A 65,436-nucleotide genomic window follows, 5' to 3' on the forward strand; every position below is an offset into this window, starting at 1 on the left:
CTCCCTGATGACTCTAGATTGTGTTAAGCTGACTAGCCAGCACAGTATACAAGTTTATTTCCATTTTTAATAATGGCAAGATACACACATGGAGACACACACACCAAAGAATTACTTTAAAAATTCTTTAAGAGAGGGCTGGAGAGATGGCTCAGCAGTGAAGAGCACTGGCTGCTCTTGCAGAGGACCAGGGTTCAATTCCCAGCAGCCACATGGCAGTTCACAACTGTCTGTAACTCCAGTTCCAGAGGATTCGATGCCCTCATACAGACATATCACACCTGCAGGCAAAACACCAATACACATAGAAGAAAAACTAAAAACATTATGAGTTTCTATCAGCAGATGTTTTATGTATATCATCATTCATATACCTATAGACCTGGGTCACATGATTTCTTGGACAAAAGGATTTGAGTGTGAAATTTTACTAACTTTTGATTTTGAGAGTCGACAGAGAGAAGGCCCAACTGGACAGTTTTCTAAAAGGTTAGGTAACTTCCTATGTTGGAGAACAGAATTTTGATCCTCAGAGTACAGAAGTCTGGGTTCTTCCTTCCTGTGTGGAGGCCTTGATGTCCTATCTGAAGGCCTTAGACTGGGCCTCTGAGCTACGCTGGTCAGGTGTTACCCATTCCTCCCAGAAGTTAACACCTCCACTGTCGCACCTGCTGTGCAGCCTGCATCCGAGAATGTAGCGAGGTGGTCGGGATAGATGACACAGAGACCGGTCGGTTGCTTTAAGAAAACTTTATGCTTCCCAAGTCGGCTTAGGAGCAACCGATGGGTCTCTGTGTCATCTATCCCGACCACCTTGCTACATTCTCGGATGCAGGCTGCACAGCAGGTGCGACAATTGGAGGATCCTACCGAGATCTTGAAAGTGAGGTAAGTGAGCAGGTTTGTCTCTTTTTCTGGCCAGGGACAGATTGGGGAAAAAAAAAAAGAAAAGAAACCATGGGGAATAGTTCCAGGAAGTTTGAATTACAGTATCAAGTTAAAAAGTTACTTGAAGGACATGGGACTACAGTAAAGTCTAAAACCTTAGAAGGCTTTCTAAAATCGATCGAACGAGCCAGTTCATGGTTCATTACTGGGGGGAGCTTAAATATCCCAGATTGGGAGGAGGTTCGCCGTGATCTTCATCAACTTTTACGAAAAGAGGGACCTGAGTCCCTGCCCCCATCCACATTCTCCTTATGGAGATTAGTGAAGGGCGTACTTTTGACAGATAAGGCTAGCCACCGCCAGGTAGTCCAGGCCACAAAAGAGGCTTTTTCAGAGTTACAAGAGACTGAGACTCAAGCCTCCCTGAGTTCTGAGGCAGAGTGGCGATGAATCATCTGGAGAAACCCTGCCTGAAACTAGAGTTAGTGAGGATGAGGCCCGACCCAAAAAGAGGGACTCCGGTCAGAATCGGGCATATTCTACACTGTCAGACCTAGAAAATGAAAATAGCTCAGACACAGACTCTGACTCGTCAGAGTCTGAGAAGGAACGGTTACTTGCTGAGGTCGCGGCCCTTAAAAAGGCACTAAAAAGAACTCGATTTAATTCGACAGGACAGGGAGAGAAACCCTCCTCCATAATCTAAAATGAGGGACTCCTCCTTCTCGGACCTGGATGGAAGACCCAGAGGAGGGGTCCAATGCTATCCGGTGGTGGCCCCAGTAATGGAAGTTCCAGACCCAAACAACCCTGAGCGGGTCATTAGGCACCATAACCCTTTAAGTTTCAAAAATATGAAACAACTGAAAGAGGCAACTCTAAATTATGGAGCACAGGCTCCCTTTACACTTTCCTTAATGGAATCTTTTGCGTCTCTTAATTTGACACCTGGCGATTGGCAGCAGCTTTGCAGAGCAGCTTTGTCCGGGGGAGATTATTTGATTTGGAGAGGTGAGTTTCAAGAAAGATGCAGCCAGACAGCCCAAAGGAATGCACAGGCCGGACAGCCCCAGAGAAATGTGGAGATGCTTACTGGGAGTGGTCAATACGCCACCGCTCAACAACAAATGTAATATGACATCGCTGTCTATGCCCAAGTGGCGGCAGCAGCCCAAGGTGCTTGGAAAGCATTGCCTTCAAAGGAAGGAGGGGATCACCTGTCCAAAGTCCTTCAAGGACCCTCCGAACCTTTCCAAGACTTTATAGACCGCCTCAGTCAGGTAACAAAGAGAATATTTGGGGGCATTGGGCCTGTGATGCCAATTATCAAACAGATGGCTTTTGAAAATGCAAATAAGTACTGTAAGGAGGCTCTTCGCCCCCACCGCAACAAAAGTCTAAATGACTACATCCGGATCTGTAGAGACATTAATGGTAATTTCATCCAGGGCCAAGTGTTAGCTGCTACTATTCGACCCCAAAGGAAAAAAAAAGATCTAATCAGGGAGGGAGAAAAACATGTTTCAGCTGCAGTAGGGAGGGACACTTCCATAGAGAGTGCCCTCAAAATAGTACTACTAGTCTCAAGAGACCTGGTTTATGCCCCCGCTGCCAAAGGGGATATCATTGGGCCACTGACTGTTACTCTAGAACTGACTTGGGCGGCAATTTCCTTCCTACTAATAATAATCAAAAAAACTGGAAGAGGGCCCCGCCCCAGGGCCCCAAAACCAATGTGTATGGGGCAATGACCCCCACTGTGGGCAGCAGCAAGATTCGTTTACTCCCCCAGAGCAACCCCTTCATATCTCAGACCTCCTTAGAGCCACTTCAGGCAGTGCAGGACTGGACATCGGTCCCTCCACCCGGGCAGTCCTAACACCCGAGATGGGGATCCAGGCCCTCCCTACTGGGGTACATGGGCCATTGCCCCCAGGCACAGTCAGACTACTCTTGGGAGAGTCCAGTACTATCCTTCGAGGCATCCAGGTACACCCTGGGGTTATAGACCAGAATAACAAAGAAGAAATTAAAATGATGACATCAGTGGCCAATGGGGTTGTTTCCATCCCAGCAGGAGAGCGGATTGCTCAGTTGCTCCTCCTCCCTACAACTCCTTACAAGGCTCGAGGAAATTAAAAGAAAAACTAAGAGATTTAAAAGACTGGCCAACAAGTAAAGCTATAAGTATGTATTAAAAGGGGGGTATCAAGCTAGGAGTACCAAATTAAATGTCTAGGCCTTTGCCTAACAAAGGTCAAAAAAGAAAAGTGAAACCTAAGAAGTTGCCCTCAGTTGGAGGGTGGATTGGATTAAATGTCTAGGCCTTTGCCTGACAAAGGTCAGAAAAGCAAGGGGAACCTAAGAAGTTGCCCTCAGTTGGAGGGTGGATTGGAGGATCATCCTCAATGGGAGGATGGATTAAAGATAGATAAATTTAAAAAATTGGTAAAGTTAATAAATGAGGTATTAATATTCAGTAAAGAAAAAGACAAAGGTATATAAAATAAAAATGTTTGGTTACATTTATATGGGGTAGGTTATTAATGCAAGTTTAAGGTCAATTTAAAAAATTGGTAACAGTTAATAAATGAGGTATTAGTATTCAGTAAAGAAAAAGACAAAGGTATATAAAATAAAAATGTTTAGTTACATTTATATGGGGTAGGTTATTGATACAAATTTAAGGTCAATTTTGTAAGTCATCTCTAAAAACTTTTGGCAAAAGCCTGGCCTTTCCACTTTACATCTACAGAATTACAAGGAGTGGGTATGGCTGTAGCCCCTGAGTGTAGCTCAAAACTTCTCTAATGAAGAAACGATGAGGGACATACAGGACTTTTTCAACCTTTTGTTTTAATTCAAAGATTGACTGGAGTTGTTCTGTTAAAGAAGTTTCAGTTCAACAAACTAATCATAACCTAGGCAAAAGGAGAGATATGTATGCATGGTCTGTGTGTATGGACGTGGCCACATCAGTATGTATGAAGTGTGAAATGTAAATACATAAATGTTGACAAAAGCAACTGTTCTAATTGCCTTGGATATGATTAAAGGGATACTTAAATCCATTCAAACAGTTAAAAACTACCTAAACCGATTTAGATATAGCCAAAAGAAACATCCAGTCAGTCGGTTAATATTTTAACAAAAAATTCAAGTTAAGCCCTCAGAGCCAGTCAATTAAAAAAAAGAGAGAGAGAGAGAGAGAGAGAGAGAGAGAGAGAGAGAGAGAGGTTTTTTCAGGGAACTGCCCTGCTGCTTTGGCAGGCCCCACCCCCAAAGGTGTCTGTGTAGATGCCTTGTCAGCTCAGATGCAAATGAGTCCTTGTCAGCTAGTGAGAGCTACAGGTTAAAAAAAAAGGGGACTATTTGGGACATAGTATAGTTTACAATCCTTAAATGATTCTCAAAGGTACTTAATGGTTATGTCCCTTTTAAAGGACATCTACTAATAATTTAAATAGTGATCCCAATTCACCTAGATAGTTGACTAAGGAGGGTAGACAAATCCTTCTACTGTTATGGTCCAACTTCAACAGTTCATACAAAATTTAAAAATAAAAAAGGGGGAGTAATGTCCCCAGTCCCCACATGATTCATTGAATAATCCACTCCTCATTTAAAAATTTTTTAAATGTAAATGCCAGTGAGCAATCTGCTTCAGACAGATTCTGGCATAATGAAACTTAAACAACTATTACTCAGGTCAAATAAAGACATCCATACACTAGACAGTGGAGAAGACCCTAATTTGGGGTCGAGGGCATGTTTGTGTTTTCTTACAGAAAAAGAATAAAGCTTCAGTAGCTGTCACAACATTTGGTGAGATGCATGGAGCAGAGAAAACTGGACCTGAGACCGTGGGAGCCTGCCCAAACCAGTTCGAGATCTCCTAAATCGGTGTTCCTGACCCTTGATGTCATCAAATCTATAGCCCGAGGAAGAAATAAAAGTCAGTTCAAGATTTCCAGTTTCTCATCAGGCCTGCTACATCAACCTCCTGGACCCGTGAGTTTTCATCCCAAAGCCAACAAAACTGGAAGATTAACAGTTTGCCTTTGACACACCTTAAAACAACAGAATTCATTTTGCCAGTTTTTCCCTTTGGGGGAAAAAAGGACCCATTTAAAACATTTGGACATTAGTATGGACTGTGATGAGTGGCAAAAACCTCTTTTCAGTATTTGAACAGGACATGGTCACTTGAAATATCAGACCTGGTGGTTCCTGTTTCTGGAATCGCACCTATGCCAGTATATTTTTCTGGAGAAATGCAATTTGTCCTAATGCGACAAAAAGATTTTGACTCAAGTTACATATTCAACTAATACTACTAACATTAAATCAACAAACTACATCACAGGAACAAATTGGTACTCTGTAAATAGTGCAACAAGCCTCTTGTTCATATTTTTTATAATGCTACATGTGTAACATCAATGATTGTGCCTAATGTATCTGTGCAAGTGTACTCTCTAAATGCTTTCCTAAATAGATCTTAAAATGATTGTAAACTTTATCACTGTTTTGACCGTCAAATTGTAACTATAAATCACCCTTGTAGCAAAGAAAGGCTGGTGGTAAAATGCTACGGCCCAGATCGGGGGAAGGGCAGATGACAGAGAGGCGCTATGTCAGTGGGGGTCCTAGGAATGGTAACAGTGGCAGTAGGCATTCTGGCTTCATGCTGAGTTCAAAGTGCCTTAGCCCATGGTAATCCCGATAGCCATAAAGCCTTATTACAGATGATTCTAAGGTTGGGGTCACTCTGTTGACGGGCAACCTGTGGGGAAGACCCCTCCCACCTAAGACAGGGATTCAAGGTCCCCCAAAGACGGGCCAGGGAGGGTGACCCTACTTGACCTAAGCCAGGAGTGCCTCATTTAAAAATAAAAAGGGGTGAATTGTGGGGACACCAGACCTTGAGCAGAGACCCACTTCCCCTCAGGCCTGGGAGCAGGCAACTGTGAGATAATGTTTACTGAAAACAATTCAGTGCTATAAAGCTCTTGATAGGGCTCAGATAAGGACTCGCTCACTGAAACACCATGACTTTGACCCCCCCTAAGGCTAGATGCTTCTTCCTGTTCCCCCTGCTGTTTCTCCCCAATTCTGGGGCTGGAGATTAAACCACCAGCCAGGAGGGTGAGAAGTCTGGGAGCTGTGAGAGGTGTATGAGAGCTCGGTTGGAGAATTGTATGTAGATGAATGGCAGAAGTCCTTAAAAAGGGAAGCGTTTTTTTTTTCTTGGGGAGTTCTCCTAAGCCAATTTGGGAAGCATAAAGTTTTCTTAAAGCAACCGACCAGTCTCTGTGTCATCTATCCCGACCACCTCGCCTCATTCTCAGATGCAGGCTGCACAGCAGGTGCGACACTCCACCTCCCCACTCCTGAAGTCCTGAACCAGCCAGTCTCACCAGCGAGAGGGCCTCAGCCTGGGGGAGGCCCCGATCTCTGCTCCATGGACTTGCTCTTCCAGAGTGGCTGCCACAGCCTTTTCTAGAGCCAGTCTTTCCTCACAGCCCACTTGGGGACAGATCCAGCTGCTGCCCATAATAAATGCATGTGTATCTCACACGGAGTCTTGCTGGGCCTGTGATGCGTTCTAACGATTGCAGCACACAGGCCTGTGGAGACCTCCCTGAATGGTGAGGGGCTGAGAACTCAGATATCCACTTCCTGTATTTATGTTTGCTTAGGACAGAGAATGACCTTGATCTCAATGTGTTTATTCTGAACAGGGAAATATCTTCTAACAGTGAGCAAATGAGTGTGTGTGTGTGTGTGTGTGTGTGTGTCTGTCTGTCTGTCTGTCTGTCTGTCTGCCTGCCTGTCTGTCTGTCTGTCTGTGTGTCCGTGTGTCTGTGTATGTGGTGGGATATTGGGTAGACTGAAATGGCAGCTTCAGTAGATCAGAGACTTAAACGCATATTTTGAAACCAGATGCAAAGTGGGCTCTGCCTGGGTATAGTCCTGCCCAGCTGCAGCCAGTGCAAGCTGGACACCCACAGGAGGACTCTGTCAGTTCCCTCCCTGTTTGGGAGGAAGGGTTTTGTTATATGAGACCTCAAAAGTCTGTTAAAGGGTGTAGAATAGGGACAAATACTCACTGATACAAAACCAGTTAGACCCTATCGGTGATCCAGCTGCCTTCATCTAAACATTCTGTCCAGGGGTGAAGGGCACCTACAGCAGGCCACCTCTCCACTCCCTTGCTGCCCCAAAAGTCATCGGCTAAACAGATCAAAATCCCACAATACCTCCCTTTTTTTTAAAAATAAGAAAGTTCTAATCATAACATAAAACTAGTTACAATAAGAGCTACTATCAAGTATTGTGCAGAAGAAAGAAAAGGTAATAGCATAAGCAAAAATAAAACTACAACCAACAAGAACAACATCAAACAAGAAACACATACTAAATGTCCAGGTCATAGGTAACTGGCAAATTACAGAGATTATTCTAATAGCTATCCTATCTTGGAAAGTCTAAGTCTTGTACCTAATATGCTTTAGCTAAGATATGAGAGGATTGTAACTGTAACTATCTAATCTTCAACCCCATCAAAGACTTGAAGGAAAATAATATTACCTGAGTAAGCAGAAAGTGCAAGCAAGTGATTTCTGAAAGATGCAAGAAATGACAGAAACAGCTGGCTGCCTGGAAAGCCACCCAATGTTTTTCTCTGTAGCACTGGGGCATCCAACTTTGGCTATAGACCTAGAATATCTAACAGACTATTTTAGGAAGCGGGGAAAATTTGAAAGACTGTCCTTCCCTGTCTTGGCAAGGTTCAGCAGTCACTTTTCCTTGTATCCTGCTTGTCCAGATTGGACAGTGTGCTTACGTCAGCAATTGAGGCAAGGACAGTTCTTTGCCCAAAGACCATACCCCAGGGCTTGCCATCCCAAAAGCCACTGGATAAATGGATGGAAATCCCAAAACAGGGTTTAATTTGGAATCAATATTGACCAGAAGACTCTCAAGGGCTCCAGAAGATGTTGGGTACCACTTTACAGGACCAACATGGCCCAAAGGTAGCTAGGTGGTCTGGTCTCAGAGTCTTCTTGGCAGCTCAGCTTGTCTGCATCTTCTTTGAAGCTTGGCTTCTCTCCCTCCAAGAGGAATTCTTCAGCTTTTATTGCCTACTCTAGCAGGGAGCCAACTAGTGAATCTTGTCAATTTCAGGGACTTCCTGTAGTTATTTTGAATTGTTTAACTTCCTGCTTAAGGAGCTTCCCCACAGAATGGAAAATTTCAATCTAGAAGGGAACTCTTACACAACATTCCCCACACCTAGCTTTTAAGTAGGTGGTAGGGCGCTGCGGCCAAGAAAACTGTCTTGTTGAAAAGAGCCCAGTTTCCTCAGGCACAGTTTATATCCACTTAGACTCTTTTTGTGGGAACACCAGATCTTGAGCAGAGACCCACTTCCCCTTCTGCCTGGGAGTAGGCAGCTGTAAGACAATGTTTACTAAAAACATGTTTACTAAAAACAATACAATGCCCGGGGGCAATAAGTTCCTGGAAAAGGCCTGCCCACAGAAACCACCCTCGACCTTGTCCAAAGACTAGCCACCTCTTCTGCCACGCCCAGATCAGTTTTTGGTGTCAGGGCAGAATCAGCCAGGGTGGAGGAGAAAGCAGAAGCTTCTCTGGTGGGAGCCTTTCTTAGGAAGTTTTCTTGAACCTTTTTGGGGCCTGCTTAAAGTTTTCTTTACATCATTGAACGAGTCTCTGTGTTGTCAATCCCCGACACCCTCCGCACGTTCTCGGACACAGGCTGCGCAGCAGATGCGACACTTTTGGACAGCAAAGAGCAAAACAGATGGTTTAACTCAACACCTTAGTCTTAGAAACAATGAAGCAGATTCAGACAAGAGACAGCTGCATCTCAGGAGTCTCTCATTCTGCTCCTTGGGCTTCAGTAGAAATCCCACTAAGCCAGTGTCTGGTTCTGCAGCTCCGAGTTCTAGCCAGGTCAGTCCGAGCATTTGAGGAGCGTTTCTGGATGCCACCATTGTTAAAGAACCTAAACTCCCAGCAGTGATTGAAAGTGCTGCACTCCCAGCTCCTGGGGACTCCTAACCAAGTACAAAGGCAAGCCTGGGTCTGAAATTAATGACTGTGGGATTCAGAAATGATTCTGAGATAAAAGTTGGTGCTTTATTTGTGTTGCAGTAAACACTGCTCAAAGAAAGTGCCCTGTAAACTTTCAACAGACAAAGATTTGTTCGGTTATTTCAATTCAGGCCCTGGGGGCTTGGAGAGAGGAGGAAGGGGGTGTGAAGCCTTCAAATCTTACTGTGTGCAAATATGACTGTTTTCTTTCTCAAGTAGAGTAGCTTTTAAACATGTGGTATGTTCAGTGCTGGTTACACACTTGGTATGTTTTTATACCCTTTGTGTAATCTTCATGACAACCTTGGGAGATAGATGCTAAATCCAACCCCATTTTACAGATTAGAAAACCAAGACCAGGGAGTAGTTAGCCAGATAGCAGCATCAGGACCAATTCCAACATATTTATCTAGTGACAGGGTCTTAATCTATAGCCTCAGATGTACAGTCTTCCCTTCTGTACCTCTAGAGTGCTTGAATTATGAGCTTAAGCCAACAGGACTGATTTCCTTTCTCATTTTAATTCAGACAAAATGGCACCACTCCTAGTTTGAATGAATTAAATTACATGAAGCGTCATCAGAGATCTGCAATAAACAGAGAAGAAGCACTAAGCTGTACTTCAGTTTGAAACCTCGATGCCCACTCCCAGCGACACACTTCCTCCAACAAGGCCACACCTCCTAATCCTTCTAAGTAGCCGCACTCTCTGATGGCTAAGCATTCAAATATATGAGCCTCTGTGTAGGCAGAGTTTTCCCGCCCCAGCAGCCAATTCCAAATAACCACTCTGAGGTTCATAGTCATAGTAAATGCTCAGGCTTATTACTAACTAACTTACATTTTAAGTTAACCCCTATTCCTTATTTACACTCTGCCACGTGGCACTACCTTTATTAACACGACACATTCATCTCCTGCTCCTTCTGCATCTGCTGGCAAATCCTCTAACTCAGTCCTTCCCCATCCCATCATTCTCAGTTTGGCTTTCCCCTCTAACTGTGTCCCGTTCAGCTGTTGTACACTCAGCTTGTTTATTAAACCAATCACAGCACCATATATTCACATAGTGTAAAGGAATATTCCACAGCACCTATGGGAGGCATTCTTGTTCAAACCACCACAGACAGGGAAGGCTGTTAATAACAAATGTAATGAATGAACATGCAAACCAATTAAGATATCTTAAGCTGTATGGTGGGAGGGACTATGGACTCTAATGAACCCTGGTTTGACAAGACAGAGAAAGGAAAAGAATCATGTATGCTTTTCCTGCCTGGTACCTAGAAGGTGGTCATCCTGTAAGGTGTTTTCTGGATTTATATGCACCACCTAGCACTATGCTTTTTTTTTTTGGTTTTGTTGTGTAAATTAATTTTTTTATTTATTTATTGGTTTTTTTGAGACAGGGTTCCTCTGTGTAACCCTGGCTGTCCTGGAGTTCACTCTGTAGACCAGGCTGGCCTGAAACTCAGAGATCCACCTTCCTCTGCCTCCTGTGTGTTGAGATTAAAGGTGTGCACCACCACTTGGCATCTTTTTTAAAAATAACAATATTTATTTTATATGTATGAGTGTTTTGTCCACATATGTGTCAATGCACCACTCTGGTCCCTTGTGCCTGTGGCGGTCAGAAGAGGACATGGAATTCCCTAGAATTGGAGTTACAGCTTGTGAGCTGCCTTGTGGTGCTGGGAACTGAACCCCAGTTGTCTTCTAGAAGAGCAGCCAGTGATCTTAATCGTTGAACCTGCTCTCCAACCATGCACTGTCCTACACTCATAGGTCATGAAAGATGAAGACAGATACTGCCTGCCCCCGTGCTATATCAGATAAGCATGTAGAACTCAGCCCTACAAAATGCACCTCCCCCCTGAATGTACCTCAGGATGTGTTCCAGGGTCAGCTTAAACTGTAGCAACTGACTTTCTCCACCCAAGTCTCCTGAAACTTCAGCTATTCTTCTGCCCCTTGGATCTCACAAATTCCCACCTAGGCTGGAGGGCTTAGTGTGAAGGCAATTAGTGCTTGGGGCTTACTGTCTTCGCCGTAAGTCCTATAGTGATTGAGAAACACTATCGACTGCAGATGTAGCAGGAGACAATTAAAGCTATGGGCCGAGACAAGCTTTGCAGATTAGCCTTGAACTCACATGATGTAAATTCGGGCCTTGTCCTTTATTACCAAGGATGCTACAAAGTCAGCCACACTATTAGCTAGTCCACATGTGGTATGTTTTGCTATGTCTTTTTATGGCGCAGGCTGAGGTCCAGCCTAGTCAAAACTCACACTTCCCTGCTAGACACTGAGTTTCCTATAGGCCCAGGTTATCCTGTTAACAAAATGTGCTGAGTGTCTACCCAAGCTTGGCTCTAAATAGGCCTAATGGGAGCAATAAAAGAAACATAACGTTGATGGAGCACAGGCAGGCAAACTGGAATACAAAGAGTAGGCAGGATTGTGGGGGGAGCAGGAGGCCTGGGTTTGTGGAGTAGGAGCAGAAACAGAACCAGGAGCCTGGCTGGCACGGTGGAGTGCAGGGTACACAGGTTGGATTCCTGCCTCTGCCAGGGTCCAGCATTTGAAATTCCATGAGCTTGGAAAAGTCACCTAATCCCTGATCCTCCACCCTCTGCCTTAATCAAACAGCACAGAGACGGCCCACGTTCATGCCCAGGCTTAAATGAACACACAAAGGAGAGTGCTCTTACAGTTCTATGAAGACACTCCACTATCGACTATCCTGGACACACTATATTTAATGTGTGGTACAAGACGCTTCTTAGACCAGTGTGGCCCGAAGAAGCTGAGGAATTGGACAACCCTGGTCTACAGCGCTGTCTTCCAAACCCACGTGCTCACCATCAGCATGTGCAGAGACAGCTGAACACAGTGGGATTTGCTTCTTATCTGAAGTAGGGGACATTTTATCTCCCAAGTCCTAATTCCTAAACTGGAACAGTGAGTGTGACCTTGTTTAGAAATAGAATGCTTGCAGATGTGACCGAGGCTCCCAATATGAGATTATCTTGGACCCTAAACCTAATGACTGCTGTCCTTGTGAAGAGAAAGGAGAGAGGAATTTGATGCAAAGGGCAGGGTTGTGGAAAACGAGACGGACATTGGAGTGACGTGTTTGCAAGCCAAGGCAATGTCAATGGAAGCTGGGAGGGACAGGCAGGAGACAAGTCCCCTGAGATCCCGAGAGGGAAGTCACTGTGCTGCCACCTTCAGTTTTGACTGCTTGCTTCCATATCTGTCAGGGAATACATTTCTGTTATTTTTAAATTCACCATCTTTGTAGCAATTTGTCGTAGCATTTTAAATGGACAAACATGCCATCCAGATTGAGAAGTCTGGGGAAAGAGAGTGTTGGTGCTGGGTCATCTCAGCTATGTACTGCCTACCTCTCTCCACGGATCACATTCTCCCTGGGCAGGCAGGGCTCTCCCTGGGCAGGCAGGGCTGTCTCTGGGCAGGCAGGGCTGTCTCTGGGCTGGTAGGGCTCTCCCTGGGCAGACAGGGCTGTCCCTGGGCAGGCAGGGCTGTCTCTGGGCAAGCAGGGCTGTCCCTGGGCAGGCAGGGCTGTCTCTGGGCAGGCAGGGCTGTCTCTGGGCAGGTAGGGCTCTCCCTGGGCAGGCAGGGCTGTCTCTGGGCAGGCAGGGCTCTCCCTGGGCAGACAAGGCTTCCTGTGGACGCTTCTGGCCCACAGTTGCCGAATGGTATCCACATGTGATAATGCTGCCCCCTTTCTTAGAGGCCACATCAAACTCCAGTTGCTTCCTAATCACACTATAATGCTTTCTCACATGGTCTCTGGGGAAGGCCCCAGGGTAGGTTCATTTCCTAACTTTATAATCAACATAGTTGTTATTCAATAGTTGATGAAGCAAATCACAACTAGTGACAATCTGCCTGGAGCCTGTTGCTTAGAGAAGCAATTCTCAACATTAGGATGTATCAGAACTGTGTAGAAGGCCAACTCCTAGCCGGGTGATGGTGGTGCACGCCTTTAATCCCAGCACTCGGGAAGCAGAGGCAGGTGGGTCTCTGTGAGTTCAAGACCAAGCCTGGTCTACCAAGCGAGTTCCAGGGCAGGCTCCAAAACAATACAGAGAAACCCTGTCTTGAAAAACCAAAAAAAAAAGAAGAAGAAGACCAACTCCTTTCTCCTTAGTACCAGCCAGATGTCAGGCTCAGTAGGCCTGGGCAGAGAACCCTCATTTCTAGCAGGCAGGCAGGTGACATCTTTGGTACTGCCTTCCATCCTCTGCCCCAGCCATTCGGTAACAGCAACAGCAGTGTTTCTCAAGCTCTGCTACTCCCTGGAATTACCGGGGGCTTCTAGAACCACCAGCCAAAGCTGCCCTCCACACTGCTAAATGAGAGTCTCTCAGAGGGCCTGGGATCCGGGGTTTTTAAGGCCCCTCAGGTAATTCCTGTAGGGAGTCAGACAAAAAGTCTTTGGCTTTGAGGGCTGCTTCCCTCCTCCCCTTCCCAGCGTTGATGCCCTGGCTAGGCTTGGGGTCCACCCTTTCTAACAGGTCTGTGGGTCAACTTTAGGGTGAAGCATCAAGATAGACACCGGAAATGCCTCACTTCAAATCCCAACACTCTAAAGGCTCAGCCTGGGGATCCAGAGAGAGTGACCTTTAGAGATGAGGGCCAAAGGCCTGACTACAAAGCTCTGGGCTAGAGTTTTGCAGAAGTCCCTCTTGCCTGTGGCTTCACTTTCCACTAGCTCAGCAACCATGACTGATCATAATCCGGAAGTATTAAATGGAAATTTCCAGAACTTAAGAAGTTCCTAAGTTTTTACACAGCCGTGTTTGATATGTTGATGCAAAAACCATGGTTCTGGCCTCAATGAGAGTAAGAGGGAGTTTATTCTGGAGCCAAGCACAAGTGACTGTGGCCTGGAAACACCGCACAGATCTCAAACCCTCAAATGTTTCACCATGGAAGTGGTTACCTGAGACCTTATTAGTTACATAACCAAGAAAGTCACAAATCAAAGTGTTTGCTAAATGCATTAGTGGGGGTTACAGGCAGGCAGGCAGCTGATGGCAAAGCAGGGACAACTCTGTGACAGGTTTCAGATAATACCTGATGGCACTTTTAACTTTTGGAATGGAAGCTAGTGATCTGCTAAGAATACATCATAGAGTTTTCACAGGCATAAAGCATGTTAGACCAGACATAGGTATGAGCAGTGAGTGCCTTTCAAAGGAACTAAAATTAGCCCAAGATAATTTAACTGTGGTCTGCAATAGTATAGCTCGCCATAATCCTAAATTTCCATCATTTGGCCTTGGAGAATCTTTAACACATATGCAGCTCCCTAGCACTCTCTCTGTCTCTCTGTCTCTCCTATCTCTCTGTCTCTGTCTGTCTATCTCTCTCTCCACAGTTTCAGTTCACAGATAACAAATCAACTCTTTCCCAGTGGGTCTATGCTGTCTACACTACCTACCTGTTCGTCAATAGTCACCTCGGTTATTAGATCACCATCTTTGTGTTGTGGTCAGGTCACACGAGTGATTTGGGGGAAAAAGACGAAGGAAATAGTCACCAGGGAAGAGAAACACATGCCACGCTTGCTAAGACATGCAACAAGAGCAAACCTGTGGAACTGGGTTAAAGCAATAGACACCCATGCTAGTTTTGCTTTCACACCCTAAACTGCATAAAACCCTGCTTTGGTGTGTGTGTGTGTGTGTGTGTGTGTGTGTGTGTGTGTGTGTGTGTGTGTATGTGTGTGTGGGCGGGGGAATACTAATAAAGATAGAAAAGTTTCTGGTTCTCCAGCGAGGGCTCTTGAAATAAGTTGTTGGGGGCTGGAGAGGTTGCTCAGCAGTTGAGAGCACCTGTTGCTCTTGCAAAGGACCGTGGTTTGATTCCCAGCACCTATATGGTGACTCACAACCATCCCTAGCTCCAGTTCTAGGGATCTGACACCCTCTTCTGAACTCCGAGTGCACTGGGCACACAAATGGTATGCATCCATACATGCAGGCAAAACATTCATACGCATAGAAAAATCAAGGCATTGTAAATCTTTTAAAAGAAGAAACATGTCCTGCAGAAAGGGGGATGGACTGCTCTACCTGTCTCATGGATGTGATCAAGCTGCTGACCTTCTTCTGTTATCATTTCCTCACCTGTGAAAGGAGGAAGATAAAAACACCCAGATCTCCGCAAAGATGTGAGCCTAGACAAGCCCTTCCCTCATCTTCCTGGACCACTCTCCTGCTCTTCAGAACTGGCAGGAGCCAGGCTAGGACCTAACATCATAGTGCTGCTGTTTTTACTATGCAGAAAGATTTCTGGGGCCAACTCATTGTGGCGTGTGTGCTGTCAGCTTTCTCTTGCTGTGACAAAATACATGAAAAAATCTATTTATAACAAATAATAAACATTTTGGCTTACGATTACAGAGGTTTCGGCCCATGGTTGCTTGGTTCCTTTGTTCTGGCCTGAGGAGTGGCAGAGCATCATGGTGGGTGCACATGGGGGGTAGAGTCTGGACCCAGGATGAAGAGTAAGCAGAGGGCTTAGAACAGAACCTTCATGAAATTGTGAACCCACAAATTGGTTAATCATCTCCTGGACATTAGAAAACTATTAAGAGCCAAACCATAATACTTTGTCCATTGTTTAGTTTTTCTTCTGAACCAGCATGGTGGCATGGCACATGCCTATAATTCCATTCCCTAGGAGGCAGAGGAGAAAGGCAAGTTCAGGTGCAAACAGCATCCTTTCAAACAATGTCAGAGTCCTAAGTAAGCACTTTTAGCTTCTCTTTCTAAGTGGCAGTGTTAAAAGGTTGTACTTTCTTCTCCCTCAGTTTTCTTGAGAATTATTCCATGTCACTATGTGGAAACCTCCTTTTATTCCTTAGAAACCACACAGTGCTCCAGCATGAGTGTAGATGACCCATGGTGTATTCAACTCGATCACCATCAATGGTCATTCGAATGTCGCCAGTCATTTGCTATGACAATGAAATTCTCTCTCTGTGTGTGTGTGTGTGTGTGTGTGTGTGTGTGTGTGTGTGTGTCCTAATTTTGCCATCTTGTCTTCAGGAGGAAATCCTGGAGTACTCCACTGCTGCTGCCTCACTACCCCACCCCCATAGCTGGCTTCTAGAACTTTGACCTACTTATAAGACCCTACAGCAGAAGCAGCAGTAGGAAAGTGTCTTCTGCTTCACACTTGTCCTCAAGTTCATTCACACCAGTGCATCTAGGTTGCAGGGGTGAGTATGGGTAGGGGTGGAGTGGGGGTGTTTAACTCACAACAAAAACTCTAGCTGCCAAGGAATTCGGGGAAAGTAGGTTTTGCTGTTTTGTTTCTTCTTGCTCTGTCATACAGTAGAGGTTGGAATGTCAATCCGCACATTCAACTCACAGGCTTGACTCCTTTACTTTAAGTAAGAGAACTGAGTCTCAGAGGTCCATGTCATGTGCTCGGGATCCTGTGACCTGCTGATGACTGACAGCCCTAGCTGTTGCCTCGGTTGCTGCCCATGCAGTTTGTCAGAGGCGATCTTTGAGAGCTGGACTTACATCGGGAAAACCCTCAGGAAAGCTCAGCTTCTTCAACACTGAGGTTTTAGTATTTCCTATACAAAAGCTCCTTTGTGTGCACTGTCATCATTCAGTTACTATTAGGGACCAACCTATGTCCCACTGCCCCAAAATGGAACGTTGAAGTCCTCCTCCCCAGTCGTCCAGTGGGACCACGTTGGAAGTGACATCTATGAAGAGCTAACGAAGTTGAATGAGGTCAACCGTGGCGGGCGCTAACGCAACCTGACTGGAGTCTTTATTAGCTCGTGGAGTTTCTCACTTTCTCTCCAGAAGATATAATGTCTCCTCTGTTGGCTTGATCGTTCTCATTCCAAGTTGAACAAAAGATGCTTCTATTCCACCATCTTAGCTGAGATCTCTGGTGTCCTTACAGCAAGAAGAAATTCTTACGTTCAGAAGGAAGACAATATAAGGACACCAAGTAAGACAGGGACACCCGGGACGTGCTTTCCTCACAGTCCACAAAAGAAACGGATCCCACATTTTAGTCTTTCACTCTCAGAAACTATAAGGAACATGTTTCTTCTGTTTAAGCACCCAGACTCCAGGGCTGTGTTGTCTTATAAATGCAAAAGCCCTGGTTATCATATAGATGCAGAAGCTACAGCTGGGTGGGAAAGACCATTCACGGACCCACGGGGAACTGTTAGCCTCTTCCAGTCACTCCCTTCAGTGGTTTTCCTCCCACAAGCTTCTCCAGCTGCCTCACCGCCTGCTGTTTCTGGTATCTTCTCTTCAGGAAGGGCTTCCTCAGAAAATGCTTTCACAGTTCAGAAGTCTCTAGAGTAGTGGATTTACTGCAGCTTCTGTCATATCTGGAGCTTCCGTATCACCAGCCCAGAGGGGCAATCTGTGCACCTCAGAGTTTTTGCTTCATTGGACACCCCATGAGGAGTATATCTCCTTTGCTGGTCCAGACTCTTGTGATGTGTGTTCTTGCTTTAGACCCATTTTCAGAGGAGGCCAATGTGGCATAACAAATGCTTTTTTAATGACCAAGATCTGCATTTAAACATATTTTCCATCTTTGCTGGGTCATTAAGTCTTTAAACCCGTCAATATTTTAATGGATTTTATAGTCCAGTGATGTGCAGGTTTGCTCCCATTATTACACCATCCATGCTTCCTTGCAAATGAGATGTCCCGGCTAGTGGGCACCAAGGAGCACTTAGCACATGGAGCTGTTCTGAATGGGCCTTGACTCCATCACAAACGAGACTGTCTAAAACCAGAAGAAGGGAGCCTATTTACAAACATGCCAAATGAATAACAAACATTTAACAATGGCTGGTTTTATGCCACATTTACCTTAAAACTCTGTTTGCTTTTGGGAGTTCAGGGGAGTGGGATGTCTTTGTGAAACCATTTGGGACAAATGTGAATTGTCTTAGTATATACAACTTACTGCAACAGACTGGGCACCTTCCAAACAGTAGAAATGTACTTTTTCACAGTTCTGGGACCTGGAAAATTTGAGATCAAGACGTCAGCAGGTTTAGTGTCTAGTGAGGACCTGTTCCTGGGTGGGGGGGGGCAGTTTCTCTCTGTCTTCATGTTATAGAACAGGCTGGGCAGGTGGGGGTGAGGGAACTCTTTTATCAGAGTACTAATCCTGTTCCTGAGAGCTCCACCCTTATGACCTAAGCATACTCAACGGCCTCACCTTATACCATCACATTGAAGAGTCGGGATTTCAGTTTCTAAAGGGAGGGCTTAAACATTCCAACTCTGACTTTGTTGGATACTGGGAATAGGCTTGTTTGGGACAGGGTGGACTCTGTCTTTTGCTTCAGCCCAAATCCATCTTCTGCTCAAATGGATTGGAGCCCATCTACACAGGTACAATGAGAGCCTGCTGTTGATGTTGGGGGACAGCTCCAGTAGCCAGGCCTGGTCAAAAGCTTAATTTAAGATACTCAAGGATGCAAGGTACACATTTTGTTACACTTGTCCCAGAGATAATAACACAGGAGGCTCCCACCCAAACCTTAACTGATAGTGTAACTCACTCGCCCAGATCTTGAGTTCTTATGTTTGCCTCTCTGTCTATACAGTCCAGTTACTGGTTCAAGGATCACCCACACTATACTTTTCAACATTTTATAGTTACTCTGTACATTTCTTTTTAAATCTTTACCCTGTCACGCTGGCAGCAGCCTCAGACAGCTGGTGTTTACCATGTCTGTGGACCAACTATCTATGAGGTGACATTGCCTAATGTGCCCATCTCAGAATGTGTCCCTGCTACAAAGTGACACCGCCTGTGTGTGAGCACTTCACAGGTGTGTCCCTGAGCCTCTGCTTCTGCTCTTCCGCTCCTTAGGACTGTCTCTAAACCCATTACACTGCTCCCATCACCGGGGTTTTGTAGTGTTGAGCCAATCTCCTCTCTACTTTTCATTTTAAAAAGTTATCCCATTATAGAGTTCCTCACAACAAAAGCCAACCAGCACATTGATTGGCTTTGTCTTAAATGTGTAGTTCAATCATTAATGTAATCAGGTATTTACAAAGTTACCCATACACACCCTCCTTTATTAAGACACTCGATCCAAGCAGGGACTGTGTGCTATTAACACAGATTGTTTTATGTGTCCTTATTAGAACTTAAAAAAAACGCATATAGAGTTTTGTGTGTTCTTGGTTAATAAACTCCCACGTATCTGGTAATTAATCCAAGTGGTTGTTATGAATAGTATCTTCAGAGTACTACTTTGTAGCAGCGACTGTGGGCGGAGGCAGATGTGGGCGGAGGCAGATGCTGCTGATTTTCGCGGGCTGATCTGGCGTCTGACACACTTACCGAACCTTAGCAGTTCGCACTTGTTTGAAACATTGTTTTTCTAAGGCAATGGGCGCTTTGTTTTTATGCTGTTATCAGAAGTATACCCATCTCCCAACCTCAACTAGGGGAAATGTGACTCACTGAGAAGCGGAAAGTCTCTGGGCCTCTGTAGACTGATCCGTGGGTTCCAGGTAGCTTTTGGAGACTTACTGTCAGGCCACAAACACAGGGATGGAGACAAGGGGGCTTAAAGTCCTAGAAATGGAAAGAGGTGGAGACATACAGAAAGAAGGAAGCTAGAGAAAGAACAGAATAAGGACTGGGGGGGACTTGGGCCAAGACTGTGGTCAGCCTGGGACTTGAGAGGCGCCCGAGACAACAGGTGGTAAAAGGGCCTGATGCTCCAGAGGGTGGGCCAGAGGTCCCCCGGAATTCCCCGGGGCCATCGAATCTCTAATGTAGGCCACCGAGGAGCCCTGGCACAAGAGACCACCGGGGGTTATGACAGTCACTCCACCTCAGCCCTCACAAGCTGAGAGAGGCCCAGAAGCCGCCTCACTGCTGGGGCTATGATCCCAAAGCTTCTCAAGCCACGGACACCTGCAGACCTGAACTCTGTACACACAGAGCCCCGGAGGTCAGCGTCAAACCTAGGAGGCTTCCAGGACTGGTTCCCAAGAGAAACTGGTTAAGAACCTTATGCCGGTTTGCTGATCGCCTTGCTTAATGAGAAACTACAGCTAAGAAGTAAGCCTGCTGTGGTTGGAAAGCGCCATGTCCCCATGAAAAACAACAAATGGGACTACCCCTGCCCTGCCCAGTGTTCTGGGAGCACTGGAGACAGGAAATGGTTTACCAGCCCTGATTACAGAGCCTGATTTCAGCCGCTAGCAGAGTGGGTATGAAATCGGGAAGTCAGCAGGGGGCTTTGTTCTCCCTTGTGGCTCTGTCCTGGATCAAACAGGAACAAAATAGTGTAGCTGAGCTTCGCTGGATTCAGTTCAGTTCCCCTGCTTTTGCCCCTCAATTGTTTCCACTATTTCTGCACGCCCGGCTTTGGAGCTCTGAACCTCCCGGGAAAACCTGCCTTTTTTTATGGAGACAGGGATGAGCAGAGATGCTTGGGCAGGTCTGTTCTTGCTGCAGGAAGCAAAAGATGCCTTCTTGGGACCATACTCCGTGCCAAGGCCTCCCGCCGAGATGGGCTTCACAAGCAGCCTGTAAGGAACCCTTGAAGACAGAGGCCACTCTCCTTTGAATATGTAAGAGCAGGGTGTGGCTGGCCAATGGGAAGATGAGCCTCCCAGCCCAGCAAGTCTCCTGAGCTGGACCCAGACTCCCCCAAAGCCTGCGGGTGAGATGAAGTCTCCTGTGAACCCGTTTCCGATTATGACCTGTCTCCACATGCCAAGTGGCTGCGAAACAACGGCAGTGACTAAACTTTATAAATAGGACACTGAGAGTAAAAATTACAGGAAATCCCCCGGGGTCTCCCGTGGAGTCATCTTTTAGGTGGGCAGCTCATAGAGAAACCCAACTCTCTCCTCCACCCAGGCAGGCAGCCCCTCTGCGCCACTGAACCTTGCCCCGGGGCAGGGTCGGAGGGGAATGAAGTGGAGGGGACCCTCCGAGGCCCCGCTAAGGGGCATGCCCAGCACTGTCCTCTTGCCTCATTAACTCTCTCTAGCTCCCAGGAAGAGGGCACGTTTGTAATTAGCACTTTGTAGATGGGAAAACTGGAATTCACACCCATGTCTGACTCATTCTAGATCAAAAATTAATCATATACTCAGTTCCTTCTGAACACAGAATAACCATACACCCAGACCATAGGAGATAAAGGGAGCCCTCTGGGTGGGAGTGGGGTGCTCTGGACCTCTGGTTATCTTTCCTCTCCCCTCCCCTTAACAGTGACATATTTTCTGGAGAGCCAGTCCCGTTTGGAATTCGTTGCTCAGTTGTTTCCAGACTCATCAGAGGTTGGCTGTAAGGGGCTAAAAGAGCTACTAGGGGTTGTAGGCTCTGCCGCTGAACGGCTGGGCTTCTCGTGGGTTTCAGATTGAAAGTCTGTTCAAATATTTGCCCAACAACTCCCAGTGTGCTTTGGAACAAGCCGCAGGAGCAGCCCTCGCTGAGTCACCGGACTGGGATGTGCAGGCATTCCACAGAAATATGAATGCAGGCGGTTTACCAACTCCTTCATAATTAGTCAGACTGCCTCTCACCAGTGACTTTGGCGACACTGGAGGACTCTGCTGTTAGAAGGACTCTTGAGAGGCACACTCTGTCTTCCACCAGTAGCTGGGGCTGCCCATAGTTTTCTGACCTGCAGAATTGTATCCTCAGTGATCTGTGAGATATCTTCCACTATATATCCTTGAAGATTCTAAATTCACCAAGTTCAAAACAGAACACCCGAACTTCCTGGGATTCTTGCCTTCTCCCCATCATTGAATGGCCTCACCTCCTACTACTGGCTCTGTTTGAAAATGTTAAAGCATCCATGGATCTGCAGCTCTCTCTCTCCTGACTCTCCCTGGGCTAAACTGCCTCTCTCTGCTGCTGTCGTGGGTTCCGGGAGGCTCCTAAATCTCCCTGAACCTTCTGAAAGTCACAGCTATACCATAGCTTGACCCCACCCCTCCTGACCCTTTCTGGTCCAGGGTGGGCACATGACCTCAGTTGAACTCATCTAAGCCCTTTCCTGTTTTGTTTTTTCAAGTTACAACAGGGTTAGACACTTCTGTCTTCTGTAAATGCCAGCTAGCCTAGGAATCCAGAGAAACTATGCCCAAGTACCCTGCTGTGTGGAAAAATCCCTTGCAGAAGAGTGGGAGGACATGCTGAGGTCAGCAGCATAGATTCCAAAATGTTATTTTTGTATCATGTGATCAACTTGTATTTCTTTTCCTCGTGGTTAAAAGTCACCACAAATTCTATGTGTTTACACTTACCCTCTCAAGTACAGGGATTTCAGGTGTCCGCCTGGTGTGCATACATGACACGGTCCTTATCATACTGGACACTAAACGAGCCAGTGTTTGCTCCAGAGGAGACACAGTTCTCCATCTTCCAGGACTATTTGCTGCGCAGACATTCTTAGGATGAGAGCCTACTACAAAACCACCGAAGGCTTTCTGCCCATAAGACGCCACAGGCACACGTGTGTGAGACTCATGGAGTCAGCTGTCCACATCACAGTCTCACCATGAGCTTCTCCTGCCATGATAGCAGTCCCCAGTCCCCAGTCCCGACACCTTCAGTGGAGGACCCCACCTCCTCCCCATACACACTTCCCAAGTGCAGATCTGAATGGCTGTCATCCCTCATAGTGAGGTGTGGCTGTGTGACTCATTTCAGAGCATCGGGTTTCAGTGTGTGCAGTTTCAAGGACAGGGTGGGGTGGGGTGGGGTGGGGTGGGACTGGGTGGGGCTGGGTGGGGTGCGGTGGGGGTGGGGTTCTGCCTCTTTCCCCCTACCTCCTCTTCTAGGCTTCCCATTCCCCTTGCTGCCTGTTCTCTGCAGTAGATAGCGCCCTCTGACACGATTTTGCTGTCTGTTGCTTGTCTTCTCTCGATGGAAAACAGACAACACACACACACACACACACACACACACACACACACACACACAGTGTGGCTACCAGGTAGATTTGTAACAATTGTTACCATACGGAACTACTTCGGGACCAGTTAGTGACCTATGTGTGCCCTCTCTACTGCCTCGGCACTTCCCAGGGGCCAACAGCCTTATCCTGTTTGGGCTGCTATGGCAAACTCTACAGACTGGATTGCTTGACCAGGAGACAATTATTTCTGGCAGTTTTAGGATCTGGGAAGTGTAAAATCTGGGTGCCAGTCAATTCAGTTCTTCTGGAAGTTTCTCTTCCTGACTCACAGGAGCTTCGAGGACTTCCTTCTGTGTTCCCACATGGTGGGGATAGGGGGCTCTCGTGTCTCTTCTTAGAAGGGCATGAGTCCCATCAGTGATGAGTCCGGCCCTCATGATGTCACCTTGCAAAGGCTCCAGCTCCATATCTCATTAGGGATTCGACATTTAAATTCTGAGAGAACACAAACATTCAGGCCACACAGCAGGGGGCATTTAGCCCCCACCCCCTACTTCTACCATTAAGTCAGGGGTTTCCTGATCTTTTGTTTGTTTTATTTTGTTTTCTGTGGCAGGGTTTCTCTGTGTAGCCCTGGCTGTCCTGGAACTCATGCTGTACACCAGGCTGGCCTTGTACTCAGAGATCTGCCAGACTCTGCCTCCTGAGAACTGTCTTTAAAAACTTAAAGGTATGTGCCACCATGCCCGGGCTGGGACCCCAGCCTTCAGTAGGGAGGGGGTAAGATGTGATCCTTCTACGGCACACTAAGAAAGGCCACTTAACAAACAGGAGTTGGTCTGTGCAAACTAATGTGGGAAGACTTCCTGTTTCAGATTTTCGAAAACTATTTTTAATAATGTGTATGTGCTTGTGTGTGGCTTTAGTGCTCTCAGATGGCAGGGCCATCAGGTCAGATAGATGTGGTTGCAAGCCACCCAACATGGCTGCTGGGACAAAACCTGCACTTAACTGCTGAGCCGTCTCTCCAGCCTACCTCTCCCTTTCTCCCTCCCCATCTCTCTTCCTCTCCCTCTCTTTCCTTTTGTCTCTCTATCCCTCTTCCTCCTCACCCCTCTCTCAACAGGGGTGGCCTAGAACTCACTATATAGCCCAGGCTAGCCTGGAACGTTCAGTGGTCCTGCTGCCTCAGCCTCCCAAATGCTGGGATTACAGGTGAGTACCACAACACCCAGATTTCTTGTTGAGAAGAAAATAGCTAATTGAAAATAGCAATTAACAGGATCTGTATCCAAGCCCAGTCACCAAAACAGTGTTTTCTGTTTTGTTTTGTTTTGTTTTGTTTTTAAACCTTGACAGCCGCTCCTGAGACACTGGTGTTTCCTCTGCTGCTCTTGGAGCTGTCCATTTCTTAGACTGTGTCCCTAGACCCTGGCGCCCCTTACTTTCAACACCGCTTCCCTGAGTTGCATGCCTCCACGGAAGACTACACGGTTTTGTCCGACACTGACCTGACCCCAGTGCTATCTATACCAGTAAAACATCCCCCATGGGCTCTGCTCACAAGCTCTACGAAAAGAAAATCTTCCAGAATAAGACCCAGAATCGGAAGCTCTCGTCCCCAACTCGCCATCCTCTGTTTTTCCTACTGGTTCTCAGACTTGGATTCTCTGTGGACTTAGACGTGTAGATCTGCCCCCAAGAGGACACCTTACTTTACCAAAGCAAGGACCATAACGTCAACTGCTATGGGGAGCGTTGTTTGACTTCCAGGACATATGGGGAGCCTGAGTCTGTGGGCATGCCCAAGAGCTTCCCCCAGCCCCGGACCTCACTTGCAGATGCTCACTCTTTCCAACACCAGGTGCCTGATATTTTCTCTTCTCCAGGAGGGCAAGGACAGAGAATGCCTCATCTACGGGTGACACAGTGCCTACTAGAGCATCTCACACCACCACCCCATTTCTAGTGTCTCCAGGAGCTTCCTGGGCTTATCCTTTATCCTACATTCTCCAGCTCTTCTGTGACCTCCTCCCATCTTCTCCTGCCTCGCCATCAGGCCAGAAAAGCAGGTCCCTGTTTCTCTGCTCTGGACCAGTATGGCCAGGTCCCACTGTGGAACCAGCTATTGCCCCTCCTGGTCTTTGCTGCCTGTCTGCTCCTCATTTACTACTCCATACAAGTTGAAGAACACAACCCTTTCTGGATGGATCCCCGAGAGCATTGGTTTCAGAGCAGCTCTTAGCAGTTTTGGCTTATTGCCTTAGCGGTGTTTGCTGGGGAAGGAGTAGGTGGGGGATTTTTGTGTGTTCTAGTTAGGGAATGGAGGGCCTAGCCTAGGGCAGTGCTTATAGGCCACCTCCTTCTGTCAAGGAGGAAGCAAACGCTGGCCTTCCCAGTGGGCCCACGTGTACCTTCTTCTGGAGTCTCTATCCCTGTTGCCTCTGAGCCTTAGGGCTCCAGGGGGATAGAACCTCATTTCTTTAGAGGAGAACTTGGTGGTAGTTGTCATACATGCCTGTTTATTATCATCTTTTCATTGTAGTTTTCGTGGACACAATAAAAAGCATGCTTATTTTAAAAAACTTCTCTAAAATACTGTGATTTTAAGCATTCAAAAAGATTGGAGGCTACATTAGCACTTGTACACACACCAAAATTTTTGTCATACTTGCTTTTATGCAAACAGGCACATGCCACAAGTCAGAGGACAACTTGCTGGAGTTGATTGTCGTCTTACAACATTTAGGTCTTGGGTTGAGCTCAGGTTGTCTGGGTTGAAGGAAAGCACCTGTGTGCACAGAGGCATCTCACCGGCCCCTTCTGGATTTCAGTAGAAACCATGCTCACCTTGCAGCATGTGAGATAAAATTATTTATTTTGTTTATGCTGTCAAAGCCTGCAAAAGAAAACACAGAGCCTGGCCAAGGGTGGGATAGGCAGTCTCCTCTTAGGAGGGGCTCATTTTTCCAACTCACAGTAGATGGAAGATACCTGCCCCCCAATAATTGTGACTTCTATTCTAGAATATTCTGGGTATTTGCACCTGGTGGGGACAGATGTCATCACCTGTTAAAGATACAGCTCAGATCTCTGGGCTTGGGACTATGACTGGGTCTTCCAGAGAAACCATGCACACCCCTGGCGGGGCTTGAACACTTTTGGCCGCCTGGTCCAGCCCCTGTCAAGGAGTCAAAATCCATGGAATGATGTGTTGTGTAACTGACAACCACCACCCTGAGGACAGAGGTCAGTCACAGGAGGAAGTGAGGAGGGGAAAGAGGAGGTCAGGAGGGACCCTGGGCCTCAGAGAGCAGGGAGATGGTGGCCGGAGGCGGGCCACAGGAATGCAGAGACCCAACCCTGTGCAAACAGCCTGAACCTTTGTCTCATCAAATTTACAAAACAGAAATCCAAAGACCTTGAAAGCAAGGTGCTGACTTCAGAGTACCACCTGCATCCAGGCAGGCACGTGGTCACCTTCCGAGTGCAGGGCCCCCAGTGTTGGCACCATTTTGGGCTTGTGAAGCTGGCCCTGCCCAGAACTTAAAGGACACCAAGCCCCTGGCAGTGGTGTAGTGGGAAGCAGAGTATAAAAACGGGCAGGGCTAGATAACGCAAGCATCTGGGAGCTGCTGTAAAGACTTTGGGGATTTAATCCAGATGTGATAGTATATCATTGTAGAATCAGGAACTCAGGGTCAGTCTCAGCTATATAGGACATTTTAGGCCAATCTGGGCTATAAGAGATCCTATTTAAAAAAAACTAAGATTAGCCAGGTGTAGTAATAAACGCCTTTAATCCCAGCATTCAGGATACAGAGGCAGGTGGAATTCTGTGAGTTCAATGCCAGCCTGGTTGTTTACATAGTGAATCCCAGGACAGCAAAGGCTACATAGAGAGACTCTGTCTTAATACAAACAAACAAGACAAAATAAAATAGTAATAAAAACACCCTAAGACTTAGCCAGATGTGGTGACACACATTTGTAATCCCTAGGACTCATAAGGCAAAGGAAGCAAGATCACAAGTTCAAGGCCAGCCTGTTCTACACAGCACAGTCTAGACCAGCCAGGCTACATAGCAAGACCCTGCCATAAACAAAAACAAACAAACAAACAGTCCTGGCAGGAGAGGGTAGAGTAGAGGTAAGCTCTGCGTAGGGTGTTGGGATGCTGACTTGTGCATGAGCATGGGTGGGAGGCCATGTTTGGCACAGGTTGGAGGAAATGGAAGTACAGATTATGGGGCAGGAGCCCACAGTGGGAGGATCCACTGTGGGCCTTCAAATGAGGGAGGGAGGGAAGACTGGTGAGAGCTGCAAGAGATGAAGGCCAGGCAGTTTTCGCCACACCCACTCTCCCTTAGGATTCTGGGAACCTCACTTAGCAAACGCCACTTCTTGGTCACATGACCTTTGTGTCTAACCAACCACATGGAGTGAACTGAGCTCATCTCGGCCATCCTATCCAGCTGGTCTTCACTTGCCCAGTCTTTTCCAGACGACCCAGCTGGCCTTCTGACAGGACCTAGTGAAGCCAATGAGGATAGGGAAACCAATCCTCCTCCCCACCCCACCCTCCATCTGGCAGGATGGACATGTCTGTTAAAAACATCAAAGAACAGTAACAAAGGACAAGTCCCATGAGTGGCCAGGAGGGGATGGTCATGTCTGAGAAATAACCCTGGACCTTGGTTATGTAGAATGTCATGTGACTTTCCTGCTTGTCCAGACCCCTCCCTCTTCTCAGTTCTGAGGACTTTCAGGACAGAGGGCTATGTGCCAAGTATCTCACATGATCATAGCCAAGCGATGAGAGTTTCCTTTGGATCCAAGCATCCCTTACACAGATGCCTCAGCCTCTCCCTTTTGTCAGCTATTAAGTCAGCAAGATGTCTGTAACCAGGCCAGAATCCCAGGGGAGAGGTGGGATGTCAAAGCCAGGAGTATTGAGCAGGACACAGGGAGAGTTTTCGGGGGTGAGGGTGGCGAGACCAGCTGGTGAGAGTGGAGGGCCAACTGTGAGGCTTTTGGCCTCATGTTGGCTGCAGCCCATGACCACGGGGAAATTGTCTCACGGAAGAGGAGCAATGGAATAGTAGCTCTGATGTGGCCCAGCCATCTGCCCTCTTCTTTTGATTTCCTTGAGACAGGCTCTCTCTACATAGCCCTGGCTGTCCTAGAGCTCACTATGCAGACCAAGCTGGCCTCGAACTCACAGAGCTCCACTTGCTTCTACCTCCCTAGTGCTGGAATTAAAGGCGTGGGTCAATATGCCTGGTCTGGCCTCCTTAATGACTATGGAAAAATGTCATACTCATTTGTTCTGATGGCACCAGAGTACTTAAAGAGGTTAGTGCAAAGAAGTTATTCAGGTAGTGTCTTCAACCTACTAATTTAGGCTGTTTATCTAAATTATTCTATTATTTAATAAAAACTCTGGAGTCAAATATCAGGGCAAAAATTTGATTGACTACAGAAGCAGTGGAGAAGTGACCAGTGACCTCCTGTCTCTCCTCTTCTGAGATCCAAAAGGGCCACAGATCTTTCTAAGCCCCTCTCTATTACCTCTGTGTCTCTCTGTACATATTCGAAGTCGTCCCAAACCTCTATGGCTAGTTCTGGTCAGCTAGATGCTAACTCCGCCCCCTGATTCAAGGCTAACTTTATTAACAGATGTCAGAGTAAGTTCAAAATATCCCACCAACAGTTCTCAGAAGAAGAGCCTGAAAAAAAAAGTTTCCTGCCTTTATGTCTGCTCCTCCAAATTATTAAGATGTTCTTGTTTTTCACTGGTGTTTTTGATTAGTGCTGTCTGGCTCCAAATCTGTGCTAAACTTTGCTCCAGGCAGGTGTTTAACTTAGGCCAAACAGTAAGGCATGGTAGGTCTTTTATGTCAGTGTCTGCAGGAAGTAAAGAACACCAAGAAAAAACAAGATGGGGAAATGCTGAGTTAATAAAAGGAAAACGGAGTCGGGAGCTGCAGCTTAGCCGTAACCGACTGTTTTCCCGGCACGCGTGAAGGTCTGGCAACTGTTTGCCTGGCATGCATGAGGGTCTGGGCTCAATCCCCAATACTAGATCAGGGAGGAAGCCAGGTGAGTTTCTTTCGGACCTTAGATATATAAGAACGCAATAGGAGCCTTCAAGGAGGGCGTGGGAGGGTGAGTTGGCTTCCCACTCTGTAACACTCTGCACTGCACGTTCTTGCATTTGATGTAACACATCATACCTGCATTTCTGTACACCTCTTCTGCCCCGGGAAGGAATGTGCCGATGTCTAAAGAACTCTCTCTGGTGGGAGCTGCCATAGCAATGGTCCCATGACGCAACCCTACATATGATGAATGTGGAGAAAATCAGGCATGGGGACTTGAAAAGGGGCTTCTTAGCTCTGAAAACAAGACACGAGGCAAATACTTACTTCTTCCTGTCTTTGGACATTGTCATGTGAAGCCATGGGCTGGGAGCTGCTGCAGTCCTATTAGAATCTCGAGGAGGATGCAGAATATCTCAGGGACTCTGACCGTGACCTCTGGTGTAAAGCTGCTGTGTTAGCCTAAGTGCCTCTTTGGCTATGGATCTTCTTGGTATAAGCTGTTACTTATTCTGGACTTCAATTTATAGCATCCTGCAACTGTCAGTACAAAAACAAAACAGACAACAACAAAAAGCCCAGCTCTCACCTCAAAGGGAATAGGACATAGTCTGTTCTGGAGTCAAATGTAAGCTCAGGCAGCCCCAAGTACCATGTTCTAACTTGGTATAGTTTCATCAAATGTTTACAGTAATGGAACAAAGACATTGGCAAAGCAAGATGCTTCTCCCATACACTGGTGGGAAACATCTGGCAGATGGGGTCACAGCAAGGCAAGGGAGCCTGTGTTAGACCTTCAGATGCTTCCTCATGGCATTCTTAGCCTTTTGCTTGGGGTCTGCTTGTGCATTCTAAACAGATTTACCCAATAGTCACAATGATGATAGCTCACACATAGAGTTGAGCAATAAAAGGTTATTTAGAAGGTCAAGATACTCCAAGAGACTTTGGCTCCCAAGTTGTGCCATGCCGTTTCCTTACGACTACAGTAATTTAATCAGTCAGACTAGTAGAATGTCTAGCATGAGTATAGCTTTTCAGGAGGAACTCTATCACATAAAATCAAAGGAGGCCTGGTTTGTTTTGACAGTCTTCAGTTCACTGTACCATAGCAGATCCTCAGACATGGGCTCAGTGAAGAACAGGAAAGATCTTCAGAGGGAGAGAGGGGACAAGGAGACGGGAACAGACAAGTTCCAGGCCTTGTGTGAGGTTCTAAAAGTCATGTGAGTTCCTGGGTCTCGTTTGTAATTCTGTGCAAGGATGCTTGGGAGCGGGCCCTAGCTCAGTGTCAGAGGGCTTGCCTAGGATGTGTGATGAGGCCCTGGGTCCCACCCTCAGCATCCCTAAATGACTTCGTGCCTAATCCTCTATGCGGCACACAGTGAGACCTTCGTAGGCAGTTATACTAACACAATGAGGGGAGGGAAGTTCAATTTCAATCTCACTGATGTTGAAGGGTCAGAACCATCCCCCAAAGGACATAGTTATTGATTTCATCATCCGCATCTATGGGATGCTCGCCTCCATGCAGCAGGAAAGAGTTACGAGTACCGTGGATATTTTAGGTGAGCTCTCTAACCCCAGGGCCCATAGTCCCTAAAGTAAGCTGAGGCTCAACCAGGACGTCTCAGGGGAGCCAGTGTCCCTCCGTGTGTGGTTATGGCTCCACAGGAACTCCACATGGTTCTCACAGGATCCTCTTCAGTGGGATCCTTCTCACGGACCAGATGCCTGGCTGTCCAGACTGGCACTCTTTAGTCTAGACACTTGTGCAGATGCTAAGAGGGTTGGGTTCTCAGAGACAGCCTGAAACTCAGACCAGCAGCTATCAAGCAGCTGACAGAGCTAGCTATTAGCTCTCCCTCCCTCTCCCCACTCCCACTGAGGCGTTTTACTTGTATACATGGTAAGTATGTATTGTGTCCTAGAAAAGGAATACCTTGGACTGTTTTGTTTTGCCTCTTCTTGGTCCGTGACATCAGCAAAGGTCATCAATGCACAAAAAGCTCTCTGATGGAATGAGAGCAATGCACTTTTTTTCTAGATCTTGGAGTTGCAAATTCAGTCTGGGGCAGGTCACTGCACACTTGTATAATCTGCCAGTGAGGATCACAACAAAGTCAACAGTGACTTCAACTACTCCATTCTTAACTGTCACAACTAGAAAATGGATGGTAACTATGGAGCAATGCTGAGTAAAAACTTGGCATTGGCCCTTTCTTGCATTGTTGGTGATCTCAAGAGCACGTACAGGGACACACACATATCATTATTTACGGCAGCGATCAAAGATGGGTGGAATATTGGGATGATGAGTAACAGCAAGGGGAAGTGTGTGTGTGTGTGTGTGTGTGTGTGTGTGTGTGTGTGTGTGTGTGTGTGCACCAGGCACAGTCCTGGCTCCGTGGAAACACCCACTGTGGTAAGAGATGGATCATCAAGCACTATTCCTTTCTTTACAGACCAAGAACTCGAGGTTCAAAGGGCTGCCTGGCCTCCTGGGGTGGCACCCCTAGTGTGGCAGAGCTGGTGGAAGGGCAGGCCACTGGCTCCAGACTCTCCCTCGTCCCACTTTGTAAAGAATGGTGTCAGCAATGAGCAGGACTCTCCACGTCCAAGATAGGAGAGGGAGATGGGGGAGGACAGAGAGAGAGAGAGAGAGAGAGAGAGAGAGAGAGAGAGAGAGAGAGAGAGAGAAAAGAAGCATGTGACCTGAGAACTAGTCCTGCCTGAGCATCACCCAAGGCACACTCACTCCTGCCTGTCCCTCTCTCTGAGGAGGCAGCCACTGAGCTGAAGAAGTACCATATAGAGAAAAAAAAAAAAAAAAACCAAAGACAGCTAAACCTGTCTATGGTATGAGCATTCTCAGAAGAGAAAGGGGATGGATCAAGATGAAAAATGGAACATTCTCTACATTTGGGGATACCTGGAGATGAATGTCTTTTGAGCCATACTTTTAGCAAAAACCAAAATGTAGTGCATTTATTTAGTATGAGAATGAGTGAGTGAGTGAGTGAGTGTGTGTGTGTGTGTGTGTGTGTGTGTGCCTGTGTGTGCGTGCATACATGTAGGTGGGGTAAGCATGCCTCAGCTCACGTGTGGAAATTGGAGGACAACTCTCAGAAGTTGATTCTGTCCTGCTACCATGTGGGGCTGAGCTTGAACTTGGGTCCTTAGGCTTGGTGGCAAGTAGTTTTAGGTCATACTTTTAGTCTGATAGTTAGTTCTCCACAAGTGTTCCGGTCACCATCCTAATGTCAGTTTGGAGGCATGGACTTGATGAGTCTGTTGGCTTGGGAAGGCTCCCTGGAAGAGATGACTATTGACTCTATTATACTTCTTCCTGTGATGTGACCAGGAATCACCAAGGGCCTGATTCATCCGACCCGGGCCTGTGAGTGCACATCTCTGGACAAGCATCCTACCACTGTGTTCTACCCCAGCCCCATAGTTTTATGTCTCTAAAAAAATTCCTATGCTTTGCAAAGCAAAGTTATGATAGGTGACTAAGAGTTCTCCCATGGAAGGGAGTCATCCAAAGAGGTCATGTCTGGCACCAATAAACAGATCGAGGAGGAATTGTGTGGAGAGGGCGGTAGCAGCAGAGCGGGGAGGGTCTTGCCTAAGACAGCATGTAAGAAGGTCTGGCTGGAGAGGAGGCTGGAGCTCGGATTTACCCATGGATCATGGTGATCCTCGGGGTTGAATTAGCTTTTATTGGCCCCACCCATTAGAACACCAATTTACTGGGTCTGGAAAGCAGCTCAAGTACTTGCTTTTTTCTTCTCTATTCTATTTGATTTTTGTTTTGAGAAACTTACTTTCTTACTATGTTATCCAGGTCACACTCAAACTCCTAGACCCAAATGATCCTCTTCTCAGCCTCCCAAGGCCTACAGTCACAGACCCGTGCCGTTCATGCCCTAAAGAACATGCACTCTAAATATTAGTTACTTTTACTTTTTATCCTAGACCTGGGCAGCACTTCATTCTATCAGATGGGCTTTCTTACTTACTCTTCTCTTGCTGTGTAAGCAGGGTAACTTATAACAGAAAGCATTTGGCTGGAGGCTTGCTTCTGGTTTCAGAAGGTTAGTCCATTTCCATCACGGCAGGAAGCGTGACATCAGGCAAGCTGGCATGGAGATAGAGCAGTATCTGGGAGCTTTACATCCTGGTCCACAGGCGGGGGTGGGGGGGCTGGTGTGGGTTTTTGAAACCTCAAAACTCACCCCCAGTGATATATCTCCTCCAGCAAGGCCACACCCCTTAATCCTTCCTAGACAGTTCCACCAACTGAAGACCCAACATTCAAAACGTAGGACCCATGGGGCCATTCCCATTCAAACCACCACACAGATGTCAGAGATCTGTGTTTTTATTGGTGTGATTCCAGTGCAAGCTGAAGTTTGGTGACCTGTGACTTCAAAGACTTCAAATAGGAGAGCCAAGGCTAGGTGAACATGCAGGTCAGCAGCCCTGGAAGCATGGAGGACAGGGACACAGGCAGGGTGGGCTTAGGGACTGATGCAATCCTGCAAAGTGAGGACTTGGATCATGACCCTGGAGAGTGAAGAGGAGGTGACCCAAAAGAGCTCAACAGGAATTCAAGCTCATCCACCCATCATCCATTCATTGGCAAGCTATCAGGCATGGACGCATGAGACAAAGGAAGTGCTGAGTTCTAACCGCCAACAGAGAAGTCACCAGACAAAAGCACAGGGGAGGGTCTGAAGGTGGTCTGGGGAGCTCAGAGCTGATGATTGTGAGTCTGAAGATGGTCTGGGGGAGCTCAGAGCTGTTGGTTGTGATCTGAAGGTGGTCTGGGGGAGCTCAGAGCTGGCATTGTAAGCATCACACTGAACTTCACGTTGGCAGCAGTGGGCTTTTCAGATCTTCAAAGAGTCTAAGTTAGCGGGGCGGTGGTGGTCCGAGACTCCCAACAGGAGGCGGGGGTTACCAGCAGTGATGTTGACTGTCAGCGTGTGTGGCTAGGCTTTCCGGGAGAACCTTATACAATGGGGAACTTGTATAAGTTCCTCTCTGAAGACTGGCAGACTGGTTGGGTGTTGTGCTTAGCATCCCGTCATCAGCAAGGGAGGTGGGGTCTCATTACAGGATCTATAGTCCCTCTTTCTGCCAGTGATTAGCCCTTGCGGTGTACATCTTCAGACCTAAGCATCAGTTTAAAGGAACTGTTCTGGCTTCTAGAAGCAGTCTCTGCCTTTGAAATCTCACAGCTAACGGGAAAAGGCAGGGCTGACCACATCTCTTGCCACCTGTCAGCCAAGTGCACAGAAATCGAAGCAAAGCTGAAGTCCCAGGAGAAGCACAGTAGGATGACCTGCAACATTACAAAGAAGTGATAGGAGCTGGGCCCACGAGGGGACGGACGTGGGGACAAGCAGAACCCTCCGGGCAGAAGAAACAGCTTGTGTCATGCACAGGATCATGAGCTGGCATGTGGTCAGGGACGTGAGCAATGGGGTGTGTCTGGAGCAAGGGACTGTGTGGGACAAGGGCAGGATGTGGACCTCGGAGCAGCACAGCCGAGAATGCAAGGCCCCCATTATATGCAAAGATACGGATTTAAAACAACCTAGGAAACTGAAGGAGGGACACTAACTGATGGCCGCATTCTCGTGAGGGATGGGCAGAAGGCTTTTGTGATGGTCACCCTGGCATGAGGATGACAGCATGGGTTTAACCTTTAGCACTTATTGCTCACCTCTCTCTGGTCTCCTCCCATTGACCAGGAGCCAGAACAAACTGCATGTCCGTGGCTCCCACAGCAGCGCTAACCGTCACGTGGCTTCCACACTTGTATTTCATAGCCTGTCCTCTGCAGGGCAGCCAAGTGACCTTCTCATTCTGTGACTCATAGCCAGTTCCTTCAGTGGCTAGTTTCCATGGGTGGCTTGGGAAGGAGCTCCACCTCCTTCCTCTGGTTCATGAGATCTGGTTCTCTCTCACTGCCCCATCTCCCTGGTCACGCTCTGTCCTATCTACAGCCCTGTCCCATGACCCTTTCTAGTCCTTTACACGACTGGGCCATTCCTACCTTAGAGGTTTTATGCTAGGTCTTTCCCCTGGCTAGACCTTCCTAGGACTAGAAATTCCTTGCCTTTCCCATTGTAACTTAAACATCACCTTCTCAGACTTTCCCCAACAGCTACATCATCTGTAGGAGCTGCTCGAGGATCCTTTGTCACTGTCACTTCAGTTCTCTCCATTGCTCTTCTGTCTGTCTACCCATGGGCGTTCTCCTCTGTAGACAGTCTCTAAAATGGCTGCTATTTTCTCCTTCTCCACTGGTCAAGACGTGAGGCACACACACACACACACACACACACACACACACACACACGGAGAGAGAGAGAGAGAGAGATGTGGTATGTGTCTGGTGTGTGTGTGTGTGTGTGTGTGTGGTCTGGTGTGTCTATGTCTCTCCATATGTATATACAGGTGCATGCATGCCGCAGCACATTTGTGGAGGTCAGAGGACAACTTTTGGGAGTAAGTTCTTTCCTTCTACCTTGCTTTGAGGCAGGTTCTCTCTTGTCTCTATCCCACTGTGCACCTGTGCTAGCTGGCCTGCAGGCTTCTACGAGAGTGTCCTGTTTCCAGCCCCCATCTTGACATAGAAGTTCTGGGATTACAGATGAACAACACCATGCTCTGCTTTTGTACCTCGGTTACAGGGGTTGAACTTAGGATTTCAGGTTTGCATAGCAAGTGCTTTTTACCCATTAAACCATCCCAACAGCCCTGGATCAAACTTTCAAGTTGGTTAACTTACAAATTTACTCTTGAAATCTAGCTACTATGTAACAAGTCTGGCAACCTTGCAACAACCGTGCTGGGAGGAAGCACCAGCTCTCCCCATGTGAGCAGAAAGCCATGTAGAGGGACACTTAAGTGAGGGGTACGCGCACTATGGACCCCTCCATACAGCTCACTTACCCACCTACTACCATGACTGAATGAACCCAGATGATACCCAGAGCAGCCAAACTGGCTGGCCATCCCTGTCTCACATCCTGGCAGACAATTGTCAGTCTAAATAAAGTTTCATTGCTTGAAGTCACAAAGTTTTAGCAAAGTGTTACGTGGCAACAACTGACTGAAACATCCTTCTATTTCCAGAACATGACAATGTTTCAGAGGCTTGGCCTGACAGTCCCTGGCACAAACACCCAGCAGGTATTTGTTGAGTTGTTGTTGAGTTGCTGTTGTGTTTTAGTATCTGTGGTACTGGGGATTGAACCCAGGGCCTCACACTCTCACTAAGCAAAGCCCCCAGACCTAAATGTGTGAATTCAGGGGAGAGTGGAATTGTTCATTGCCTACAGGTTTTGTAAAAACAAAACTGCTGTGTGGATACTAGACGTAGGATTTTGGAGTTAACCTCTCAGTTCTGTATTTTGAGAACATGCAGGATGTAGGCATGGCTTTTGAAACAGAGGAAGCCAGGTGGGGAGGTGAGCAGATCGAAGGATAGAATATTGACTGAGTCCCATATATCAGCCCCACCTTTTCTAAGATGACAGTAGGAGGGGTGCTGCACAAAGGCCTGGAACTTTCCATCCTAGGACTGTGAGGCATCCTGGTCCCGTTCTTGGAAAGATCCGGTTTCAAAGCAGGCACCAAGGATTCTGAAAAGGAAACACATAAGTAGGACAGATTGGGGACTCAGACCACAAGAGCAGAGCCTGGGCAGCTCGATGGTTATGCAGGCAAAGTGGTGGAAAGGTGGTGTGGAGGACACCACAACGCTGGGCCTAAGAAGGGCGGAGCACAAGTTAGCCTCGTTCTGGTCACAGGCAAAGGGAGGCTCCGATGAGCTCTCTAGGGCAGTTAACTGGCCTTTCAAGATGCTGGCCAGCCTGGAGGTATAAAAATTTGGTTTTCTGGCCAACATACCCAAAAGAGAGATAACACTTTCTGTTGGCAGTAGAGCTGGTGATCTGAGATGTTCGCTCAGGTTCCAGGTGAGACAGATGCTGGTGACAGGAGGCAGACAGAGCTGTGGGTCAGTCCGGTCAGTGAGCTCCAGACTGGCGTGAGCATCAACAGCAGGCAGAGGCCAATGTCTATTGCAAAGCTGTTCATGTTAGGGGACTGGACCTCTGCAGAGTTGGTTTTACGGAGCTGGTCCAGCAGAAGCATAAACTGGCCTGTATCAATCTTTTTAAAGCCTATGAAGCAATACACTTCCTTGCTATTCTTTCATATTACAAAAAGAAAAAAAACACATTTAACATAAAAGCTTTGTTTTCAAATCCCTAAGACAAATTGGTCTTCCACTCTTTCTCCCTCTCTCCCTCCCTTCCTTCCTTCCTTTCTTCCTTCCTTCCTTTTTTCAAGACAGGTTTTCTCTGTGTAGCTTTGGAGCCTATCCTGGCTCTTGCTCTGTAGACCAGGCTGACCTTGAACTCACAGAGATCTACCTGCCTCTGCCACCAAGTGCTAGAATTAAAGGCATGTGCCACCACCACCATCGCCTGGCTGGCCTTTCGCTCTTGACTCTCTCTGCGTACTTACCGAAGAGTACAAATGAGAGATGACGTCTTAACATACTGCTAGATTCTCACTTTCAATAACTCAGCGCAGTCTCTCTGGGCTGTTTTGTTTCTTGCCCTGATTCTCCAGTCAGACGGAACTGAGCAAAGGAGGGCGAGAGAGGCAGACAATGGACTTCTTCAAGGTTGGCGGCCTAGCATCAGACTGAGAGGCATTCATTCATTAAGCCGCAGCCCATTTAGTCAGATCCTTCTTGATTTCCAGTGACTGAAGCACAACAGACGCTAGCTGAGACCAAGCAGGAGATATGCTAGCTGATACAGAGTCGGGGTGGAGGAAGGAGGGTAGGAGGGAAGGAAGAAGACAATCAGCAAAGGCCGTTGGGTCCCCGGACTGCATGTGGGAATGATGCTGGCAGGATTCTTCACTGCCACCATCTCAGCTCCCTTCATCAGTACCAGCTTCGTCTCAGGGATGCTTCCCCGGCTGGTGTCGCAGGAAGCTTGCTTCTGGCCAACTCTGCTGCTCCAGGAGTCAGCTCTGTTCTTGCAGCAAAATTCTGAGCCTTGGTTCTCATCGGCTCTGCTACCACACCCTTCCACGAATCAATGATAACCAGGGGGATTCGATGCTCTTGTTGGTCAGGACAGATCGCATGCCTGCCCCTGGAATGGTAAAGTGGTGTTGGCCCCATCTAAATCATCTTTAGGGAGGTGGGTCTTCAGATTAAAATTGTGCAGTCACCAGCAGGAGGATCAAAGACTTGCAGGACTGGAGCAAACAGTGCGTAGCCATGACACAAGGTCAGGCGGTGCCCTGGGATCAACTTTGTGGATATAAGGCCTGTGCAGCCACTCACAGCCCCGCTGTTATGGATTAACACTACATTGCTTTGAAATCCTTATTTATTTATTTTTGTACTGTACCTAAATTACTTCCTCCCTCTTTTACCTTAGTCGGGTGACAGCTGTGACTGAAGCCATGTTGACAGGCTGTCTTTATGTCTATATGGTTGACTTGAAATCTCCAGCACTCTGTGTCAATGGTCCCCTCATGGTATGGTATCTGGTTCCAGGAACATGACAGGACTTAGATACTGACAGTTTCTTGACTCTTGGAGAAGGGAACCTGTGGGTCTCTTACCCAAGGTCTGTTGGCCAAGCAGCTTCAGATACCAGAGTCAAGGGGAAAGGATAGGGGAGTCTCTCCTCATAGGTGTTTCAGGGCTGGGGACTACTTCCTTACCCAGGAATACTGTCTTTGAGGGTGGTGTGTGTGTGTGTGTGTGTGTGTGTGTGTGTGTGTGTGTGTGTGTGTGTGTTGGCTTTGAGACATCATCTCATGTAATCCAGGCTAACCTCGAACTCACATAGTAGCCAAGGTTGATCTTGAGTTTCTGACGCTCCTGTCTCTACCTTTAACCTTGGATCTTACAGGCATTGAGTTGCTGTTCTCAGTTTTATGCTAGGCAAGCACTCTACCCAGTGACTTATCCCCCAGCCCATAGCAGTTTCATATAAGACAAAAGCACATTACATACAAAGAATTGGCCCTGTCCACTGGAACTTTTTGAACAGATACTCTGCAAATAAGGAAGAGCTACGTATATTTTCGTTTTTTTAAATGTTTTCTCTCTGTGTGTTCTGTGGAGGTCAGAGAACAAATCCCGAGAGTTAGTTTTCTCCTTTCACCGTGTGGGACCCAGAGATAGAACTCAGATCGTCGGGCTTGGCAGCAAGCACTTTTATCCACTGAGTCATCGCCGGTCTCATGCTGTACGTTTGAATGGGAAACTGGTAAGACACATCCTCTCCATTAAGAAAGGAAACATCAAAGGCTGATTGGCTGGTCTGTCCTGAGGAGCCTTCCTGGATACTGAGGCTGGCTGCACCCGCAGACAGGGTTTCATAGGAGAGGGGGAGGAGAATGATGAAGGTTTTCACGGGAGTCTCTCTCAGGGAGCTCAGCGCTTAAACTAAGCCTGGTTTAGTTTCTCATTTGCTGCAAGTGGTTTCCTCTGGCTAGTGTGGCTTTCCAGAACTCTCTTGGAAAATGAGCCTTTTTTCCTTGCAGTTGTTTTTGGGGGGAGGAGCATGTGTTTTGCTGAAAACACAGTAAGTGTGATTAAAATAGTTCTGCCACGCTGCTATCCGGTCTCCTCGAAGAACAGAAGAGACCCTTCCTTGACAGGAAACCTCTGTGCTTTGTCCCCCCCAACAAAAGGATGCTGAGAAGGGTAGGGAGTGAACAGGGAGGGAGAAAATGGAATTTCAATTTAATTTTGTGTCCACCATGTGTTTGGAAGGAAAACAGAACAAAACAACCAAAGCACCATTGAAAAACTTGGAGTGAACTACGGAGACTCCAGGCCTGCAGATCAGGGCTTCAGGCTCTCGGTTTGTCTTGTTACCACACTGCTGATTTCTGCCTGGAGACTTAAGTTAGGCTGTGTGGTGGAGACAAGGGCTTTGCCCTCAGCTGTCTTGGAGGGACAGGGAGACCTGTGGCAAGAGCTCGCCAAAGCCACCCAAATTAGGACTCCCCCCAAAAGAAGAGAGTCCTGAGATCCAGCAGCTTTCAAAACACTCTGGAAACCACTGTGGTGAAGAAGCACTTCCTGCCTCGAAGCCAGAGCGTGGTGAGCCATAAGCAAGCCAGGCAGAAGGGCGACTCCAGCCGAGACCACAGAGCAGCAGGCATTTAGTTTCTGATGGTAGATTGAGCCCAGAGGGGCAGCGCTTGCCACAATAAAAACAGGGACAGCAAGTCTGATCCCCAAGTCTGGGGACAAGCCAGTAAACAGCAATCCTGCCTTGAGCTCATGCCCCGAGCTTTCCTCAGTGATGGACTGGCGTGTGAGTGTAAGCCAAGAAACTCTTTCCTCCCCCAAGTTGTGTTTGGTTGGTGTTTCATCATGGCAACAGAAAAGTGACTAAAACACCTTCCATGTTTGTTCCTCTTCTTCAAGTACCTCTGCGTCATGAAGGTTTTTTTTCACATTAGTAAATACATTATCAATGATGTTAAATGTCTAACTTAATATTTCCTTGCAGGGTTGTATTGTAATTTACTTACTGAATAATAATAAAATCTATTATTGGAGAATAATATTGTCTGTAAGGAGTGGGTGTTTTGCTATTATTATACAGCAGTGACTGTCATCATTTTCTGCATATAGTTCAGCTAATGGGTGAAACCTGTGACCTTTTTAAGGACTTTGATCCTGAATCAGCTGGGGTAAGCTAAACGTTAAAACAAACACTCCCCAAGTCTGTGTGGCTTACCATAAGGATTTAATGGTGTCTGAGAATTCCTTTCTCTATATCTTCAATAATTAAAAGGTTGGCATTTGTTTGTGTGTCTTTTCTGTAGATTCCCATGGAAAGCCATGGCTCAGACAGACCAGTGTGCCTGTTTCTGCCTTGGAGAGGCTGTCACTAGAGAACGGGACTCTGCATGCCTGATCCCCTTTCGGAACTGCCACCCTATTACTGCATCCCAAGCTGGCTTGAACTTCTGGATCTTTCTCTGTGGCCCCCCTCCCTCAGAAAAAGGTGTTGTCCACAAAATAAGCTACCTTGATCCAGCCCCAAGCTCCCTGCCCCAGCATCACCTCTGAATACAAGGTCACTGATTCGTCCCAGCATATAAGACAGCTTCACGTGGTGCAGGGGGTGGGGGCAGATACCGGGGAATAGAACTGGAAGGCAACAATGGCATCCCAGTGTTGACTTGGCACACTGGATTTGACCAGATCGCCCCATGCCTTGTCCATGGCAGTTACTGTTCCAGCATAGCAACCCTTCCCCAGCGTATAACAATGCCAGCAAGAGCAAGATGCTTAGAAGCTGTGATGGAAGCCGACAGAACTGGGAAGCTCTAGTCCTACCTGTACTCATGTGAACCCAGGTTGCTGAATGCTGGCTCACGTCTGAGTTGCAGTTTCCTCTTTGTTTTGAAACTTAGTTACTTGAAAATAATATTTTTGAATAGCCTCTTGTCCACATCTTTACTGGACTCCCAGTAGTTGCCTGATGATTAGCTAGGGCTGGCCCCTTGCAAAGCAAAGTTTCCAGAGAGGTCGGTAAAAAGTCTTCAAAAGTGTATTTGTCCAAAGGCCTCTGAGAACTGCTGGCCTGGAGTAAGATCAGCAGAGAAAACACAAACCAGACAAGCAGATTTCCCAAGCTGCTGATAGCATCAGCATTCCTAAAGACAGTACGTGTGTTTTCTTAGGAAGGGACAGGTGTGTTGGCCTTTCCAGTCCCAGCCTCCCCAGGAGGCAGCCTTGGACTCTGGACCTCCTGACGAGTAACTCATACTGACTCTCTAGCACTTACAACCCTGAAAAAGAAGCAGGAAGTGGCTCAGAGAGGCAGAGTGCGACCTGGCGAAGGGCCCTGGTGAGATGGCAGAAGTGTGCTGTGACATCTTTTTCCTCCCACACCAGGATGCCTTTTGCTGGGCCTTGGCCACCTCCATGAAATCTGGAGTGATTTCCTGAAGTGGGCACATGATCATGTCACTAGGGGTCACTGATACTGGCCCAGTGACTCTTTCCAATGTGAGGTTCTATGGGATGGGAAACCTTTTCTCTGCAGTGGCCTTGGACCCTGGACTTGAATTTTATCAGGCCTTATGAACAGAAGTCCTCCACTTGGTGCATGGGAGGTAGAGGCAGGAGGATAGAGAATTCCGAGTCATCTTGGACTACATGATGAATTCCAGGCTAGCCTGGGCTATACAGGATCCTTTCTCAATAAACAAATAAACAGAGTGCAAGCCTTCAAGTATTTCCAATTCTTCTTCCAAAAAGAGCAAGTAGCCTTTGATACCCTCCGGGTTTGGGAGAGTGTATACGTGACCAGGAGGGTGGTTTCCTTCACATGTTGAGAAACAAAGTCCATTGCCACCCTAGGTCCCCAGAGGAGTGCTCCAGTGGCATGGTTAACAGTGTCCTGGGTGTGGCCCTGGGGTCTTCTGGCTGCAAAAGAGGTGGCTGATGGGGGAGAAGAAAGCAGTACCAGGCACCCATTTCTGGTTTTCTCCCTGCTCCCCGGCCTCTCACTGATGTCTTCCCACAGGCCTGCCTCCCAGCAGACAGACCCCGAAGCCCCTGTTGGGTCAGGGTGGTGCCAGGACACTGTGGGGGTCCTTCCCATGAAGTGCCAGCACAGCCATCCGCAACGGCCTCTTTAGCCCAGTGTCTCCAAGCACCAACGGGAGAAAAGGCCGTTACCCAGGCTGCTTCTTGGCCCGCCCTGCAGTCTTAGGACCCAGGCTTCTCAGGCCTAAGGCCCTGCTTGTCTAGGCCAGCCCACAGAATAAAGGACGACCTTTTCTGTCTCTTATGACCTCTGGAAATGAACCCAGAAGTAGAGGGGACCACTAGCCTGGAGAAGTCACTTGAGGCCTCACACATCTCTTCCAGGGGGATTAGAAGGAGGCCAGCCCCAGATTATCAGGCTGCCTTCGTCTCCTGCAATGACATGCCACAATCACAAGCATGACCTCAGCCTTTCCATGAGCAAAAGGGCTTGCTGCTCCAGGAGGCTGGGCACTGAAGTCACTTCTGGTCACAAACCAGGCAGAACTGGAATCCACTGGCATCTCCTCATAGAGAGTGCTGACTCTAAGTTAAGCTATGGGAAGGACAAAAGTGACCTTTGCCTCATGGCACTCTCCAGGTCCCTTCCGGCTCCTGATGGACCAAGTAGCTGGGACAAGAGAACAAACAAACCCATGATTTGGCTGGAGAGATGTTAAGAGCTGTTCTTCCAAAGGTCACCTCTCAGCACGCACATGGCTGCTCACAGCTGTCTGTAACCCCAGTTCCAGGAGGTCTGACACCCTTTTAGATCTCCACAGGCATCTACACACACACACACACACACACACACACACACACACTACAACATACATATACACACAGAGACACGCATACTACAAACACATATATCACACACATATATACACCACACACATACACACGTGCATGCACACATAACATGCATACACACACATATACCACACACACACATCTACAATAACACACATATGTACACCACACACACTACACTCACACATATACAACACACAGAGACACACACACATATACAACACACAGAGACACACACACATATACACACACCATACACATACATATGCAACAACACACATCTACCACACACACACACACACATGCACACAGACACAGTGCTCTCTTACGCTCGTAACTTTTAAAAAAGTGATTTATTTGAAAGGGCAACTCTGGTTTATAGTACTGACAAATCCTCCTTAGTGTAAATACTCCCGAGATCACAGCATTTGAATGACTGACATCTTGAAACCTTACTAAAGGTTCTCATAAACCAAGAAGGGAAAACTCTAGCACAGCATTCCCTCAAAACCCCCAGCCTGAGTATCACTTTCAGTTTCTCAGTCAGCAGTGGCCTTTGCTGGCATCACTCTTACTCAGTGGTATCACAGTGGTGGATGCAGGGGGTGATTTTTTTTTCTGTCTGCCCAAGTGGAGATGAGTATTCACTCTGGTCTCAGTGCCTCCTCTCCCAGGCCTGGAGAGGTTGGGGAATTCCCCATCTCCTAAACCTCGGAGGCCTCACAGGGCTATCTGAGGACACTCTCTCTTGCGCCTTCCCCCAGGAGGTGGTGCTGTTTGAGGGTGCATTCCCTTGCTTCCTCTTTAGGAGGCTGTAATCAGCAGCTGGAGACACTAGGACTCACTCCAGCCCAGTTGGAGGAATTTTAAATGAGCCACACAGATTCTGGGCCCTGACTTTAGTTTGACTGAGTGCTAAAATGGACCATTTTCTTTCCTCTTCTTTTCCTTTCAGCAGGGTCTTGTGTAGCCAAGGTTAGCCTCAAATTCTCCCACGTGCTGGGATTACAGGCTTACATCACCACACCTTGTTTAATGTGCCAATTGAATCTTGTGTGTGGCAGGCAAGTATTCTATACCTGAGTTACATCTCTAGCCCCTAAAGTGAACTTTTTCTTTTAAAAACTGGCTTCAGGAATATTGTTTCTAAAGCCTAAAGCATCAGATCTCAACCTATGGGTCATAACTTCTTTGAGGTCAAACGACCCTTTCACAGGCGGTTGCCTAAGACCTTAGGAAAACACAGATATTTACATCACGATTCGTAACAGTAGCAAGATTACAGTTATGAAGTAGCAACGAAAATGATCTTATGGTTGGGGTCAGCACAGCATGAGGAACTGTAGTAAGGGGTGGCAGCATCAGGAAGGCTGAGGACACTGACCTAATGGCTGAACACCTCGTACTGATTATTGCCTGATTTTTAGGGAGGTTTGTGAACAGAACAGGGTGGGGTTGGTTGTTCTCATTAAGCTAAGTGTGACCCAATTTATCCACAATGTTGACAGCTCTTTGATTTTTCCTTTCCCTTTGGGGCCTGAGTGTGATTTGGGGCCCCGAAGAGCATGGGAACCCACTCTTCCTCCCCCACAGAGTAGTGGGTTGTTCTTTCAGATCCAAAACCACATGGCATCTTCTGTTTTTCCACCCTCCTGGACATGCCCCTGGCTGGAGCCGGTTTCGTGAAGTGAATGGTACCACAGGGACATAGGGGCCTGCCTGACAGCTCAGCCCACACTGTTCCCTGGGCTGTTCTGGACGCCCTGGTCCTGGCAGGTATGTAGTCTGGGAAAAGCCAGCCTTGTCCTGTGAGTACTGGGGAAGTTAACTCCAGAAGAGTCTCATTGGAAATGTTCTTGAGACTGTCATCTTAACAGTAACCTAGCCCTTCGAGGTCAGCCACTTAACAAGTATTTATTGAGGACCTACTAGATGCTACCAAGGGAGATAAACCCTCATGGGCACTTGGGTTTTCAGGTAAGGGTCCTTATGCAATGGGCAGTGGCACAATGCTCAAATTGTCTTGATGAGAGACAGGGAGGGAACCTTAGGGCAATCAAGGAAGACACCTGACATCAACCTCTGGCCTACACAGACAGACACACACAACATACACACACAGACACACACACATACATACACATGTACAGACACACACAGATACACACATGTAGACACACACACAACATGCATACACACACAGACACACAACATATACACAGACACACACATATTCTCACAGACATACACACAACATCCACACAGACACACACATATACTCACAGACATGCACATACACAACATACACACACATACATGTACACATACTACACAATACATACATATACATACACATACATACATACACATACACACAGACACACATATATACATATGTATACACAGACACAGTCATACACACATGTACACAAACATGCAGCCACATGTACACACATACACACACACCTCTTCCCCTGTCCTTTCTTTGTCTACCCTCAGAGCTTCTGCCCAGGAATGATCTCACAACCCAAAGAGTCCTCTGAGTTCCCACAGTGGTTCCCCTGAGGAAAGTCCCTGTCATGGAGAGTCAAACTCAAGGTAGATGAGGCCCCACCTCCTTCTCCAGAAACAGGTTAGTCTGAAATCCTGGTAACTAGAGTATGTCTTATTTGGAGACAGGGTCTTTAGAGAAGTAATCAAGCTAGGATGTGTCATTATAATCAGTGATGATTGTGTATGACTCACACCCTTCTAAAAAGGGAAACTTGGTGGCAGACACCTGGGGACAACACCCACCTGTGACAATGGAGGCAAAGGTCAAGTGATGTGTCCACAAGCCAGGGAATGCTGAAGACAGCAAGCAGACACCAGCAGTGAAGGAGGGACAGCAGGAAGCCAATGACCCTAAGCATCCTCAGAAAGGACCAGCCCTGACTGGCTATGACCTTGGCCTGCTGGCTTCTGGAAGTGTGAGGCGTGTCTCTTGCACCACATATCCTGGAATGCCCCAAATGGAGCCAACTGTCACAGTCTCTCCAAGGGACAGAGGAAGGGACAGAGGTTTTCTCCACTCACTCCCGGGTCTGGAGGAATGCCAAGCATCTCCCATCTCCATCTGGCTGACAGAGGCTTCTCAGGGCTTGGTGTCCTATCCTTGGCTAGTATCACACACGAGGGAATTGAGGCAGAAGGTGGTTAACTAACTTACACTTGATTTCAGCTGGTAAGCAGAAAACATGGCCCTTTGACCTGCTGGGCAACCTCCGTGTGTTGAGTGGTGCATTTTAAAGCTGGTGGGTTAGAAGTTGGGCTCCATCCATGCAAGGTTGTGTTAGACACTTGTGCTGATAGTATCCCAGATCCTTTTGTGTGAATTTGTGTGCCATGCCATCCTTTGTGTCTGTCACAAGTGACTGCCCCAGACAGGCTACTTTCAAACATAGAACAAACTTACAGAAACAGACCCTTAACCTCTTCCCAGCCCATTCTGGGATGTCCACCCACGGTAGGCCAGGAGTCTTCTCTGTCTGTCCTCAGAAAACCATGAATCCTCTGTCCATATGGAGAATGTCCTCTCTCCTCCCTCCTTCCCTCTCTCCCTCTCTCCCTCTCTCCTTCCTTCCAGCAGGAAGATTGGAGGTTCAATATCAGCCTAGCTATATGTGCATTCAAGACTAGCCTGGGCTACAGGAGACCCCGCTTGTCTGTTTGGATGTCATATCTCCACCCCAACTGACTTTGCTAACCTCTTGAGGAATCGGAAGGCAGCAGTGGAGGGAGGAAGAAGGAACTCAAAGGACAAAAGGAGGCCACTGGACCAAGCCAGTCACCAGCCTGCTGCCAAGGGCCAGTCTCGGGCCACATTCTAAGACAAAGCTGCCTTGAGGCAAGGTTGCAGGGCCAGAAGTGACGACTGTGGCTCCTGGCCTCTGCCACTTCTTTTTCTACTGGCAGTGCTCCCTTTCTTACCACTCTGCACTTGCCCTATCCACTGGCTAAGCCGTCTTTAAGAGGCTGACCTGGAGGCTCAGGAATTTGTCCCAAGGAGGCCAACTACAAAGGTTGGTGTCTATAGAAATTCTTGAAGTCCTGTGATCCTCCCACAGTGATCAAAGCCCAGAAGAACGGGCTAAGTGGGCATAGAGACTGCTTCCTGGGAAAGGAAGTTGTGGCTTCATTTTTATTTGTCCCAAAATAATGCTTTCTGTTGATTCTCCAGTCTTGGCTACAAAGAGGAGGGTGAGCCAAATGGATTTGACATTGGTGGTCAGCCACAGGAGGCGTGCTGACTGAGGCCTCCACTGTGTCTGGGGCATGAAGGATATACTCACAAGCCTTGCTGTCTAGGAGATGAGGGTCTAAGCTGGAGGCCAGTCTAATTTCATCAGGAGCAAGAGAAACGAACGTTTCTCTAAACCCATGGTAAGGCTTCACTCAGACGTTGTTTACAGGACAAATGTCTCAAGAAAATGGGAGTTGACAGTGTCAATCCACATGGCTAGTCCTACAATCAAGACAACCCTGGCTTGGCAAGGTCTCTCCCGGAAGGCCACCCACACCCGTGGTGGTTCTGTTCCTACAAATCTGTTCTCAGCTTCACTCTCAAAGTTGATTCCTCTGTTTCCATTCTCTCCTAAGCATGTGATTTCCTCCTGGCAGGGTTCTGACTGACTACATGGAGGTGTCCCCTCAGCTGTAACTGCCCCCCAAGAAGATATACATATACATACATATATATATATATACATATACATATACACACACATATATATATATTCTTGCTTAACTCATGGTTGTCCTTCCCAGGAGAGGCCCTGTTTGGCCCAGCTTCTAGCCTCTGTCTATGAGCCTATATTTTGGTCAACATGAGGTCATTTGTCCAACCTGGAGATCTAGCCAGGTGTTGACTGTAGTGAATAGACCATAGCTCACCTAAAAGGCTATGGGCAGGCGGACAGCTATGCCCCCATACTTTAGTATGGGGGTCACTGGTGCTGACCAAAGGTCATAGAAAATAGACATCACTCTAAGCTGGAGAAAGTGGGCTTCACGGGGCAGTGATGGCCAAGGGTTCAACACATGGCACTTGGGTCGTAGGAGAGCAGAGGACGCAGGCTTCTGGGTGCTTACATGTCCTTATTCCCCTTCCCCATGGAAGAAGCTGTGTCTCCACCCTGATGACATCGATTGGGGCATATGGAGCCTTAAGAAATGAAGTGTGATATATGTCAAGTTTAGGCATTGCTAGTCATTCCATCATACACTGCGTTCTCTTTTCACTCAGCCATCAGAACAAGAACTGTCCTATCAGCTTGGGGGTCCAGAAAGAGAGCATCCTGGAACACAGCCAGAGCCACAGCCTGCCCATAAGGGAAACAGATTATAAACAAGTAAACATGTGTATTGAACCACCGACACTTGGGATAATTGGTTACTATGGCATAACCTAGCCTATCCTTTCTTTCTTTCTTTTTTTTCGAGACAGGGCTTCTCTGTGACTTTGGGGGCTGTCCTAGAACTAGCTCTTGTAGACCAGGCTGGTCTCGAACTCATAGAGATTCACCTGCCTCTACCTCCCAATTTCTGGGATTAAAGACGTGTGCCACCACCACCCGGCTAACCTAGCCTATCCTAACTGATACAAAGATCAAGTTGTGGTTTTAGACTCTCAGATAAATGGAAGGGAAGAATGGAGGGGATGTGAAGTAGAAACTGGAACCCAAATGTAAGAGAAGAGAGCCCAGAAGCAGAGTGGCAAGAGAGTTAGCTGTCAAGAGCTCTTTTGTATACTGGGTTTCGGGAAGAGGTCGCTCGTGACCTTCATTGGGTTACCATAGAAAACACTACAGATCAAGTAGCCTAAGCAACAGACACTCATTTCCCGACAGCTTTGGAGGGTAGACGACCAAGGTCAAGTGCCAGTGGAGTGCGTTAATTTTGCACCCTGCCCTCTTTCTGAATCTCATCCAGCCATGTGAGATCTCAGTCTGGCCTGTCTGCTCTGCCGAAAGGACATCACAGCTGGGCAGACAGACTTGTTCTAGGGCCTTCCATCTCAGTGGAGTGGAGGTACAAAGACTCCAGGTGGAGAGGCAGGTTCTGGAGGCATCAGAATTGATGTATGACTCATGTGTGCTTTTCTCCTGAAAGAGAAAGAGTGACTGCACGGGGCCGGATGGGGAGGGTTACAAGGGGTATAGGAGGGACAGGGGTTGGAGAGAGAAGGAAGAAAGACAATCTGCTAAAGTGCTCATTGTTCTAAAATACCACAATGATAGCACATATGTGAGCTAAAATATTTGTATATAAAATATATAGTATAGTATAGAAAGAAAGTTAGTTTTGTTTTATTTTTTGAGACAGGGTCTCTCTACATAGTCCTGACTATCCTGGAACTCACTATGTGGTCCAAGCTGGCCTTGAATTCACAGAGACCCTCTTGCCTTCCAAGTGCTGGAATTAAAGATATGGTCTATCATGCCCAGCTAGTAAAAAATATTGTTTTAAGATTGGCATAAAAATAAGCCAATGTCACACCTTTAATCCCAGCACTCGGGAGGCAGGTGGATCTCTCTGAGTTCAAGACTAGCCTGGTCTATAAGCGCTAGTTCCAGGGCAACCTCCAAAGCCACAGAGAAACCCTGTCTCAAAAAGCCAAAAGTAAATAGATAAATAAGTAAATAAAAATAAACCACTGTCAGAGAAGACTGAAAGCCTCTCCAACCAAGGCTACATATACCAAGACATCCTGCACAAAAAAAAAAAAAGCCCTGCATGCCAGAGAAGGTGGAGCTATATAACGAGACTCTCATGGTTCAAGGCCCCTGAGAGAGAGAGAGAGAGAGAGAGAGAGAGAGAGAGAGAGAGAGAGAGAGAGAGAGAGAGAGAGAGAGAGAGAGAGAATGACTACTGCCCTGGGAAGCTTTCCTGAAACAAGACCAGGGCTGTTTTTAGTTAACATTGAGAGGAAAGTGTGGCCCAGGCACTGAGAAAGACATAGACATGCACTGGTTTTGAGGAAGTATCTGCATTTTCTCTTACTTGGAAAGGCCACCAAGAAACTGGCCACCCCCTGACATTCCTGGACTAGTCCTCCCAGAGCCTGAGGTTCTGAAAGAGTACATCTGGCTGTTCCCGTGGCGAGGCTGTCATGCAGTCGCTGCATGCATTGGTGTCTTGTGGCCCTTGAGCAGCACAATGGCCCCCATTGTTCCTGTTGACAGAGACTGGCTTCTGCCTCTAATACCTTCATTTTCATCTGCATCTTTGTTTCCTTTAGGACACGCACACACTCGTGAACAGCTGGAGGGATGAGGTGGTTGGCTCACAGACAACAGACTGACAGTCTCCCATCCTCCCCAGCTGCACCAAATTAACTTGGCGTGGTTTTGTACACACGAAGTCGTGCATTGCAGAGGGATGCTTCCCCAGCCCTGCCTCTTGTTCCTGACCTCACAGACCAGGCAGCCCCACCTTCCTGGTTTGTTCCTTCCCTGTTCTTATGAGAGGAAGGAAACAGCTGTAGTCTTCTCTGTATTCTTGTCTGTGTTCTTGTTGTATCTTCACAACAAGAAGCTTTCTAGGCTCTGAATCTACAGGGAAATCATTAAGCTAGTCCAGCTGTACTTTAGGAAACAAATGCTAGGTGCTAAGGTTGTATTTCTAGCTCTAGGTTTTATCCTTTCTAGATACGTACTTCTAGCATGGGTCATACTTCTAGCTGTAGAAAGCAAGGTGGAGCTCACCTTGGTCCATGCAAGTGAGTTTCATAGAGGCAATCACTGTCTATCGGAAAAACCAAGGAGCAAGGGTATGGTCACAGCCCACAGCAGCTCTTCCCACAACTGGAAAGGTCCCTCAGTCCTGTGCATCCCCCCCCCCCCCCGGGCCTCAAGAGCAACGTCCTTCATGCTGACTGTTTGCCACAGCTTCAGCCCCTGGAGCGGGGCAGAGCAAGACCTTCTTGGAGGCCTCTGGTGAGAGTACATATTCCCCCTTCCCCCCACCTTTTTTTTTCCTAGGGAAAGTGCAAAGCCAAGAAAAGAAATGTTTGTTTGTTTTGATCGTCGTATGGTGAATGACTTTTAAACTCAACAGTTTAAAGCAATGAACATCATCTCACAGGCTAGAAACTGGGAGTGGCTTCCCCGGTGGCTCTGGCCTGTGGTTTCAGCTAAACTGTTTACGAGACTGAAGTGACCTCGAGTGCTGGCGACGCTCCGCCTGCAAGCGCGTGCATGTGGCAGCTTTGAGCTTCGGGCTTCCTTCCTTCCTGAGTGTGGCTCGGAGTCACCAGTTCCTCACAACATGGCCTCTCACTCCCTGGCTGGTCATCTTCAGGACGTGAGGGCTAGGTCCTCCCAGGGAGGGTGAGCCAAGAGACAGGCAGAGCCCAGGACAGCGGCTACACACAGTCCTCTCTGCCCTCGCTTAAGAAGTGACATCTCATCAGAAATCTGTCCTATGTTGTGTAGCACGGAAGCCTGCAGAATGTGTCCAGCCTTGAATGACTTCATTTTGTAAATCCAAGTATATGGACTGAAGGAGAATGAGTCTGCTTCTTATCTATGACGGTAAACAAACCACCATCTGCCAACACTCCAGCAAGCACAAACCAAAACATAATTTATCTGTGCTGATAAATAATTACACTTGAGACTGTATCAATCATGTCAGAAAGCCCAGATGTATGTATTTATTTACCCGGGTCTGGGGAGCTCGTCATACCTTTTTCACATGGTGCTCAAGATTTGAACTCAAGACCTCATGCTTGAATCGGGAATGCTCTTACCCACTGAGCCACCATCCTAGCCCCATAGACTATGCTATTTATAAAGAAGAAAAACAGTTTTTCACAATTCTGAAGGCTGCAAATTTCAAGAGAATGATGCCAGGATTTGGTGAGGGGCTTCCAAGGTGGGAGGGCAAGCATGTGAAATCAATTTCCCCTTCTTTTGATAAAGCTACTGATCGCATCATGGAGACCCCTCCCCCCAGGAACTGGTCCAACCCTAATTACCTCCCAAAGGTCCCGCCTCATAATACTATCAACATATGAATTCTGGGATTAGATTCCTTCCCAAAAATTGGGGGAGGCTGTATTGAAGCCCCAGGAGTGATCCTGCCTGTGGAAGCAGCTTGCTGAGAGACAGCGCTAGATGTCACGTGATCAGTTTGTGTTCTTTTCTGTGTGTTCAGCACCAAGAAAGACCAGCTCTCCTCAGAGCCAGATATTCTGTTGGGCTTGTGGGAGTGGACGGCTTTGTGCAGTAATAAGTTCCTCTACTCCTAACTCGAGCATTCCCTCTAAGCTCTGGGTCCTCTTTAGTCTGTGTCATCTCTTGGCACAATTAGTGATGCCCGAGTTATACCAGGAGCACGCTGGGTGTCTGTTCACAAACTCTGGAATTCCATCTTCCAGGTTTGAGCTGCTCCTTCAAGGAAGCTTTCAGTTTCATGGTTCTTCTTATAAAAATATGAATTGCTTCCAGAAGCCTCCAGGGCCAGGGCCAAAGTGTCCAGAGTCTCCCTCCAGCACAATGCTGAATGCCCCACAGAGCTGGAGTGAGGCAGCAGGAGGGAGAAGCAGCTGGGCTCTGACTGAGCCAAAGAGACACAATGCTAAGTCCCAGGGAAAGTTAAAAGCAGCCTATTTGGAAAGACAGAGGATTATCTAAAGCCAGCTACAATCAGTGGCTGTGCTCTGCCACACTGGGAACAAGTAAGAGTTTTAGACACGCGGACTCAGGAGCTATCTGCTGCCATTTGCACTGACTTGAAATAAAACTAAGTTGGGTTTTGGTGTTAGGAATCTGTGGGTTCTGCTTCCTAGATCCCAACTAATCAACTGTAGTCACAAACGCTTTCCAACACTGATTGTCTAGAACTCTAGTTCCCCAGAACAGGACTTCTCATCTGGCCATGCCCACCAAGATTTAATCCTCCCTTCTCCTCCCCTCCCTCCCTCCTTCAGTTCTCTTTGCTTCCCTTGCCTGGTTTCGTCTCAAAGGGACCTATGTGATTCCAGTTTGGGGAGGTCACTCTATTCTAACAACCAAGAAAACAAGAGACAAATGGGACCTTCAATGTTGTCTAGTTCAATTTCTCCCCAAATTCAGAAATCTTCAAAGGCTGTTTCCCCAACTGGAAATCGTATAAAGACTCGAAGACTGGCATTCAGTGCTCAGTGCCCTTTGGAAGATTCTACAGCCCAAGGCTCCATCCCCACAGTGACTCTCTTACACTGAAATCCCCCTCTCCAATACTTATGATGTCTTATTTTGTCTTCTGGAGCAAACTAGATGTCAACTTCTCCTCTGTAGTGGCCTTTCAGATATTTGAAGAAAATTGCTGTCAGGTCGGGTGATGCTGCCACCAGTGAACACAATTTGGCGGAGTCCCAGATCTGCCACCATTGGTAGTGTGTGATTTTAAGTAAGTCCCATCATTTCATCTGTGAGCAGAACTATGACCCACTCTAGTGCCATGCCAACTACAGTGGACTACCTCATATCTCCACACCCAATGACCTCATAGGGCTCACTTAACATTGGCGATCCACGGGGCTAGAAAGATGGCTCAGCAGTTAAGAGCACTGGCTACTCTTGCAGAAGACACGGGTTCAAGTCTCAGCATCCACATGGTGTCCAACAACCATCTCTAACCCCAGTTCTAGAGGCTCTGACACTGTCTTCTGGCCTCTGTGAGAACTGGCACACTTGTGGTGCACAGACATATGTGCAGGCAAAACACCCGTACACATAAGATAAAAGCAACACACCCACCCACCCACCCACACACCCACCCACCCCCACACACACCAATTTGGCAATTTAGGAAGCTTTAGAGATGGCTCAGTAATCAAGAACACATGTTGCTCTCACAGAAGACTGGGGCTCAGTACCCAGAACCCAGATGGCAGCTTACAACTGTCTGTAGTTCTTATTACAGGGAACTGGATACTGTCCTCTGGCCTGTCTGGGTGCCAGGCACACTTATGGGGCACACACATATGTATTCACACAGAGACGATAAAAATTAAATAAATATTTGTTTAAAATTGATACTGTGGCAGTATTTGTGCCATGAGTGTTGGTAAATACTACAAATTAGCAGGCTTCTCTGGGTTGGATTTTCTAGCACTGCTAACTGTGTTTTGGTTTCACTGTCAAGATCGGGTATGACAGTGCCAGTAACTGTGCTTTGTGAATTCTAAATATTAGTAATGTTGATAGACTGTCATAGACTAGCCCCCAAGCAGTCACTTTCCTGGATTTGTGTATGATTACGTTCTCCTTGGGCTGGCTCCAGGACTTATTTGGTGGGGTAGAAAGTGGCAGGAATTCTGGGTACAGACACAGAGTGCCAGAGCAGTCTCACGTACTGATCTGATGCTCTGAGAAGCTGCGTTCAGTCCACCTTCCAGGGAATGAGAAGCCATGTAGGAGAGGATGAAGACACACGAGGTAGATCAGTCCCTGGATGTCCCATAGGCTTCAGACATGCAGAAACCCCATACCAGACAGACAAAAGCTCCCCGCCCCAACTGTAGAGTTGTCAGCAAATAAATAGTTATTGTTGGTTTGGGACACTAGGTTTTAGGCGTGGTTTCTACACCATGACAGATGACTATTACAGTTATTATCAGATCCCACCAAGCTTTCCCTTGGCCAAGTTAAACTCCCTGGTCCCTGGCTGGCATCCTGGTCTTCCTCTGGATGGGCTCCAGTGGCCAGTTCTGAGATGGCCTGATGCTCATCTCTAGGGCACGCACTCTGCAGAGGATGTGGGCTGACAGCCCGGATTCTGAATCCTAGCTGAACACTGCACGCAGAGAGAAAGCCAGACTTTTGGCACTCACAGCTCCTTCTGTGAGCTCATCCAAAGCCTCTTCAGTCAGCTCAAACCCCCAGGCTGTGAAACTAAGCCCTCCTATGCTAACATCATTTTAAACAATCTAAGTATACATTTTGTAGCCATTACCATTAACTTTCCACTTTCGGCTTATTAATTCAGTCTTTCAAAGTCTGGATTCAAATTTGTTTTTAAAGTTTTGCAACTGTAGCATTTCTGCAATGGTTTGAGTGTTTCCAAAGTCCATGTGTTAGAAGTTTAATTCCCAATGCAACAGCACTGGGAGGGGGACTCTTTCAAAGAGGTGAGGGCTTGGGGTCTCTTGATTGGTCATGTCATTATAGTGGGAGTGTGTTCATTATCACAAGATTTGTTTTCTTCTGAGTGTGTCACTGTGTGTATGTGTGTGTGTGTGTGTGCGCGCGCGCACGTTTTAATGCATATGGATATTAAGCTTGCATGTATGACTGAGTACCATGTGCATTTGTAGGTTAGGATCCCTTGGAACTGGAATTACAGATGGTTGTAAGCCACTGTGTGGGTGCTGGGAATTGAACCCAGGTGCTCTGAAAGAACAGATAGTTTTCTTAAGTTCTCAGCCACTTCTCCACCCCCTTGGCTGTGTTTTTGCATGTGTGGGGATGCAGATGTGTGTACATGTAGAGGTTGGAGGATAATTTCTGGGTGTCAACACTTTCCCCATCACACCAGCTGAGACAGGGTCTTAGCAGGACCACAAGCCTCTGAGGATTCCCCAGTCTTTGCTTCCCATTTCCCCGTAGGAGCACACTGGGGTTACAGCTTGCCTTACTGGATCCAGTCTGTGTATGGGTTCTGGGATTTGGAACTCAGGTTAGGAGGCATGTGCAGCAAACACTCTTACCCACATAGCCATCTCCCTAGCCCAACAGCACGTTTCTTTTTTTAATATAAATTTTATTTAAATTAGAAACAATCTTATTTTACATATCAATCCCAGTTCCCTCTCCCTCCCATCCTCCTATGTCTCCCACCAACCCTCCCATCCTATCCCCCATCCACTCCCCAAGGAGGGTGAGGCCTTCCATGAGAGATCATCAAAATCTGTCAAGTCATTTGGGGCAGGGCCTAGGCCCTCCCATGTGTATCTAGGCTAAGAGCATCCCTGTTGGGGAAGTCCTGTGCATTTGTCAATAGAATCTAGATAGGAGGGACTAGGAGTCCAGAAGGACTCTGGGTAGGAGAAACACAAGGAGAGTCGAGATGTAACCGCCATGGGGTAGGAAGCCCGGAACTATTCTCTGGTAAGAGAAATACTTAGATTAACAATTATGGGGTAATTACTTAAGTCAGAGCTAGCCAGTAAGAAACAAGCAAGGCCAACAGCTTCATAATGAATATAGCCTCCTGTGTGCTTATTTGGGACTGATGCGGCTCTAGAACCAGGCTGGCGGGAAGGCATTCTCCACAAGGAAAAAAAGCTTCCCTTCACAGAATGGTGTCAGAGCGGGATTGAATTTCCACGTAGAATGACAAAAGCTTTAAAGGAATTTTAGAAACAGAAGAATAGAGAGAAGCACAGATTTTTGATAGCAGCATTTTTCTCAGGTGTTTTGCTAGCGACAAGCCGAGATTCACGCGGCTCGATTACCGGAGTCTTCCTGTCTCGGCATAAAAAGAAAAAAGAAAAAAAAACCCAGCAAGGTTGTTTTAAGAGACTCTGCTAACGATTGAAAGATGTGTACGTACAGCTGGAAGTGGCAGCTTTTGCTGGATGTCAGCATGGACTGAGGCGGTAAGCTGCAATCACGCTTACGCCCGCCATCTTGAAAAAAAAAAAAGGCAGTTTAAAACAGCCGTGGTTTTACAGATAAGACACGTGGCCAGAAAAACATAAAGATTTATAGTAAAGTCAGATTTGGATGAACAAAACCTCTAAAGGTTTACAGTGTGTTTAAAAATATACGTAAGATTGAGAGAGGAAATGAAACGACAAAGTGGTAAATAAATACAAAAGCCGGTAGGATTTATTCCAGAGGCAGGGGCAGGTGGATTTCCAAAGAGAAATCCTGTCTCAAAGAAAAATAAATAAAAGTAAAATAAATAAAGTAATAATAGATAAATAAATAAGCCACGTAAAGATGGAAAATACACAGAGAGTCTGGATACTGTACGCTATTATGTTTTTCAGTTTTTTCATTGCTAAGGAAGGAACAACTACTAAAGTACACTTGATTATAAATGCTGCTGAATTAATTCAACTTATATCTTTTGAAAATACCTTGACTTCAAAATTTAAGTACAAGGATATTTTACTTCGAAAAGGAGTTTTCATTTATGTGTCTACAGAAAATGAAAAGCTGAGGATTCCTTCTAGGCTTCTGTGGTTTGATGAACCAAGACCCCCGGAAGCAGTGTGCCAGGTGTTCCAACAATCGAAACAGCTAAGATGATGCAGTCTTACAGACCCCGAAAATAAGGACTTATACAGGTTCATGATCCCCATGGTATGAACAGCGCCCCCTTCCAGCACGAAGCAGTTTGGAATGAGCGACGTCCTAATTCCCATCTTGTTTATAAATCTTTGTTTTAATTTAAATGGGGTTGTTTATAATTGATTAATGATCACAACCAATCTCTTTTAATGGTAAAAAGGGGAATTATGGTATGGTTATTGTTTTTCATTTATTGATACAAATTCAAGGTCAATTTTGTGATATGTGTATTTCTCCTCTTGATTAAGTATTGTGCTTATACTGATCTTTTAAAATGTAATGCGTAATTAAATACAGATTATAGATAGTTACTTATAATAGTCAGAATTTATAGTTAGGTAAGTTAGGTTTTCTAGATATACAGAAATATATTTGAGATAGACAAACAGTCTTCAAACCTCTCAAAGACCTTCAGGAAATGGCATTTAAAATGGTTTAGGGTTTTTCTTGACAATGAGAATGTCTGCTCCTGGCAGCACCAATTATGTCTGAGAGGAAGATGGGCATCGAAGAAACTTATTATGGAGTTTGCTTTCAACATGGCAAGATTAGCCATTTGGACAAGAAACTGCTCTTGCCTAGACTGTTTGACTGTTGCTGTATAATCTGGACATGCAGGACCCACAGGAAAGTGACTGCTGAACTCAGTCTTACAGGGTTCCTGCTTCATGGAAGAGTCTAAGAGACTTTCTGCAGGACAAAGAAAAATGACTGACAGACTGCCAATGCAGATGGACAGTTTGAAATTTCCTGCTTTGCTGAGAAATCTTCTGGACACATTGTGGCCTATGGGCTGAAGATGGATGCCCCAATGTTACAGAGGAACTTCAGGTGACTGTCCAGGCAGTAAGATGTCTCTGTCAATCCTAGTGTTTATATATTAACCTTCTGTGGTCTTTGATGGAGTTGAAGACAGATAGTTATAGTTACAGTTTTTCTTAGTTATGATAAAAGATAAACTACATAGAACTTTGGACTCACAAGGATGGGATGGATGATATTTTCTTTAAATCTTGCTAAAATATTGTAACTATGTTCTTACTTCATAACTGTTCTGTTATATACAATTTGACTATGCTAAAGTTAAGGACTTTCTTTTTGTTTAAACAGAAAAGAGGAGATGTTGGGGAAGTCCTGTGCATTTGTCAATAAAGCACTGTCTGGCCAATAGGGAATCTAGATAGGAGGGACTAGGAGTCCAGAAGGACTCTGGGTAGGAGAAACACAAGGAGAGTCGAGATGTAACCGCCATGGGGTAGGAAGCCCGGAACTATTCTCCGGTAAGAGAAATACTTAGATTAACAATTATGGGGTAATTACTTAAGTCAGAGCTAGCCAGTAAGAAACAAGCAAGGCCAACAGCTTCATAATGAATATAGCCTCCTGTGTGCTTATTTGGGACTGATGCAGCTCTAGAACCAGGCTGGCGGGAAGGCTTCTCCACAAGGATAAAAAGCTTCCCTTTACACATCCCTCCATGGGAAATGGGCTCCCGAAGTCTGTTTGTGCTCTAGGGATAGATACATCCTGGCTCCACTGCCAGAGACCCCATAGACTGCCCAGTGCTCCTAGCTAACAGCCACTTTTAGGGGGCCTGGTTTGGTCCTGTGCTTGTTCCCCAGCTGTCAGCCTGGGGTCCATGAGTTCCCACTTGGTCAGGTCAGCTGTTTCTGTAGGTTTTCCCAGCGTGGTCTTGACCCCTTTGCTAATCACTCCTCCCTCTCTACAACTGGATTCCAGGAGTTCGGCTCAGTGCTTAACTGTTGATCTCTGCTTCTGTTTCCATTAGCTACAGGATGAAGGCTCTAAGATAGTATATAAAGTAGTCATCAACCTCATTATCAGGGAAGGGCATTTAAGGTAGTCTCTCCACTATTGCTTAGGTTCCTAGTTGGGGTCATTTTTGTGGATCTCTGTACAATTCCCTAGTACCAGATTTCTCTTTAAACCTATAGTGGCTCCCTCTATTGATGTGTCCCTTTTCTTAAAGAGCATGTTTCTTATAACAACAAATCTGAACATTGCTTCCCCCACTCCCTTCCTTCCGTTTCTCCCTGCCATGCTATATCTTCTGCCATCTTATGATACATCAAGAAGACCCCCCACCAGAAGCCAGCACCATGTTCTTAGACTCTCCCGCTTCTAAAACCATCAAATGAATCTCTGCTCACTGCAAATTACCCAATCTGTGTACTTATTCTATTGCAGCAGAATAGAAAGGACTAAGACCATTTCTTCCTATGCACACACTTATTCTCATGCAGAGGCAAGCACATGCAAGCACACACAAACACATGTGCACAGGACAGAAGGCAAAAGCTCAGGTCAGTTTTCACAGCAGTTTTGGCATCTGCCCAGTGGTCCTGGTCCTGTGATCAGCCTCCTGCCTTCCTTCCCAGTCTTATCTCTGCAGCAATCCCTTGGCAGTAGAAACCACAGCTCTCATGACTTAACCAAGCAGGAGTTAGTCTGGCCAGACACAGCCCAACACTGCTGCCAGGAGCTTGAGGTGTGGCCTTCATGCTGTAGGGACCTCCACTCAAGTAAAGGCAGATCCTTGGCCTCCCTGCCAAGCAGAATTTCAGGATTAGCTGGTAGGAGGCAGAACTAGAATTTACTTTTAAAATGACAGGTGTTCTGGAGAAGAACAAAGTGTCCCAGAGAGCATGGGCACAGGATTCTCAAAGAACCATTGCACTTGGGTGTCTTCGAAATAGCCATGTGTGCCGTTTTAGTGGCTCTTGGAGTTAAATCTCCATGGGTAACTAAGAGCCTTCCTCCTTTTAATGAGTAGGATTATAAAATGACTCCAGAGGTGACTTGGGTGGAATTACAATCTGATAAAACTCAGAGCAGTCAGCATTGCACAAAGTGGTGATGACGTATCCTTTACTATAAATGGTGTTTCTGATGAGTCCTAGAAACCTCCAGTCACGCAGCTAGGAAAGAGAAAGGCCATATACATGCAGACCTCAAACGTAATGTTGCTATTTATTTATCCTTGTTTGGATGACCTCTGCATAAAAGGAATACTGCCTCTCTGTGGACATCACGTGTTGTTAGTTGTGTTGGGATGGATTCTTAGCTGGTGGCGGGCTTTAGTCTGACTCTGTGGTGAGGGGTTGCCTTTCCACACTGGTTCGCTGCTTCATTCTCAGGCTGCTGGAGGCGCAGATGCCACCACGCCATGTGGCTTCTGTCCTTCCATTCTGCTGTCCTCCACACCAGTCCGTGATTTCCAGTGGGGGCTCCATCTCCAGGTGTTACCTCATGACCTACACAGGGAGGAGCGGAGAGAGAAAGGGACACACATGACGTACTACCGACTGCTTCCTTTATTCAGAAAGCAGCAGCTTTTCTGAGGCCCTCCTCCCGAGACTTCTGATCACACTCATTGGCCAGAAATAGGTCACATGGTGACAGCAGGCCTTGGGGAACCTGCCTCTCTGGGAAAAAAATAGGTGAAGTTCTGGAAAGAAATGGAATCTGATTAATGAGTGAAGCTAGCCATGGTTGCCACACTCTCCCACACGTACTACCGGCCGTCATCTTTGTACTTACTCCCAGACGCATGCCAGGTTAATTGAAAGAGTTAGAGAAAATGAGATGTGCTAGATTGAGAAACAAAAAGGCCGCATCTTCCCCTCCTTGCTGTATAAACAACCGTGTTCTGTGTGACTGGTTCTATCAGGAATCTACTGCGCCTCCTGGATCTTCCTGCACTGCAGTAATAGTGGTTTGTTTCGGCCAGTAAAATGTGGCAATTGGTGCTGTGTGACTAACTCACCCCTTAAGACGCTCTTCGGCTTCTGATCTTTCCCTCAGAAGAGTCCAATACCACCTGGAGAGAAACCTGGATTAGCCCATCCCATCCCAATTAGCACTTGAATCATTCCAAGTTTTTCTTTTGTACGTTTTACTTTCATGTGTGTGTGTGTGTTGCTTGTGTGGAGTTCAGAGGATGAGTTTTGAGAGTCAGTTCTCTCCTTCTGCCATGTGGGCTCCAGGTATTGAGCTCAGGTCATCAGCCTTGGCAGCAAGCACCTTTACTTGCTGAACTGTCTCGTAGGCCCCTGGTCAAGCTCCTTGAAGATGAGGGGCCTAGAAGGCCTACCAATGGTCAGCAGCAAGCAAAGTTTGCTACTCCAGTGCCATCCAGCCTCTGTTGACCATAGTTCCGTAATTTCTGTGTCTGTTTCTCTGCTTGTAAGAGAAGGGGATTGGCCTCTACTCACAATTTTAAAAAGAAATTAGATAGGTAATGTCACCTTCTTAATCAGGGACCAACTACACCAGGAACTTAGAAAGAATGCAGTCTAAGGTTGATGACCCACAAAAAGGCAGGTACTGTCCCTGGAACTGCTTTCCGGAAGCGGAGGAAGAAAGAGCTTTTGTCTGCTATTTCTAAACTGGGCCTGTGAGTGGCCATGATCCTCACCTCGTGACACGGGCATCTCCGGTGAAGAGAAAGACGCCACTGTGGGAAGATGGGCAGAGATGGGCAGAAAGGAAAGGAGAGCTGGAGTCCTGGCAGGGCTGAGTGGCCGTCTCCATATTTCCTGCAGTCTGTTGGCAGTCTGTCCTTCAGTCCTGCAGCCTCTCAGGCATCCCTTCCAGTATCACAGGCCTGTCAGCCACTCTCACTTTTAACTCTTCACTCCCTGTTCCTGAGGCGGACAAAGCCCTGGCCAGTCTAGAATCCTTCCAGCGGGGTTGCTGAGAGTCCGGAGGTGCACATATGGAGAATCGCTCTGGATAGCAATTACCATGCAGAGAAGCCTTCTCTCGGGTCAGCAATACTAGCGCAAGGGTGACTATCTGCTCTCCGTGTGAGGGAGTAGCAGAGAGTGTGGGGACCTTGCAGGCACACGTTCTGTCTGACCACACTGTCCATTCAGTTTCATGAGCTCTCCTGATTTTGTTTTCCCCAAAGACGCCATAAAATTGATTCTCTCAACATACATGTTGAATCAAATTTTTTCTAGAACATTGTACAAGACCTCTGCAGACTAAATGTTTCTATGGAGTTGCAGTGACCACCATGCCATGTCTGGTGACAGGGTTTCCCCTTGGGGGCAGGAACTAAGCTTGGGGTCTGTTAGTCAGCTTTCCATGGCTGGTACAAATGTTTGGAGTAAACAAATGATCAAGAGGAAAGGGCTGCTCTGGCTCACAGTTTCAGAGGGGTCATCCCAAGGTCTCTTGACTGTTGCTTTGGGCCTGCGCCTGCACAGTACGTCATGGTGGGTCCACGGGGAAGAAAGCAAACAGAAAGAGAGGAAGGGGCTGGAGTCCCAGTATCTCATCACTGGCACACTCCAGGACTTAAACTCCTCCCACTAGACCCCAGCACTTTGTGTGTGAGTGTGAGTGTGTGTGTGTGTGTGTAAGAGAGAGAGAGGTGTGTGGTGTGTGTGTGTGAGGTGCATGTGTGTGAGTGTATGTGTGAGAAAGAGAGGTGTGTGTGTGAAGTGTGTGTGTGTTGTATGTGTGAGAGAGAGGTATGTGTGTATGGTGTCTGTGAGGTGTGTGTGATATGTGTGTGTGTGAGGTGTGTTTGTGTGAGAGAGAGGTGTGTGTGGTGTGTGTGTGTGAGAGAGAAGAGTGTGTATGGTGTGTGTGAGGTGTGTGTGTGTGAGAGAGAAAGAGGTGTGTGTATGTGTGTGGTATATGTGAGGTGTATGTGTGAGAGAGAAAGGTTGTGTGAGGTGTGTGTAGTATGTGAGGTGTGTGTGAAAAAGAGATGTCTGCAGTGTGTGTGTGCTGTGTGTGTGTGAGGTTTCTGTGTGTGTGAGAGAGAGGTGTGTATGTGGTATATGTGTGTGAGGTGTGTGTGTGAGAGAGAGAGACAGAGAGACAAAGAGACAGAAAGAGAGAGAGAGAGAGAGAGAGAGAGAGATTGAGAGAGAGAGGGAGAGAGAGAGCACTTAGGCTCCATCCAGAATGCTCAGGCTATGTCCTCATAATCCACAAGGGCATCAAGCACCGCAGGTTGGCCTGATTTAACCCCACCATCCCTCAGAGCTGGCCTCAGTGGGTGTTTACAAAGCGCTGTGAACTAAATTGGAATAAGATCTACAGGGAGTGAATCCACCTGCTCTTGGAATAAGTGCTTCACGGGTATCTTGGGGCGTGTACTGAGCATCTGTGGGAAGGGCCACTTGGTATACTGGGTAAACAGCCTTGGTTACCTGTAATAGGTATGCCAAGCTCTGGAAAAGTTAGGGAAGAGAATGTAGACCCACGGGAGGCAAAATCTTGTTACTGCTGGTGATAAGGATGGTGCTGGTGATGGTGATGATGATGGTGATGATGACGATGACAACAACTGTGGTTCACATTGGGCACAAGCACATCTGAGAAGTAAAAATTATGGCCTGTCGTGATTTTGTTTGGGGGTGGGGCAGTTTCAAGGCAGGGTTTCTCTGTGTAACAGCCCCGGCTGTCCTGGAATTCACTCTGTAGACTAGATTGACCTCAAACTCACAGAGATCTGCCTGCCTTTGCCTCCTGAGTTCTAGGATTAAAGGTATGTGCCAACACACCCTGCTCAAGGTCACACTTCTTAATCTGTCACATTTGAAGGTTAAGTTTTAACTGATGAATTAACAGAGACACATTCAGACCACATCATTTGCATGCCTCTGGGGGAAGCTCTGCAGAGTTCTGCATCCAGCATTTTTGAGCTCTCTGGTTCCTTAAAATGGCCAGTGGTACTTGAAGAAAGATGTCTTTAAAGGTACCAGGTGAGAATGAAACGTGAGTGTTTAACATCATGAAGGTGAGTCTGAAGGTTCTCGGGGTGATGGACTTAGAACGGAATCCCAGTTCCACCTCGCTGTAATTGTGTGAGCTTGGAGAAGTCATTAGACATCTGTAATGCTGAGAGTCAGGGTCTCCATTGCCAACTTGACTGGATTTAGAAAAAAACCTTCCTTTCCCTCCATGATGGACTGAATCCTCAGAAGCCATGAGCACAATAAACCCTCACTACTTTGACCTGCGTGTGTAAGACATTTTGATGGCAGCTTCGAGAGACGTGACAAACACTGTCCCCTGACCTGTGTACAGAGGGCACCAACTGCTTCGCTGGGTCACGGAGGACAGGCTGAGATAAGTCATATTAATCACTGTGCACCTGGAACCCAGTGAAGGCCAAACCGTCGTCTCTCAGGGAAGGAGAGAACTGAACATTTCTGGAGGTTGAATCATCATGGTATGCCTCGCAGGAGACGGGGTCGGTCTCTGGAGGAAGGGATGAGTCCACCTCCAAGACAGGAGGATGAGAAGGGATAGAGGGAAGGGGAGTTTGAGGTAACGGGACCATGATCTAAGAATGGCAGGGCCCATCTCTACCTTTAGTTCTCCAGGCGTGTTCCCACCTAACCAAGCATTTGAAGAACATGGTCACATCCCTATATCATGTTTATAGACTGATTATTAGTTCTCCAGGGGCGTTCCCACCTAACCAAGCATTTGAAGAACATGGTCACATCCCTATATCATGTTTACGGACTGAGGCTATGTGATATGATTCTCACACACTTTAACATCCTCTAGGAATCCTTCTCCATGTTAAAGCGTGTCTTAAAACATGGATTCATTGTCTGACAGGTAATAAGC

At 47.0% G+C, this 65,436-nt stretch overlaps 2 long non-coding RNA genes and 1 pseudogene across 2 annotated transcripts; 1 reads left to right on the top strand and 2 right to left on the bottom strand.

Moving 5' to 3' along the window:
• Window positions 1-13,190: 13,190 nt before the first annotated feature.
• LOC110341378 lies at window positions 13,191-21,621 on the bottom strand. The gene is made up of 3 exons (XR_002383298.2): window positions 19,531-21,621; window positions 18,010-18,067; window positions 13,191-17,826 (listed from the first exon to the last, which is right to left on the bottom strand). It is a non-coding gene; the product is annotated as an uncharacterized LOC110341378 (long non-coding RNA).
• Window positions 21,622-23,699: 2,078 nt separating this feature from the next.
• LOC101836806 lies at window positions 23,700-25,536 on the top strand (annotated as a pseudogene).
• An 80-nt stretch (window positions 25,537-25,616) lies between these two features.
• On the bottom strand, window positions 25,617-40,559 carry LOC110341391. The gene is made up of 5 exons (XR_002383325.2): window positions 37,609-40,559; window positions 36,598-36,719; window positions 29,386-31,157; window positions 29,194-29,295; window positions 25,617-25,856 (listed from the first exon to the last, which is right to left on the bottom strand). It is a non-coding gene; the product is annotated as an uncharacterized LOC110341391 (long non-coding RNA).
• Between the last annotated feature and the right edge of the window lie 24,877 nt (window positions 40,560-65,436).

This window comes from Mesocricetus auratus, unplaced genomic scaffold, assembly GCF_017639785.1.
Source record: "Mesocricetus auratus isolate SY011 unplaced genomic scaffold, BCM_Maur_2.0 Super-Scaffold_15014, whole genome shotgun sequence".
Taxonomy (NCBI): Eukaryota; Metazoa; Chordata; class Mammalia; order Rodentia; family Cricetidae; genus Mesocricetus; species Mesocricetus auratus.